General features: G+C 44.4%; 2 protein-coding genes and 1 pseudogene across 7 annotated transcripts; all 3 read left to right on the top strand.

The window, feature by feature from the left end:
* Positions 1 to 24,746: 24,746 nt before the first annotated feature.
* LOC119163913 (uncharacterized) lies at positions 24,747 to 68,450 on the top strand. Of its 6 annotated transcripts, XR_012885776.1 has the most exons (4): positions 24,757 to 24,981; positions 62,719 to 62,802; positions 66,136 to 66,232; positions 67,045 to 68,450. XR_012885776.1 is itself a non-coding variant. In XM_075872477.1 (3 exons), the coding sequence occupies exons 1-3, from the start codon at positions 24,933 to 24,935 to the stop codon at positions 67,353 to 67,355; spliced, it is 444 nt and encodes a 147-aa protein (XP_075728592.1). In that variant the 5' UTR covers positions 24,772 to 24,932; the 3' UTR covers positions 67,356 to 68,450. The 6 variants fall into 6 exon arrangements, 1 of the variants encoding a protein (XP_075728592.1); XR_012885772.1 differs by having other exon boundaries at positions 24,747 to 24,981; positions 62,719 to 66,232; XR_012885774.1 differs by lacking the exon at positions 66,136 to 66,232 and having other exon boundaries at positions 24,759 to 24,981; positions 62,719 to 62,933.
* LOC142769326 (uncharacterized) lies at positions 47,581 to 48,159 on the top strand. The gene has a single exon (XM_075872476.1). It carries the CDS (start codon positions 47,581 to 47,583, stop codon positions 48,157 to 48,159), a length of 579 nt encoding a protein of 192 aa, XP_075728591.1.
* LOC119165124 (uncharacterized) lies at positions 48,163 to 48,762 on the top strand (annotated as a pseudogene).
* Positions 68,451 to 72,089: the final 3,639 nt, after the last annotated feature.

Below are 72,089 nucleotides of genomic sequence, written 5' to 3'. Positions count from 1 at the left end.
AATGAATATGCTCTACGATGCAGTTCGTATGACTCGAAACAACCAGCAACCACCAGGGTAACGTGCCCAGACCTTGTCTTTGCTAACTTCAGGCTATATCCGGTACCACAAAGCAGTAATATTAAAGGCTAAACTAAATTGACAACTCAAAAAACATACCATTTTTAAAAAAATATACACTGCATATAGCTGTACACCGCTGGACAGTCAAAGCATACAGACTTGCACTGAAGGGACTTGGAGAGTAATGGAACATGGTACAGTTGTTGAATTCATTACAGTTGGTGAATGCATTGAAAAGAAGTTAAGCTTGGTTTCACTGCACTCAAGGGCCGATCTGCCATAAAACAACTCGTCAATAGAAATCCGTAACGCTGCAAAGCCGCTCTTTTGCACTTCGGTCTTTTTTTTTTTTAGTGTCTTATAGTGGATGAATACTTTAAGACATTTTAAAACGGCCTATTTTTCGACATTTAACTTGCACCCAAGTACTATACAGGTCTTGTTACTGTATGAGTTCACTTCAAGATCATTTCATACTAATTTTCATTCACCTTTTGAACAAAGACAGAATTCATGAGGATTTTAGTTTGTGGCCCTAGAAGGGGAGTGCTTGATTTCTTTGTAAGTGTGTGTGCATGCATGTGTGTGCACAGTTGCAGTAAGACCGTTTTGTGAGGCAATGCAGTTTAAGCAAATAAGTGAAGGGATACTTACACCTGCAGAAAAAAATTCGGTGCAATGTAGTGAAAGCTACAGTGAACAAAATATTACCCTAGAAGGGAAATGTGATAGCTTTTTTATTTGGTGACTGGTTGTGAAAAAGGGCCTGGTTCTGTTTAAGGTCAGTGAAAGATGTGCTTTCGTGCTGTAAAAGATGGTGTATGATCTGAAGAAGTGATTCTTAAGGTTGTTTAAAATTCCTTGGGAGGGCTTTTTCAGTTTTGGAAAAAAATTGAATTTCTGTTTTTTATAAACCCTGTAGTTTATATAACCTGTATAACCAGAATATATGTATCATCAGCCTACAAAATTACGGTTAAGCTTAGTGTGAAGCATGAAAATATGCATGAGTAATGCTATTGCCGCGTCTGACCGGAGATCCTTGTAATGTGTTAAAAGGACTGTCTATCGTCTTTCATTGCTCTCCAGTTTTGTGTCGCAGTAAAAAGGGTACCATGAGAAGTTTTTAACCTTGCTGCGGTTGCTGTAGAAAGTGCGTAGAAACTTTTAAAGCAGAACTTTTCTGTCCGTGTATGCGTCCTTTCATCGTGGGATGAAGGCCCACAGCACTGGTCGGTGCCAATTAAAGTCGAAAACAAAAACCGCGTGTGGTTTTTGCAGGCTTCATCAAGTTTAGTTATTAATAAAACAAATATCTCAGTTGTCGTTTTAGGCACTCACACACTTTTTTGTTGTTCTCTTGAGCCGCGGCGGACGTCGGGGTTGCGTTTCTCCGCCGTTTGCAGGCAGGCATGCAGGAAAACACCGCCGGCCGCGCCACTGGGCGCCTATATAAACGCGTGAAAAAAAGTAAATAAAAAATTTGGTCTCTGGGCGCCACAAGTGCTTAAAATGCAAATTCAAGTTAAAGGTGTTTGACCACATTTGCTGTTGGGTGACGCTAGGGGTAGCTTTTTATCGACTTTCAACATCAAGTTACAATTGTAATCCTTTTTTTTTTGGTACAAAAGCATGCTCATTGCCGCCGATGTGATGAACAATTTTTCATTTGCTCCACAATCAGAAAATTTTTTTGCATACGGTAGACGGTTCCTTTAAGAATTTGCTGTAGGATGTAAATTAGGATCACTTTTCAGAAATCTTTATGCAAGTCATGGAGAGTTAAAGTGGGCATTCTAGGTACAGTGATTTCATTGTGTTCAAATTTTGTGCGTATATGTTAGTCTGAAACATTTAACTACAATGAGAACCGGTTTATTTGCAAGAAAACATAGCTTGTTTAAAACTTCAAATTCACTTCCAAAGCTGCATTACATATAGCAATGCTTCTGGGGTTGATAGCTGCTTGTGTTATAGTTCATTGTTTGTAGTACGGTGTATTTCTCTCTCGAGGTGCATGTGAAGAAATGAGCAAGAAATCCGAGGACACTGTTTTATGGTCAGCATTAAACTTCAAGTCTAGCAATATTCCTAATTTTGAATTTGTGACGTCATTATCAGTTATTTGGCGCATTTTTATAAGTTTCTCGCATCTTTTCTGATTGTCTTTGTAGGAGTTGAGGCGCTAGTTGGTCCGTTACTTCACAAGAAAGATTGCACCAATAAATTAAAAGACAGCACAAAGAAGGAACACTTGCGCATGACTTGTTTAGGTCTTCCTTCTTTGTGCCGTCTTTTCTTTATTAGTGCAAGTTTTCCAGTGAAGTTTTGTCTTGAGGTTGCTTCGTCCTAGCCACAGTCCTGGCGATAGATATCCAGTACCATCGCCGGACCAATGGGTGCGCGCTCTTGTTACTGTACCTGGTCAAACGCGCCTTGCAACTGAGCTGAAGCGGCACCTAACCCCACGTTGAGACAAAAAAAAAAAGTGGGAAGTTGGGAGAGGCGCAGCGGCTAGAAAAGTTCTTGGCTTTGGTTCTAACCCGTGCAGAGAAGGCTGCTGAAGCCATCTTCGCCACAGTACATAACTGACTTGCGAAAAAGCGTATATAGATTTGGAAGGGGCTGTTAGCACTACTAGTCACGGGACAATGGGCGTTTTTTTTTTAGTTACTGATGTGTTTGTAGGCCACATAATTCCGAGTAACAGTATAATAACCGATGTCTAAATCAGATACTGACAATTATTTGGAGCAGTGTATGACATTACTGCTTCATAAAGAAAACTAAATTGTGCTCCAGATTTTTTTTTTCCGTCACCCCTCCTTGGCTTTATGAATCCTCTCAATTTCAAGGCCACAATCTTGGCAATTCTATACTTAATTTAGCAGAATCTGTCAAATGATTTGACAGGCGCAGCAATTGCTAATATGGACGTTATCTTTGTTTGCTCAGTGGGGTGGGTGGATATACTACTTTTATTGAAATAGCAGCCCTTTTGTTCACACTACACGATTTAAGTGATGTTGAGTGGTTTATACACAATTTTTTTTTCTAAATGTAAGCCTTTTTTTATACTGCTTCAAATTTTGCATTTCATGGTAAAAATGCATGTTTTTCCCCATAATCTGCTCCAAACTTGGATTTTAGCGCGCCCAAAGTAGCACTATGCTGTTCAAAAATTTCTCTAAATGATCGTGTTTTGACTGTTGAACCCCTGAAAATTGCTTGCATGTTTTCTGATTGTCTTGTAGGAGTTTGTGTGCTTTGTTTGGAGTTTGATGTTTGATATTATTTAGTAGTCATGTATTTCTTAAATTGTTTTATGTCTCAGTAGATTTGCTCATTTCTTTGAGCTGTATTTTAACTATTTATTTGCCTTAAGCTCTTTGAAAACTTGACCGAAGTACTCATGTACTTCGTTTTATTACGAAACGATAAGTATCTTTATCATCACTGCTTCAAAGAAATCCTATATGTAAATTAGACTTTGATTTCGCTCGACATTTCACTTGCTTGAAGCTCCTTAGCAAACTAGCCTTAGGCAGGCTTGGTATAGGGAAAAGAATGGCGTTACCGGGAGTAATAAAGCTGTTTCAGAATAGCCAAGTAACAACCAGGCGTCACTCAATGCAAATTGCATAACAATTGGGTCGTTGAACGCACCAAACCATTATAAAAGCTTTGGGCAGAATTATTTATCGTCATCAGCCTCAGCATAAACATTTCGCAAATATTCCTTGCAAAAGTGTAGTGGGTACCACATTTCTAGGAAGAATGACGAGGGATGGCACAGTGATTGTCTCCCTACTACACAAAAATTATGATGAATGATGTCCTTGTGGGTACTCTCAAGTGTGTTTGTAGCAGTTACCCAATGAGTGTCTGAAAAGGGCTCTCAAAGGCCGCTCTTTCATCTTTTGTTGTGACTGGGCTGCGCGTCTTTAATTCCTTTCATTTTAATTTATGTCATCACATCACTTAAAAAATCATCACCCCTATGCTTTTTTTTTTGTCTAATTGTCTGTCGGATTGATTTTGTAGTATCCGACGAAGAAACAGGCACTAAAGCCCCTTCTTTTATGTTAGTTTGTAATGGCACATTCAACTTTTTCTTCAGGCATGCTCTGGCTAAAGTAGTGTTCGCTAGGAAGCTTTAGAGGAATAGTGGCATTGCCACTACAGTATTTTTGAGCAGGAAGTAAAATGAAGTGACTGCGTATCACATTTCCTTACAATGTTCCTATCTAAACAGTTGAATACGCCATATGTAACATGCTGAAGGAAATTGGTTTGTGCTGATGCATGAGCACAACTCCATATTGCTACATCTGAATTGGGAATCTGTATTTGTGTATATAAGAAAAGTTTATTATGTGCAGTTGTGCAATGGTGGCTTGTGGTCTGTTATAGGAAAGTTATTTGGGGCTGAAATGTTTTGTTACCTTACTGTTTGGAAGGTGAACAGTGTGTCCAGCTTCTCAAAAACGCATGCCTACAGGGTTACACAATATTGGCATCTTTTCTTTGTGCTTTGGCTATTGATTTTACAACTATCTTGTAGTAGTTTAAATAATTCCAGTTTTCTTCTATTATTGACTTTCTTACGAATGTCATCTTCTCTGAGAGCTCATTTGAAATTTGCACAATATTTGTTCATTCAGAATTTTTTTACAGCTTTTTTAGAACACGTTTTGTGCACAGTCAGGAAATACTGCCAATTTGAAGTCAACGCTCCTGCAAACATGTTATGCAAATGATGTAGTGAGCAAGGTATCTTCATTTAAAACTTAATGTCGCCTAGGAATTCCTCGCACCTATCTTAACAACGGATGCCACGTATCTGAAACCACTACTTCATATACCCAAAAGACGGGACCGTCGGCTGTTTTGAACGTTGTGATCTGTGTAATCATGGTGGCCTTTGCAGTGTGCTGTGATACGCCTGCGCCTCGAAATGCTACAGAGCATGTAAGTGAGCAACGCGCTGTCTTTGTTGAAGGAAATACAAGACAAAAAAGTGCTCGATGCCATGTCAGGCGGCAATTATGCGAAGATAGCCTCTTGCTCTATTGTCATCCGCTCCTTGCCCCTTCTCTCACCTACTTAGTTTCTTCAGAACACACTCGCCCAGACAGAAAGCTAGAGGAAGTGCTCAGAGTGTGTGTCTAACCCCTGTTACTCTGTACTTTGCAGATTCCAACAATCTTTTGCTGCAGTTCACTTGGGAAGCAATAAACTCCAATAGCGAGCCCATTTGATGATTACTTGCAAATGTCTTGCATGGCCTCTTAAAGTCTTTTTGCAGGAGCAAGTAATAATGATTTACTAAAAATTACATGCTACCTGATGACTAGAGGCTAAATTTATGAGCACAGGAAAATCCAGTTTTAGGCGCCGAAAGTAGGCAATCAAAACACAGTTTTAGGCCTTCAAAATTGTAATTATAGGCCCACACACACACACACACACACACACACACACACGCACATATATAAATATATATATATATATATATATATATATATATATATATATATATATATATATATATATATATATATATATATATATATATATATATATATATACGAGCTTGACCTGTGTCTACAATAGGAATTCAAAAAGAAATGTTTCACTTTATGATATCACAAAGGCGCCCATGGTTTAGCATAGCCACGCAGTTTTCTTCCCGCGTGAATTGGAGAACACTCCCCTTTTATTGCCGAACTTGGTGAGGTAAAGGGACACCGAAGCGAAACAATGAGTTGTTTTTGATTGATAAACTACACTTTGAGAATTCTAATGTCATAAGTTTTACTGTCATAATTTTATTATTAACGGAGAACATCAAGGTAGAAGTTTCATTTTTAAATTTAGCCCCGTAATCTGCGCACGGGACGCAAGAAGTCCCACATTGTAATTTTCGTATTTTCACTACATTGGTTAGATGAAATTTTCTGAGACTTCGTATTCAAATCTATGGCACCCAGAGATTACAATGTAGTTCAATTTTAGCGATTAGAAGCTACATAGGGCCCGGTCGATGCCTTCGGGAATTGATGGCATCAAAGTGTTTGGTGCGGGAGTCTCAAGGTGGCAACTCCACCCGTAGTTTCTTTTTGCACGCGTGGTGTTTTCGCATTGTGAAATGGTAATTTAATAATGCACGAAAAACAATATTCTGTTAGTGCCTCTTTAAGTGACCACCATTCAATGAAGATGCTCCTTGTTCTCTTTCGTCTCGGCAATGGTCAGAAGGAATCAAAGGAGAAGCTAATAGCCAGACTGCTAATGGGGCAAAAGTGTCTTTCATCCTTGTATTACCTGGGTTTCATGGCACAGTTAATTTCTTCTTTCTTTGCCAACACTTAAAAGGGCCTCTCGCCTAGTTTGAGCATTTCGAGCTGGCAGGAGAAATGCATGAACTGGGCAATCGCGAATCTCGTCTGCCAAGATTTTCAACACTACGTGTCTCGGAAAAGCTTGCAATGTCACACTGCAGAAGGACTGAAAGCTGGGCCAGTTGGTTATAGTACTTGAAGATATTTTAACACGCGCACGACTACGCGGGCACAGAAGAGGTGCATCTCTTCTTCTTTTGTGTCCGCATGGTCTTGCACTGTGTTACAATATGTTCAAATGTCAGACTGAACGGCCAGACTGACATTTCACTGTCACTGTTTCACTGTCAGTCGTCTGAAGTGTCACTGATAACTGCTGTTGTCTTAGTCCATTGTTTGTAATAAATAGTTATGTTTATTTTTCTAGGTTCCTGTGACAGGATGGGGAAGGAACTGAGGGCACTGTTAGGTGAACGACGTTATATTACGAACATTGTATTAACAGCTGTATTTTACGAGCTTTAGAAATACTCCCATTGCATTTTTATTGTGATTGTGTCATTTTCTGGTGATTTTTGTTTCACTTGTCTATGCATTTTATATGAAATGCCATGCGATTGATCTTTTTTTATGAGGCTCACTTGTTTGTACTTTTCATAAGATCTACTATATTCACTTAGGAGTGTTTGAGCCAGCTTGAACTTTTTTTTGTAGGCACGCTTGGTATTGTCAAAATATTGGCACTTGCGTAGGCTTTGATTATAGTAGTTAAGTATTATTTTATCGGGTGATTAGAAAAAGACAAATTTATGATATACTTTGTTTAGGTAGCCCTATATTTTATTTTTAGGTTTTGCGTTTTATTTGCTTCATTTTGTGTTTTTTGGCATCTTTGTTAGACCAACCCACTGTTTTATATTTTTCAGCCTCAATACTTAGACTGCACCTATAGATTGAATTGAGCTTTATAACTAGTATATTTTGTGATAGGAACATGGATTCGGGTATTTTGTGACTTTCAGTTCATTGTGATTGAAAAACTAAGCAGAGATGTGAAATAAAGAATATGCATTTTAATTATATGGAGTAGAAGGGGAATGTATGTTAGTGATGGAAGTGCTGCTTTAATTTCTCCAAACTGCTCCAAATGAAGAATGCTGCTACAAAGTTCAATATTTGCTCATAACTGCTCCAAACCTGCTCCAAAATAGTGCTGGCAAACTAAAAAATTTAGGTTGAATCATGGGACTACCCAGTGAGCCTAAGTGCAACCAAAAGCAAGATGCGTACATTATCATCCTAGTATGCTACTCAGTGGCGTAAATAAAAAAAAATCACAAGGAGTGACACATATCAGGCCATGGTGGCCAATTTTTAAATTTATTATAAATCGAATTTTGTTTATATAATTGAATCATGCTTTCGAATAGAATTTTAAAAAACAAGCACAAGGTCCGAGCTCGAGTGCCATTGCATTGTTTTATACAGTTGCTTTTTTTTACCTTTTTGCGATTTCCATAGTTCAAACAGCTGAGGGGCATTCAACACAGGTGCGCAGTAGCAGATAAAGAGCCTTTTGAATTGTTGATAGCGCTATATTTAATTGTTAGCTCAAATATATCATGTGCTCAAGTTAAATTCCAGGAGGGACACTTGCGAGAGCTGTCCTCCCCAACCCGAACAAAAGAAAGTTTTGGAATCCTTTGACTCTCCCTTGCCCCCATGGTTTACACCAATGATGCTACTATACGTCTTTTATACAAGCTACGTACTAAGATATGGCATTTCTAATGATAAATATAAATATTTCTTAGATGCTTAAGTGATGTTTTAGACTGCAATAGTCGTTAAGAACATCCGTCTCCTCCAAAAACACCAATAGCAACCTTAAGTACAGCATTTTTTTGCTGCTCTGAAGACATTTAAGCCTTTTCCAAAGCACCATTTTTCCTGCTCCGGAAATTTTCTCCAAAACTTAAAATGTCGCTTCCATCTCTGGTGTGCCTTAGATGAAATTGGCTCGATTTTGTTTGGTTCCTGAGGTCAGAGTCGAACTTTGCCGTAATGTTATTACTGAAAAAGTCCCCGCGACACTTCTTTAGCATTGTCAGAAACAGCTGGAAATTGATAGGCAAAGCTCCTGAGAACATGAGATTCAGAAATTATAGCGCAGCATACGGCATGGAAGCCACGCTTCTCAAAGTCATCCAGAAATCGCTCCATTGTCTCTTGGCAAATGATGCCGTAAACTGGAGTAAACAAAAATTCAAGTGTAGGGAACTATGCGAACGACGGCGAAGCAGCAAGAAACGGCAAGCCACAGCGTTAGTGCACACGCGCGACCCGAGCTTGCGCTTGCTTTGTATTTTCGGCCTGTTGACGTTCCTTGCTCTTCTGGCGTTCCTTGGCCTTCCAGTAGGTCTATACGTAAACAAACTACGTGACATCTGGTGGAGGTGTGTGGACTCCCGTACAAACCTGGGACTTCTCTCCCGTAAGCTTCCCCCTATACGTGACACGAACATGGCCACCGAGACGCCTCTCCAGGTGGGACCTTCGACCGTCCACGTCACTTGCGGCGTCGTGTATCCTCAACGAGACCCTCCTATCTTCACGGGCTCCACTGAGTCGGACGTCGAAGATTGGTTGGCGAGGTACGACAAAGTCGGCGCAAGTAACAAATGGGACGACCCAAGTAAGCTGGGCTACGTCACGTTCTACCTTGCGGACACCACGCAACTGTGGTTTAACAACCACGCAGCTGACATTCCTACGTGGTCTGCATTCAAGACTGCTATTACGGACGTCTTAGGATGACCTGTGGCACGCAAGCTTCAAGCCGAGCACCGTTTACGTCACCGTGCGCAGCAACCAGGCGAGACCTACACGGGCTACATTGAAGATATGTTACATCTATGCAACCGCGTCAACTGTACCATGCCTGAGGAAGAAAAAATCAGGCACATTTTGAAAGGCATTGACGACGGCGCCTTTCAAATGTTGCTCGCGAGAAATTCCGCCCCCCCCCAATTGATGTGCTTGTTTCTCTCTGTCAGAGCTTCGATGAGTTGCACAGGTAGCGCGCAATTGCTCGTCAAGCCCTCACGACGCCAGACACGCTCGCAAGCTTGCACCTAGCTGCCCATCCTACCGATCAGCAGCCTCTGCTTTCGACAATCAAGGACTTCGTCCGCGAAGAGGTAGCGTGCCAGCTGTCACTGCTGCCACTGACGCATGAGCCCGCGCAAGCTTTGGCACCGGACCTCCAACACGCCATTCGAACCCAAGTCGCTGAGGCCCTTCCACCGTTGCATCAGCAACCACTTGTCACTTCGCCACTCACGTACGCCGCCGTCGCTGCTCGGCCTACGCAACAGCGTATGCCGTATGCTCAACCTGCCACGCCTCCCTACGTCGTGCCTACAACCCCAATTGCTGCGCCGTATCCCTACGCGAGATCTTCAGCTCCATTTTACCGTCGCGCAGACGCTTGGAGGACGCTGGATAATAGGCCCATCTGTTTCGCCTGTGGTATCGCTAGACACGTCGCCCGCCACTGTCGCCGAGATCCCCCTCCAGTTGACACCGTGGGCAGGCCAATTGCGTCGTCGTCTAGGACGCCATCAAGGTACACCACTGACGGTCATCGACCCTACGCAAACCATCGGTCACCATCGCCCCGACGACGCTCCCTATCACCTATGCGTCACCGACCTGCTACGGAAGAGGGAAACTGATCGCTGCAGCTCCGGAGGCAACAGCTGCATACCATTCGAACTGCTTAAGGCCTCCATCTTTCTCGCCGCAAAATGTTATCGACGTTGATGTTGAGGGGACCGCCGCACAAGCGCTTATCCACACAGGAGCCACCGTTTCCATAATCTGTGAGACCTTATGCCGCAAGTTGAAAAAGGTGACGACGCCTCTTTCGGGTCTGATGCTCCGCATGGCCAACTCGCAGTGCACGGAACCTACAGCTGTGTGCACTGCACGTGTCATTATCCAAGATGAACTTTATGCCATTGAATTTTTTGTGCTGGCATCATGCTCCCACGAAGTCATTCTTGGATGGGACTTTCTTTCGCGTCATCGGGCCACCATAGATTGCTCACGTGCAGAAGTTGCCCTTACACCGCTGCCAACCTCTTGTTTGGTAGATTCTCTTTCTGAAGCTTACAAACTTGTCGTTGTTGCAGACACGGAAATAGCACCGAGAACATCCACCCTTGTAGCCCTGACCTGTACGGCCGCTCCTGCGGAACTGTTTTGTTCACTCCGTCTGACGTATCAACCCGCCGCCGTAGCCTACACCTGCCCTTTGCCATACTCACCGTGGAATCCGGTGCTACCGCCATGCTCGTTGCGAACTCGCTATCGTCGCCAGTTACCCTACTTCGCGGAGAATGGGTAGCATACAAGACGTTGACCTCTTGCGCCCTCTGGAGTCTGCCGAACACCCACCTCACCTCCAGCTCAATGCTATGACGCCACCTGTGGCCACACTGCCCGCGCCAGACTCATTCCAGCTCTCTGTTGCCGCTGAGCTATCACCGACACAAAGACGCGAACTCTTGTCCCTTCTTCGAGAGTTCCGTTCTGCGTTCGATTGCGCTCAACCATCTTTGGGTCGCACAGCGAACATCACGCACCACATTGACACCGGCACTCATGCTCCCTTACGCCAACGACCATATCGAGTTTCAGCGGAAAAGCGCCGTATTATCAACGAACAAGTTGACGATATGCTCAAGCGTGGTGTCATCCAGCCATCGCAGAGCCCTTGGTTGTCCCCTGTTGTACTTGTGCGCAAAAAAGATGGGTCTATCCGATTCTGTGTCGACTACCGCCGGCTCAATAAGATAACTCGGAAGGATGTGTACCCGTTGCCACGCATCGACGATGCTCTCGATTGCTTGCAAGGGGCAGAATACTTCTCCTCTTTAGATTTACGTTCAGGATATTGGTAAGTTCCAATGGCTGATCCTGACCGATCGAAGACTGCTTTTGTAACACCTGATGGGCTTTATGAGTTTAACGTCATGCCGTTTGGACTCTGCAACGCCCCAGATACCTTCGAACGGATGATGGACACCATCATTCACGGCTACAAGTGGAACACGTGCCTCTGCTACTTAGACGACATCGTTGTTTTTTCTCGCGACCTTTCGACTCACCTTGTTCGTCTTCGTGCTATCCTCAGTGTTTCACCTCTGCTGGCCTTCAACTTAACATCAAGAAGTGCCATTTTGCCGCCCGTCAGCTCACTGTACTGGGTCACGTCGTCTGCAAAGAGGGTGTTCTCCCGGATCCGGCGAAACTCCGCGCCGTGGCTGACTATCCGAAGCCCAATTCCATCAAGACGCTTCGAAGTTTTATCGGCCTGTGCTCATACTTTCGTTGATTTGTGCGGAACTTCTCTTCCTTCATCGCGCCTCTTACCATCCTGTATACAACTTCCAAAGGCATTTCTGCTTGGTCAAAAGAGTGCGACGAATCCTTCACCGCGCTTCGGCGGTTATTATTATCACCTCCGATACTACGTCATTTTGACCCCGATGCGCCTACGGAGGTCCACACCGACGCCAGTGGTGTCGGTCTTGGTGCTGTATTGGCTCAACGAAAACCAGGATACCAAGAATAGGTGGTCGCTTACGCGAGTCGAACCCTCAAGAAAGCCGAGTGTAATTATTCCGTCACGGAGAAAGAGTACCTCGCAATTGTCTGGGCTTTGACGAAGTTCCACCCATACCTTTATGGCCGCCCTTTCGAAGTCGTTACGGACCACCACGCTCTATGCTGGCTATCATCGCTCAAAGACCCGTCGGGGCGCCTTGGTCGTGTGGCGCTTCGCCTACAGGAATACGACATTCGTGTTGTATACCGATCCGGCCGCAAGCACTCCAACGCTGATGCGCTATCCCGCTCGCTGCTACCGGCTGACCCAACCTCCTCGTCACCTTCTTCATCTGTCATAACACCAATCGACTTCACAAACATGGCATCGGAACAACGCAAAGATATGTGGATTTCCCAACTCCTCGCCTTTCTGACTGATCCGTCAGCTAATTTGGTCTCAAGAACTATCCGCCGTCACGCCACACATTTCGCTATTCGAGAGGACCTCCTCTATCGGCGGAATTACACGTCTGAAGGTCGGAGGTGGCTGTTAGTGATACCCAACCACATGCGCTCGGAAATCTGTACAGCTTTCCACAACGACCCGCAAAGCGCTCACTCGGCGCTCTCAAAACGTACAACCGTCTACGTCAGCGGTACTACTGGCGCGGCATGTACACATTTGTTCGCAAGTACGTACGTGCTTGTAATGCATGCCGGCGACGTAAAGTACCACCTCAACGCCCTGCCAGTACACTTCAGCCTCTGCCTTGTCCAGCACGTCCATTTGACCGCGTCGGTATCGACTTATACGGACCACTTCCCACGTCGTCTTCTGTAAGTAGGTGGATAATTGTCGGCATGGACCACCTCACGCGTTACGCGGAGACGGCAGCACTACCCGCAGCAACTGCGAGAAAGTTGCGTTTTTCATCTTGCGCAACTTCTTTCTTCGCCATGGCGCTCCCCGCGAACTTTTGAGCGACCGGGGGCGTGTTTTCTTGTCTGACGCCATTCAAGCCTTGCTCGCTCAGTGCAACATGGTTCATCGCATGACGACAGCATATCACCCGCAGACGAATGGCCTCACAGAACGATTTAATCGCACTCTCGGTGATATGTTGACGATGTACACAGCTTCAGACCAGACCAATTGGGACACTGTCCTTCCATTCGTCACGTATGCGTATAACACCGCTACGCACGCGACAACGGGGTTTTTACCTTTCTTTTTGTTGTACGGACGCGAACCATCGTGCACGATGGACACTATCCTCCCATACACGCCCGACTCCTCTGAGTACACTGCGATTTCTAATGTTGCCAGGTACCCAAAAGATTGCAGACGATTGGCCCGTTCACTGACAACCCAGGACCAAGGCCACCAGAAGCTACGGCATGACACCGAGCGACATCTCTCTACTTTCACGACTGGTGCTCTCGTTTGGCTCTGGATTCCACCGAGTACTCCTGGCCTTTCCTCGAAATTACTGGCACGATACCACGGGCCCTACCACATTCTCGCCCGTACGTCACCAGTCAATTATGAGATGGAGCCTTTGACACAGTCTCATGACTTACGCCGTCGTGGCCGAGAAATTGTGCGTGTGAGTCGCCTGAAGCCGTATTACGACCCCGCTATAGTGACTACGCCTTATGTCGCCAGGTTGGCTACGCTATTCACCGGGGGCCAATGTAGGGAACTATGCGAACGACGACGAAGCAGCAAGAAACGGCAAGCCACAGCGTTGGTGCACACGCGCGACCCGAGCTTGCGCTTGTTTTTGTATTTTCGGCCTGTTGACGTTCCTCGCTCTTCTGGTGTTCCTTGGCCTCTCAGTAGGTCTGTACGTAAATAAACTACGTGACACAAGAAAAATTTATGGCTTTGACTGATTTAAGCACAGTGAGCTGCTGCATATTTATGGAGGTCACCACAGGATGGCACAATGTGCTCGCATTTGCCTGGAATTGCACTGAAACTAAATCCTGACTTTGAGGAAAAAAATTGGCCCGAATCTACATGTTACACTGTAAATGTCGTCGAAAGACGATAGTCTTGCGTCTGGAGAGAGTGAAAAAAATTGGCAGCATATCCACGGAGTGAATGATGGAGAGTGGGGCGAAGCATTCGTCCGTCCATTCGTTCTTGCTTCCGTCCGTCCATGCTTCCGTCTGTGTGACCGTCCATGCGTCCATCCGCCCGTCCGCGCGTGCGTCTTTTCGTGCGTCCGCTCTGGGTTCTTCGATGCATCCACCCCTGCTTCCGTTCATGCGTCCATCCATGCATCTGTCTGTTTGCCCGTTCGTCCATCTATTGAACGCTCCAAGTACCACCATGTCAGATCTTTTCATCATATATTCCCCATATAGAAGCACCACAATCCAGCGGAGATTTTAAGGACTAAACGAGAGGTGGCACACGCACACTTTCTTACGGCTTGCGCTTCGGGTCTATTTCCCACCTCTAACCACGCCGAGTTCATGGTATATGTGTTTAGAAAAAGTTTATTCTACTTTCGGCATCCTTATCCATACGAGCACACACCGAAGGCAACGAGCATCGTCAACTGCAAACCTGTATCGCGATATAGTTTTGATTATAAAACCATTGCTTTAGAAAACACCTGGCGTCTTTCGTTAAGCAGCTGGCGTCCTTTCGTTTTGCTTTAGAAACATCTGGCGTCTTTTCGTTTTGCTTTTAGAAAACATCTGGCGTCTTTCGTTGTTTTTTTTTCATCAATCAACGGCGTTTTGAACATTAATCACGGAGGTAAACAATGGCTGCTACTGGGAATGGGAGACAGCAGAAGTCGGCTTTTAGCTAACACTTACACTTCTACTTCTACTAACGTTTGCTACTGGAACATACCAATGGCGGCTAATGGGGAATGAGAGACAGAAGAATTTGGCTTTTAGTTAACGCAAACGCTGCGATCTTTTTATTGTTCAACAACGCACAGGAGAAATCTCCCACCGGCACCCCCTCGGAGGTCAAAGAGTGAAACATGTTACGTACTACGAAGGACGGACGGGTGCCGCTTTAAGAAGTTTCGCCTCTAAAAACGCTTATTTGGTGTTCTGCGCAAGAAAATCGGTGAACGGTATTGTGAAGGCACTGCGTTAGAGTGCCTCGAGCGTGTAACGGAGGCGAACAAGCGCATCTAGGCACGTTAGGCACGAGCACCATCTGGCAGTTATCTTCGAAAACGAAGGCGTGCGCGACCGCGGAGAAAGATGTGCGCCAGTCACGGAGGTGACAAGGTGTAGAATGGAAAGCGACGGGCAGGTGCCACCACTTTGCCGTCGTACCAAAGCGTTGGAAACACCTTCTTGAGCATGGCGTTGCACTGTCAGCGCATCGCGTTAAACGCTGCAGTCTTTGGAGTGTTTTGTGTGTGTCCTCTTCTAGTATAAAGGAAGACATACAAAACATAGACATGTTGTTATGGCACCTCAGGTATGCGCAATATTTGTTTTTTTTTAATTGACAATCGCACAACTATGAACGCTGAACCTTGAGCAATATTGGTGGGCGCTGCGGATGGGGTTGGCCGTTTCATGCCATTTGAGGTATTGTTAGGGCAGACAAACAAATGTACAGACACACAGACAGACAAAATTTTTCCCCAAGAAAGACTATTGTCTTTTAAAAAAAGATAGTGCACAAGATCATGATGGGCACTCATGGGGGCACTTGCCCTCTTTTCATACCCTTCTGCATAACTTTCAAGCTCACTCACTCGTGCTAAATGCAAGGCAAAGTGCGTAAAGCATACGGAAAATATCTGTAACAATTCTTGTGCTCAACGTATTCTCAAAATTTTATGACAGTCAATTCGTGAAGCAATAAAATGCTTGAAATAAGGTATTTGTTTATTAATTGCACAAGTGTTGCAGCACCGTTTTGATGTATGGGCTGACAATCTAGAATTCAGGAGTTATTGATTGTGAAGTCATCCTTGATTGCTTCATATCTAGTATTGTACAAAACCTGGTAATCTTTATTTATGTTGCTTTTGCTACATTTAATTTTTTGCAATGACATACTTGTGCATTCGACTAATTTTATTGGTTGTTGAGCTCTGCTCTCTGTCTGAAAAGTGCCCTCAAGACTTACTGAGTGAAGAAGCAGTTTATTATTAAGATTGTAGTATCTATTCAATAATTTCGTGAGCATTTTAACATTACGGACATTGCAGCTATATTGTGATAAGGGTGAATGCAAAAATGCTTGTGTACTTAGGTTTTTATGTGTGGTTTGAAAAGATTTCAAGTTGTAAAAAGGTGGTGCGTCCTAACCAAGACGTTCTTGTTGTTTGTAATAATGGGTGAAGTAATTTTATCTTCGTTAGGTTTCATTAGTAGACTAAAGAAACTAAAACAATTTCCACGCCTGTGCAATTTGAGTAAACAGTGGAGATGGCAAAAGGTAAACACAGATTGAGGTCTTTCCTCTTCTCCTTTCTTGTTTCTTTCTTCCTTTCTTGTTTCTTTCTATTTTTTTCTTCAGCTCCATTTTTCTTCTTTGCCTCTTTCCGTATCTCCTTCTATGTCACCCTCTTTTTACTCCTCTTAACCCTCACATCACTTTGCGTGCTGCTCAGATCCCTTTCCCATTTCTCGCTATGCTGCGCCGTACACGGTTATGCCACTATCATTCCCTCTCCCTTCCTGTTGTTAAACCTCAATATGTGTGGTTGTGCTATGCTCGAAGATGCTTGGCACATACATGATTTCTGTGAAGCTGGTCACATAAACTGGCACAGCGAAACACCTAAAGAACTCTGCTGTTGAAAGCGATTCGAAATTTACCTGCCTTAATTTTTTTTTGCAGCACCGGGGTGCGACATTACATTCCAGCACCGTTAGATGGATGGATAGGATGGATGGATATGGCTGTACCCTTTAGATCGGGCGGTGGCTTGCGCCACCAAGCCTTAATACTTAATGAGCCAAAAACTAGATTTATTTTTTATTTTCTTTAAACAGTGAGTTTGAGGATTCGTACTTTGCAGTGAAGAGTTTAATTTTCACTCGTGCCTTGACTTTAGCCACCAATCAGATAACCTCCTTCTAGTTAAGTCTACCCGCTTAAAGTCTATTTTGCCCTCCCGGTCCCTAAACCCCAGTGCTTTGAAAAACTCTGCGCCATCATACTGAAATATAGGGTGAAGCCCTTTACAGAACATTATCAAGTGTTCGGCAGTTTCTTCTCCCTCTCCACACGCACTGCATACTGTGTCTACCCCTTCGTATTTGGCCCGATATGTCTTGGTTCGCAGTACTCCCGTCCTGGCCTCAAAAAGTAGAGAACTACCCCAAATATTATCATAGATCCTTTCCTTGGCAATTTCCTGCTTAAATGTTCGATAGATCTCTAGTGAGGACTTCTTAATCATGCCCATTCTCCACATGTCATTCTCCGTTTCCTTCACTTTCTTCTTAACCAATAGTTCTTTTTGATTTGGCCACCTGCTGTTTTCTAAGTATTTACCAGTCATTTTCCTGGTTTGCTTCCTCCACTTTGTATCGACATTTTTCATGTACAAGTAGCTGAAAACCTTCTTAGCCCAACGCTCCTCCCCCATTTCTCTCAATCGCTTCTTAAATTTTATGTTGCTGCTAGGTTGCCTGCCCTCAAATGATGTCCATCCCATATCACCTTGTACTCCCTGATTTGGTGTATTCCCTTGAGCTCCTAAAGCAAGCCTACCTATTCCAGGTTGCTTAATTTCTAATCTTGCTTGAACTTCTGATCTCATGCACAAGACCGCATTGCCGAACGTCAGCCCAGGAACCATGACCCCTTTCCATATTCCTCTCACAACATCATACCTATTGTAATTCCACAGTGCCCTCTTTTTCATCACTGCTGCATTCCTGTAACCTTTAGTCGTCACGTATATTTCGTGTTCCCTCAGGTATTCGGTCCCATTGCTTATCCATACGCCCAGATATTTGTATTTGTTATCTCTAGCATGACTTCCTATATTCTAAGCTAACTACCTTCGTTGTCATTGAAAATCATGACTGCTGATTTTTCCTTACTGAATCTAAAATCTAACCTATCTCCCTCATTACCGCAGATGTCCATCAATCTCTGCAAATCTTCCTTGTTGTTGGCCATTAGCTCTATATCACTTGCGTACATTAATGCTGGTAATGACTCATCAATAAGTTTTCCTTGTTTGACTAAAGAAAGGTTGAAGCCCAGTCCACTTCCCTCTAATTTGGCGTATAATCCTTGTAGGTACATCATGAATAATAAGGGTGACAGGGGACACCGCAGCCTAAGCCCCCGTTTTACCTCTGCAGGCTTGGATGCCTGTTTTTTCCACTTTATAACTACCTTGTTACCTTTATAGATATCCTTTAAAAGATTAGTGACTACATGTTCCACACCTAGTGTGTCCAGTATTCCCCACAATTCCTCTTGAACCACGCTATCTACGCTTCCTTTATATCCAAAAATGCTAGCCGCAGGGGCCTGTGTTCCTTTTCTGCTATTTCGATGCACTGCGTCAGTGAGAACAGATTGTCTTCCAACCTCCTGTGTTTCCGAAACCCATTCTGCAGTTCCCCCAGCACCCCCTCATCCTCTATCCATGCCTGCAGTCTTTCCTTTATAATCTGCATCGCCAGCCTGTAGACCACGGATGTCACTGTTATAAGACGGTAGTTGTTTATGTCAGCTTTGTCCCCCTTTCCTTTATGGATCATGCTCATATTGCCAAGTTTCCATCCATAGGGAACTTCACCATCGATTATTAGTTTGCTCAGTTCCTCTATCAAAGCCCGCGTAAACTTCGGACCTTATGTCTTTATCAGCATAATTGGAATTCCATCTGGGCCTGTTGTTGTACTACTAAGAACCCTTTTCTCAGCCCTTTCCCACTCTCGTTGTGAAGACAGAGCCTTTGCGCCACTTGATTCATCCTTGTCTATTGTGGTGCATAACGCACTTCTGTGTTGAAATTTTTCTGTCACCCTTCTTCTTATATATTCAATAGCTTCAGGCCTGTAACTAGGGGTGGGGGTTGAGGGGGTTCTGACCTCCCCCCCCCCCGAAATTTTTTTGATGCTTTAACTTTTCGGGTGATACTAAAATATTTACACGCCTTCACAGCGATCACCAGCTGTCAAAGTTACACTGCAACTTTCCTTGCATTGCTTCCCTCTTCTTCCTTTCTTCAAACCTACCCTTTTACCAGAACACCTCAGCGCTCCCTCCCCCGCACGCGCACCTGCCCTATTTGTACAGCTTTGCACTTCGCCCTCGCGTTCCTTCGAGTCTTTTTTCTTTCGTCTTTCACACCGTAGCAGCTCCTTTATTGATTCCAGATGCTTTCCTTGTGCATTGCCGCTGGAGAAGTTATCCGTCTGTGCGGACCGCACGTGTCGGCTTTGGGTTCCTACGAAAAGCGCATCTACTTCTGTGAAGGTAAACAGTTCGACAGCAACGGCAACACCAACACGACGTGCGCAAATTTACCAGGGAACGAAACCCCTGAGCGGAAAAACTCAGCGGCGCATTCCGAGGACGCAGGCTGCAGGGCAAACTTTTCTCAAACTGTAGTCCTCGCCACCGAAACGAATCATCGAAGATGACATCTACTGAAAGACTGGCATATCCGAGCAACTTCGAACAACCTTAACCACACGCAAGGAAATCTACCTCTTCTGTACACAGAAGGTATATGCGCCTCCCTACAAAGCGCACACAATTCCGGCACCAGTGGTCAACTTTCACAGGAGAAAAAAAAAAAAACGCGGCCAAGCTGGGCGGCGCACGGGAATACAGAGGCTGACGTCACAGCCTACAAAGTGCATTTTTGGGGGGTCACGGCTATTTAATTAGCGCAGCCCAGAGAGAATTATGCAGGCGCCCAGGGAGCCGTCTGTGAAAAGGTGACTTTTTCACAGGAACGGAGCAACACCTCCTTTCTGGACCGTACCACGGGAGTGCAAATGTCTGGGCAGTGCATTCTTGGGGGTTCACGTATATTAAGGGGAGTATGCAGTGCCCATGGAGTCTTCTGTGAAAAGGTCTTTAAGTAGCGTTAATCCAGTTGGCTGCAGCTGGAGTACAATAATGGGCCTGCATGCACACCAGCTGAAGCGGCGTTCAGAAAACACATGCGCCACGCGGGAGCCGGCGCGTTCATCACACTTCTACATTCTAGTCACTGTAAAGTGGATAAGAGAGGAAGAAAACATCGCCCACCGTTCACGCCAGGCAGTCGAAGCAGTCGCAAACGTCTTTTTGGAGCCACTGGCCACTTCTGTGTGCGTGCACAGGATTGCGGCAGAAAAATGAAAAGACACTCTGCAACAACGAAGCAAAGAAGTCTTGCGTCTCACTTCAAGAAAGTTCGAACCGATCAAGTGGACGGAGAAGAACCGCCTCCTTCGAAGGATAAAACTTCGCCCTCCTCAGCACTGGTGGAAAGCCAAGCGCGTCCGAACTTCTGTAGCGACTCAGGAGAATGCACCGGTTTATATGAATCACCTGAGAACGAACACAAGCAGGACACCCATGCGCCGCCGGGAAATGATGGTGGCCGCAGTGCAACTCCAAGTTATCTTTGTTCTACAGTCAACGCTGGGCAAAGTGACGCCTTTACCACTGGGCAATGCCCAAGGAAGGTGAGTGGCATGGCACCTACAAATTCTGGTTCGCCTCCCCTCTGTGCGACGAGTGCGAATATTTTCGACTTGGGACTGTTTGTGTCGAAAAGCAATAATGTAAATGATCCAGAGACGATGGAGAAGCTGCTGCTCAATCCGTGGACCCCTCCGGCTAACTATGATTATCTAGCCACAGGGAAAAGGAATCTGAAGTTCCAACCTCACTGGGTAGATCGTTACCCATGGCTTGTTTATTCAGAGAAGCTTCAAGGAGCATTATGCAAATATTGCGTAGTCTTCGCAAGCGAGTGTGCAGGAAAAGGGGAGCACCAGCGCTTGGGCTGTTTTGTAACTAAGGAGTTCACCGATTACAAGAAGGCCATGGACGCCTTTAAGAGCCACGCATCCAGCAGTTATCACGCCATGTCAACAATGCTATCGGAGAACTTTTTAGCAGTCCAGTCCCGCTCACAGCATGACATCTTAAGACAACTTGACCACGGCCTTAAAAAGCAGGCGGAAGAAAACCGCAAGAACTTGCTGCCAATAATAGAAACAATCCTTTTCTGTGGCAGGCAAGAAGTACCGTTTCGCGGCACAGATGAATCTGGTCCGATAAATATGTCTGAAGTGCTGCCATTCAAAAATGATGGAAATTTCCGCGCACTGCTTAGGATGAGAGCAAAATGTGGAGATGCCACCTTGAGAGCTCACATGGAAACATCTCCGGCGAATGCGCTGTACACGAGCCCAAAAATTCAATATGAGTTGATCACCCTCTGTGGTAAAATCATACAAAGAAAGATAGTGGAAAACGTCCACTCAGGTTCGTGTTTTTCAGTTCTAGCTGACGAGGCCACTGATATTTCTCGCACCGCCCACATTTCCGTATGTGTAAGGTACGTTGGACACGACACGTCGGGAGTGCCCATTCTTAAAGAAGATTTTGTAGATTTCGTTCCCGTGTACGATCTCACTGGCAAGGCGCTGGCGAGCACAATCCTGAACAGCCTCAGAGGTCATGGCTTTGACCTGAACCTACTTTGCGGGCAAGGATACGACGGCGCGGCATCAATGAGCGGCCACCTTAATGGTGTTCAAGCCTTCATTCGTCAAACAGCGCCCAAAGCGTTGTACGTGCATTGTAGCGCCCACTCGTTGAACCTTGCTCTGCTTCACGCATGCAAACTCCCCAGCATCCGCAACTGTTTGGGAACTGAATCTTCAACCTGTACGTTTGTGAGAACTTCGCCACAGAGGACGAACCAACTGCGAGACAAAGTAGAAGATTTAACACAAGAAAAAAGAAAATCAGTTCTCTCCTTTTGCAAACGAGGTGGGTAGAGAGTCACGATGCACTTCAGCGTTTCCTTGAACTGTACGTGCCTATTGTACAATTCCTCGAATATTTGGAAGAAGAGGCCGCGTCATCTGATACTTCATCAAAAGCTTCTAAACTGCTCAATGCCATTACGAAGCCCGAGTTTGTCGTTTCGCTTCAGATCTATAGCGACCTCTTCTCTTTGACACTGCCACTTTGTAAGTTTTTTCAAAAAATTGACTGTGACTTGGCTCAAGCGTGCGATCACGTAAAGAATGTTATAGACGTTCTTTCCACAAAAAGGGCTAGTGCGGAAACGGAATTTAATAAGATTTTTCTGAAGTCGCTCTCTTTGCTGAAGATCACAAATGTTGAGATGGCCCTACCACGCATCACTGGAAGGCAGATGCAAAGAAGCAACGTACCTTCTGCTACTCCCGAAGAGTACTACCGGATGAATGTGTATTTGCCTTTGCTGGCTGACTTAAAAAATCAATTAAGAGACCGGTTCGATGCCCATAAGAAGGTCGTGGTTGACCTTAACATGCTGCTGCTGAAATTCTGCGCATCGGCTAGCCTTTCTGATATTGCTGATGCAGTGCAGTTTTACCTAGGCGACATTCCTTCGGCTAATGTCATCGAAGAAGAGTTCACACTGTGTGTGAACAAATGCTGCCAGATCGAAGAAAAGAATCGCCCAGCTTGTGCTTTACAGGTCTTAGAGATTTGCAACCGCGTCTTTTTTCCGAACAACCACAGCCTACTTTCTATCCTGGCGACTTTACCCGTGTTGACGTCGACCCCGGAACAGACTTTTTCCACACTGAGAAGGCTGAAGAGCTACCTTCAAAATCATATGAACAACGACAGATTGACCGGACTATCACTGCTCAGCATCCATCGAGAACTTCAAGTGACCCCAGAACAAGTCCTCACAGAATTTTGCAAGTTGCCGAGAAGGAAAAACTTCCTCGTTTAAACTTCCCTCTATGTTTCAAAAGTCGATTAAAAGCTAAACCCAGCTAGCCCAAGCTTCAACCCTTCTATCCTTTCGCAATTACGAGGAAACTATCCAGCAAGCAGAATGTGCGAACGGTAACAAGAAGATCGGAATGTCGGGTGACTTGTTTGTTTGCTTGCATACATGCTGTCACGGACTGCAATTTTTGCAACCCGGCGTAACGGCAAATTAACGGGCGCCGCACTCCCCCGCTGACCGACGGAACCGTTCGCTCATGAAAAGACTGGCCTTTAGTGCAGGGAAGTACTGAATGGGGTGTTCTTCTTCAAACGTTAGTCGCCAATGTTTGATCCTTTGTACCTACGGCGGCGTCGGCAGGGTCGTCAAAGGCCGCGATGCACCCCGAACTAGCTGTAGACTGCAAGACGCACCGGCTGAAACCAAGTAAACTGACCATTCCCACGGGCAAAACTGCTTGTGGACAAGCCGTATCAGAGAACCCCAACAGGTTGTCACTCTCGCTCAGTTGAGGACCCTCTCCTAACTAAAAAGGGACGTAGTCAATATATTTTTAGGGGGGAGTTTCTAACAAAGAAACGTGCATGATTGGACCCATGTAGAGGTCTCTTTTCCCCCAGGACGAGAATCAGGGGACACGGAGGTTGATTTAAGAGCAGGATTTCGCATTGCTAAGCAGTCTAGTTGCTGACCAACATGGTGTAGAAAAAGATCAAGAAGTATCCCTTAAGTGGTTGTGGCTCCGTGTCGGCTGGCCACCTGAACTTAGCCATTCGTCTAGTTGTGACGCGAAATTAACGTCTGTAACGTAGGCATCGGTACTTGAATCTCGAGTAAGCTCAACGTGCCCGAGATCAGCTTCAAGCACTAGCCTCCCGGAAACACCAGCGCTGCAACACCGCAGACATCGCAGTCGTGCCAGAACTCTCTCTGACTTCTCGCATCCGATCGTCGTGGACTCAACGCTGCCGGTCATCACAGGTATCCCTTCACCTGTTTATACCTTCGGACTTTCTCATCTGTAGTTTTATTGTTGGTTAGTTTTGTGTAGTTTCTAATACTTCTCTCTTGTAAGCTGATTTATTGATTTTATATGTATTTTGTTAGTTGGTATTAAGTGTTGTACTAGATTCCTCTGTAGTGCTGCAATATCACTAGAGTTTTGTTTTTCCCCACATACGTCTCTGATCTCTTCACTGTCTCTGCTTACGTACGGAACGACCTAACATGCTGTTACTCCCGTCGCCGACTTCGCGCTGGCGACTCTAGAGTGACAGCTTGTAACACATACATACCGTTTTTGTACCGCGGTTACATTGCGTTACTTCATCAGTAGCCGTTGGTCGCGGTGTCCCCGGCTTTGGTGGTGCTATTGTCCATTTCTTGCTTTAACCAGAATTTGAGGTTGACATACCAATTTCTTTATTTGGGTAGAAATAATTGAAAAGTACCATCGAATTATTACAAGTAAGCGATGTACTTGTTTTATTCACGAAAATAAGCCAGTATAAATATTAAAAAATGGCAGCCGTTCTACATGCAACCCCCCCCCCCCCCCCCAAAAAAAAAAAAAAAATCCTGGGTACGGCCTTGAATAGCTTCGTCCCCTTCTAGCCTAGCACCTTGGGCTGTAGTTATAAACCTCTGCTCTAGGCTCGTCTCATTTATTGGGGAGTTTAGATGGTTCCAAAATTTCTCAGCTGCCTTTCTAGCTCGAGTTACCAGCTGGGGTAACTCGAGCGTCCCTAGGCGGTGAAGTTCGGAATCCGAGCCGGCGCAGGCAGCTCCGTAAACCGCCGCCAGCTGGGCAGATCAGGAGTACAGTAGGTCGTGGTTGGCACTACGTCTGTTTCCTGTGAGAAAAAGTGTCATGGCAGCTTCTGGTTTTGTCGTTGAACCAGCGCGAAGTTCAAGCTACGTGTTTATTTGCGGCAAGCACTCTTCCTCGCGGTAAATTTACTCTTCAGTGACGACAGTGATGAACACAAATGTTCACAGGTTCATAGTGCACCTCATGTCAAGGACGGGTAAGCTGTCAACCTCTAACTAATCTCCGGGTGAACGCGCTTTTGCACCATTAATTTCGTGGCAGTGGTAGCAATACCGCTCTGTGTTAATGTACCACAATTCGAAAACGTTCTCGCTGCGCAAGTCGCTCGGTTTGTACAACAGCCTGGTGAGATTATTGTAAAGGCTAATACAGATCTTAACGATAAAAGTAAGACTTTCATTGTTTACCGTACTTCCGCCATACGTGTTGCGTATTTCTCTTGTTGCGATACGTGTAATCATGATGTACGTTTATTGTGTGTGTAACTTAAACACGTCGCTGGTTTTAAGATCACGTGTCGCTCTTCTGCTGTGCCCGATCTACAGCGGGAGCGTTTCAACCAGGTAAAATCGGCTGCGCTGACACTGAGTGACGGACGAGTCAGCTGCTCAGTGCTGCATAACAAATTAGGGTGACACGTCACATTTGGCCCACTTTTCGAATCGTTATGCTATTTGGATTGATGAATTACTGAAAAAAAATTGCAGATTAGCGTCGGTGGGAAGGCGGGTGTTATTTACCTTCGCCCAGGAATGAACTCTTCATTGGTTAGCCAGCACTCATGCGTCCAGCACTTGACATGCTGGTAATAAAATAAAAAGACGCAATTACTAAATATACTAATTTTGGTGCTACAGTGTAAGAACATCATTCTTTTTGTTTCTTTCTTATTTTGAGTCTTAGTATAGTACATACCTATCTGTAGACGCAAGATTGCAGAAAATAAACAAAGAAGAGCAATTGTTGTGTCACTAACTCAGTCAAATGATTGCTCTTGAGAAACCAAGACACTGGGCGCATTGAAAATCTACCAAAATACAGACAAAAATGAGCTATTATTAACACAAATTATACAAGGCAGTATTAATTTTATTATTTTTTAATAATCGCAAGTGTCATGTTATGAAACCAAAAACACAGAAGTTGTGAGGAAGACGGGCTTAAAGAGATGAAACATTTGTGAACACGGGTTGTCGCTAGTGCCATCGTCTCAACATGCAGACTTTTTCAAGGCTGCAACTGTTGACCTATCTGAATTGTGTAGGGCAGATTTATTAAGATGAAGGGAATGTGGGATACATTAGTGCTAACAATCAGCAAATGACGACAAAACATTTCACATATGTTGTACCAACAAGGCCAAAATTTATCCCTTGCCTACCTTAGTGCATTTTGTATATTCTTCGTACCCTCTCCTCCAACTTAAACAAAGCAGGGAAGGCCACATGCGAAAACGGGGAGATGAAAACAAGAAGTCGGCATGCTGAACTGTGTGAGTTAAAAGCCAATCCCCCGTAATGGGTTGCGCCAGGGTAAAAGGGGCAATCAATCAAAAGCCCATGAAACAGAAAGAAATGAGGGGCAGGAAGGAGCAAGTGTTTTGCATGGATGAGTAGAAAAGGAGAAGACATTTTGCTGAATTATCTTTGCCTCGAGGAAGCACCGCCTGACAATTGGGATAATTAGCCTTGAATATTCTTTGAAGGATGGCTTATTTTTTATAGGTTCTCGTTGTGTATGTGCCATGTCAAATTGGTTCAAGTGCCCCCTTTGAATCATATATACTTGTTGGCTTGAATGTATTAAACTTGTGAATAAGGTTGGCTTGAATGTATTAAACTTGTGAATAAGGTGCGGCAATTTTTCTTTTTCAAAAAGCTGGTTACAGTATTCAAGGTTTAAAATTGTTGAAGATATGTCCTGCCACTATAAGTTCTGCACCATTGCTTCCAGTCATTTGCCATGCTTGCTCGATGACTATTTAATGAAACATTAACAGGTTGTCCTGTTTGTTCAGTAGAATTGAGAGCTGGACTGGTTGGTGAAATATCATTTTAACATGTGGCGTAGTAGCGCAACTTTGACGGGGACACAGAGGACAAGAAAAGCGAGTGTCGTGTTTTCTTGAACTCTGTGTCCCTGTCAAAGTTGTGCTACTGCATCATGTTAAAATGTTGTCCTGTTTGTGACAATATGTATATTTAATCATGCGAATAATGTTTAAACTAGTGCAGGTAAAACTAGATTTTATACTATGCATAAACCACTTTAGTGCTTTTAATTCTAACATAATCTTGAAGGTGTTTGCAGGTCTTAAATCTTAGATGACAACTAGGTAATACGTGTACAAAAAAATGCGGATTTACTTTTGCATGCACAACCATCTCGGGGAACGTTTTCGGAAGCGGCTCGTTGCTTGTTAATGTTGGGTATTACTTGCGAAGGATATTATTTAAGTTTGGAAGTGTGTTTCAGTATTTGATTGCAAAGGCTAGCGGCTGGTTAGGCTGGGCTATGGGACATGTTCAGCTAGTGATGATTTCCTCATTTTCAAGCTTCATTTTGGATTTCGTTCAGAGTGTTGTGCAGGTAATTTCGCCAAATGTCTCCTTTGGCGTGCTTAATTGGTGAGCATAGTGATCGTTGTCGCTACAGACGCTTCTTAAACGTTTTGCCTGTCTGATGAATATTTCTTCTTTGCCGTGTCATAGATGATGGCTTGTGTAGTCTATGTATTATAGTTGGCTATTCGTTGGCATTATGTAGAGCGTAACCTTTGATTTCTCTGTAAAAGAAAGAACTCCAAGATAGCCCCATTAAGATGCACATCACAAGCATTCACCACTGAAAATTAAATTAGGCCAAATATGTTAGCAGCAAGAACAACATTGTAAACCAAACCAAGATCCTTTTTTTTTTTCTTCTTTTTGTTCGTTTTGACTGGGGGTGAAGTCTGCTTCTCCTGCACATCCTTCCTCCTCAAAATTTCTCTTGGCTCTGCCCTGTTCATTTTTCTTTTCAGATTGGCATTGCCTGCTATATGTTTATGGTGTGGGGAAAGGATTTGTATTTTTTTCATACCTCACATTAAAGAATGTTTCAATATATACCGTCATATCTAGGAAGTTAATTTGGCTGAAAGGGTGGTGCATGGTAAATTTGCTACTAGGGTGAAACTTCTTACAATTGCCAATTAATGCAATTGTCATGAATGCATGTCAGAAAGGAGGCAAGCAGCAGAGATGTTGAATCTATTCTTCAAAATGATTCTATCTTCAATAATATCAGTGTTACCTCAAGACAACTTATCCACTGAAAGATTAAAGAACAACATTTAAACCAAGAAAAACGCATGTGTTAGTCTCTGTTTATGATAGAGTTGTAAAGAACAAGTGGACTAAATGTCATGTTTTGCCACTATTGAACCGATGTGGTAGAATCTGTGGAAGGAAACTCTGGAGGAATTTATAGGCCTCTGCTGCTGTAGTCTCAAGCAGTTTGGTTCCCTTCACTGCAGCAATGTGACATGGGTGAAATCACATTGTACAAACTCTGTACTCCCAACACCAGTTTGCTGTGCATCTTTACACTTGATTCACAAGTTTCTTGTGTGTAGACAGGCTTAAAGAGATGAAACTTTTGTGAACACGGGTTGTTGCTAGGGCCATCGTCTCAACATGCAGACTTTTTCAAGGCTGCAACTGCCGACCTATCTGAATTGTGTAGGGCAGATTTATCAAGCTTCTTGTGTGTGTTTTACAAGCTTCTTGTGTGTATTTACAAAAGAATTACAAGGATACTGAAGAGAAACAGTCACCTTGTTTAGATAGACAAACTGCACTCTGAGTACTCTAATGTCAATGCCACTTGTTTCACTATCCCAAGTTCAATGCTAGTGGAGAAAATAAAGGTTGAAGTTTCACTATTGGAAGTTGTGCCGAAATGTCCATGCGTGACGTCAAAAGTTTTTAAATGTATCATTCACAATTTTGTGATTGGCTCGGTGATATTTTCTGAAACTTCATATGCTAGGTCTGTGACACCCACAGATGACAATGTCCTTCATTTTTATTGATTATAAGCTATGTCGAACCCAGTAAATGCCATCAAAATTAATGATGTCATGGTGTTTGGTGAGACATTTTCTTTGCACAATTTCACACTTGCCAAGCGTCATGTCGTGGTAAGAGTGGTGATGTGAAATCATACTTCTATAGTATGCGAAAACTTATTTCGCTCTTTAGTGTCCTTTCAACACTCAAAGAAAAAAACTAATAAGAATGATATAGAGTATCTGACCAGCTCATTCACCTGGACCAAAGAGAAATGAAAGTCAGTGTAGTTGTATTGTTAAGTGTATCACATCTCAATGCGTATAATCCTAGGAGGATGGAAGATAGGAAGCGTGACAAAGAGGACAATTTATTGCAACAGACACACATTACATGTACATTTAAACAAGCCCGTGCACTGCTTTTCTCAAAAAAAAAAAAATGCTGTCTCACAAGTCTGCAGCACTGTGGTATCTTGTGAGGCAACATTCACACACCCGAGCAGAGCATTATGAAAATATCTTTAAACAATTTAACTGTTGTGTGCTCCGTTAAAAAAGGTTTGCAGTCAAGATAACTGGGTCATTAGCCACTCATTGCAACAAAAGAAATGACATGTCCAGTTTTTGTGGTGGTACTCTCTTACCATTATTTACTAACTGAATTGGAACAACCGAAACAACTGCTAAACAAAGCACATCGTCTTTTGAAGGCATCTATTGGCAAACAAAAGAACGAATTATGGCCGTTGGATAGGCGCTGATAAAAACAGAAGCGGGCACGCTTTTTTCAGCTGTAGGTTGATGGTACTGTAGCCAGTCGTCGCTGAACGCAGGCCACGTGCTCATGTTTTCCCTTTCATAAAAGACACTGTATAACCATGCTGACTGTGACTGGTGACGTGGGAAGTGTGCCCTCACAAGCTCAAAGACTACACATGGCTGAAGATTGCCCTCATTTACACAACTTGTTTGATAGACATGCGAGTTTCACCTTGGTGAACTAAAACTTGAAACAGTGCAAACGTATGCGGTATGCTGTGTTTCATCTCTTTGCGTAGGGGTACAAGCTGTCTAGGTTCTTAGTACTTGAAAATGAGAGATGCACACTGGCCCAAGCACTACCTCCAACTTCATACTACTGTAAAATCCTGAGAAATCACCCCCTCGACGCTGAAAGTTTATCTGGAAGGGGGTCCTTGCTTGGTCTCGGACACTAATTCTATATAGGAGGGCCTTTAAGAAAAATGCACACCTGTGTTTCTAATGAAATGCTGTATTCAATATACACGCATTTACTGTTTTACAGACCCGAGGAGAATCCTTGTGTGAAATTTCAGGTGTTATGACAAGGCGGGAAAGATGGATGTTCTACAAATGTTCAGACAATTTGTGACAACTCAGAATGCAAGTCCGGGGCATCACATTGTAAAAGTGTTAAAAAAATCTTGCGCATATATAAGGACTCTCAGAACTTTGGTTCCGAAGAACTGCTGCTGTAGAATTCCGTAGTGGAAAACAAGGTTGAAAAATAATTGCAGGAGGGGAGGGGGCGCTTGCTCTCTATTTTACAGTGCGCACTCGCAATTGAAGTTGGAATGAAGGCACAAGCTTATGCTTTTTTCATAGCATTGCCAGGGCTGCACAAGAGGCCCATTGAATGTGACTACCCTTTGTTAAGGTTGAAGGAGGAAGTTGCTGATGTAACCGGGTGTAGGAAACGAACGCTGACAAGAAGAGGATACGAAAAACAAACAAGTTTATGACATTATTTACACCCATTTACAGGAAAGAAGGGTTAGTGGTTTCACAAACCACGGGCGTGGTGGTTGAACCGTTACATGGTTCAGAGCGACGTCCAGCACTCTGCGGCGTCGTTTTAAGCCCTGTCGGGCTCCTCCTCTTTGAGTGGAACACCAATCACAAGCACACATCAGGTGAGGGGGACGAGCATGCACAGTCCACGTGAACGTGAACGTCTAATATTGAGTCGTGAACACTGCACTGCAAGGTGGCTCCAGCGGGGCTCTTCCTTGTCGTGTGTGTGCCGCTAGTCGAGAGGTACCAAGCTCCTGACGGCATACATCAAAGGGTCCGCTGATTTGTTCGCTTAATTAGCGGGGCGATTTGTGGCGGCCGCCACGGTCTCTTCTAGGGAAGATGCTGTCTTTGTTCTCTCTCGCACGGTTAACGGCGTCGTGGCGACACGTCTCACCCTCGGGCTAACAGGAACAATGCCTGGCGGGCATAGGCAGCCCGCCGGTCGGCTACTTGACTGAGGATTAAAAGAGCGCCGCTCCTCTGTCAGCTCTGGCGCCGGTCACAATAGCTTCCCCATCGCCAGATAAGTCGCCGAGGCCATCAGTCACCGCTGCTGCTCGAAGGGGCGACGAAAGGGTCCGTAGTTGAAAGTCAGGAACTCGCCTTTGCTTGCCACATGGTCTCGGTGATTGCAGAAACCTTCGACAGCGTCTGGCAGACTGGGCGCCGAAGAGATTGAGAGCCTCCCCAATAGACCGTCTTACGCACAATGGCGTCTGCCGAGACGAATTGCTGGGCTAAACTTAACAGCTCCTCCGCCGCCCGGAAAATCTCGGCTGGCCACCGCTCCCAACCGCTGGGCACGAAGAGAATGGCTGGTGACGAGGACAATGGCCTGGCTTTGACCCTCCAGCTGCGAACTCCTAACCAACTCCCAAACCAGCTCACAATGATAGATAACAGCAAGGCTAACCACACAACACAATACCATGCTGCAGTCAAGCACATTAGACCCGCTTAAAACCCTCCAGGCTACTCAAGAAATAAACAAAAGAAAACCCTTTACACTAAAATTTTGAGACAATTTGGTGCCGCCAAAGTTACAACAATCATGGACATGGAGATGCTTACCAAAGATGGAACGAATTGGCGTGTGAGAAAAGCACACAAAGGCAAACACAATTTGGCCCCATATAACCGTAATCACACTCCTTCAAAACTAGCTTTTTCTACAATCCACACTACTAAGTTGTAACTAACATCTGCTAATTTATCATTAACTTAATGAAACACCACTATCTACAATGGTTCACAGGAATGATGCCTGTACCTACACAAAGTAACTGTGCGCATTCTCTATCCTCTCATTACAAGCTTAAAACGTAGTCGTGGGTGCCTACTTGGAGGACACCCCGACGCCAATAAAAACTCTCACAACAGAATGAAATGCGTTCTATAAGTAAGAGAAAAGTATCTCTAGCCTCAAAGTTCGGTGAACGCAACGCTCTCAGCTCAAGTGATCATATGGTCCTTATAAGCAATCACTAAAACAACAAAATGAAGGGATCAAAACCTCTCATACTACACGCTCACTCGATGAATGTAGCTTCATGTCAGCCCATGTTTTTAAAGAACGCCCAGGATTTTACTGTGCGCCCTAGCACGACATCATACTCTCATCCAAAGAGCGCTAGCATACGGAAACGCACCTAACCATAGGTGATATCCCTTTAACTTAGGTATCCCTAAACACGCATCTGAACGTAAATATTCACAAAAAACAAAACGCTATGAAATATAACGCTAGACGCCGTAAACGTCATGCGCATCTAACAAAACATGCGTTAATTTTGTGCTAAAACTCCTGTACCGAATGTTTCTCCAACATGAGCACTTTGAAAATCGCTTTTGGTTTATTCGAAAACCTTTTTTTTTTTAGGAATGCTCATTTACTTTTTTAAGACAGTCGACAACTCCGCGCTACACAACAAAAAGTACGAAGCATACAAACTCTGGCTCCGCTCGAAAACGCTACCACGATTTCAAAATTTAGTGGGCGTACAAATCTTCATTCGTGACCTACATGCTTTTATCTCAAACAAAACTAATTTCACGCAGTCGGCAGACTGATGCGGGCCACTGCTTCCGCATAACAACTCAACTGAAAACACTTACAATGCTTTTAAAAAAAAGATCTAGAAGGGAAGAACTGCTGCCACACGAACTAGCCGGGGAGATGACAAAAGAATATTACTTCAAAAACAAAAAATAAGCAAAGATGCTTCCCCGTAGATTCCTGTGTCACTTTCTCCAGCTTACAGCTGCCGCTCACTTCAATCGCACTTGCGGCGGTTGCGGTCTTGCCGGATTTCGAGAACTCCCGAGGCAACGTCGCGTCTGGGCTACAAGCTGAACGGCGCAGTCACGCATCATTCGCGATTTCAGCCTGCCTCTGTCAGGTTCGCGGAGTGGGTTTGAGCGATGCGTGGAAAAGAGTGGCCATGCCCTTTTTGGGCTCGCTCCTGTGCTGCGTTTAGCAATTGTGGCCTTTCTTTTAAGACCACGTCGACATTCCTGTCTACGAAAAGCTCTAGGTCTCCACCCCGCATCCCGTCGCGAGGGCTTGCGCCATGGCCTACCGTTTCACCGCCTGTGCCTTACTGTACGCCACAAAGGCCTGTTCGTTGAACTGGCCGATGATCTACTCTTTTGTCGTTCGCCCGGCTGATTGCTACCTCTTCCATGCCTTCGCTTTATCGCTCGCGTACGCTTCCCTCTTTTATGGCGACGTTTGCGACTGACTTGTCCTGCACTGCTTTGAGTTTTGTCGCAGGTTGAGTCATCAATGATTTTGCAGCTCAAGGGCGCACCATGAATCTTGCTGTGGACGGAATCGGAAAACTGGTGCTTTACACGAGATTCTATTTGCGAACCGGCGTTCTTTCTACTTTTCGTCTGGTTGCTCGGACGCATGCAAACTGACTTAGGCGTCGATGCAAAGTGCCTAGTACTACTTGCTACACTCAAAGGTTTTGCACCTTCTTTTACACGCGTAGTACTGTTTGTCTCCCTCACGGCTTGGCGACGTCTCTTTCCTCTGCGCCGCTTCTTGTGGCTCGTTTCTGAGCTTCCCGATCGCAACTCCAGCTCGTTAACACTCTCACTGCTTCTGTCTGCTGTCTCATCCACGCAGTTTAAATGATTTTTGACCGAGTCATCTTTCTTTTCACACACTGCACTGGCGGACAGGTTAACACAATAAGGAACAATGCAGCTCTTCGAACAATCTCGCTGGCATTCCTGGGAGCTATCTGCAACCGCGTTGTTGCCCTCACTCTCTACTTTGGCTGCTTCTCCTGAGCTTTTTCCGGTGTTCTTGACTACTTCCACAATGTCTGCAAGATCCACCGTCGCGACAGAGTTGAGGTCTGTACCAGCTTTTCTACAGCTATCCTAGCTGTTTCGCTAGCATTTAACTGGCACAGCACTTTGTCGCACTCGCTCTGGCCTTTGTCGGCCTCTCTACTCAATGCAGCATCATTCGCAGTACTCAAACTCGATTCGTCTTTGAATCTGCTGCTATTTTCACATGTGCTAGCCTTCTCTGCGGCTCTAAACTGCACCTCACTCATTTCAATATCGCACTTCTCGTGTGCTACAGTTGCGGATGGCTGAATCTTCTGCCGCATTGCCTCAACTTTTTGTTCCGACAGTTCAATCTCTAGGCTGAGGGCTCGCTCACGCTCTTCACCTCGCTCGCGTTTTTCTATCTCCCATTTTCGCTCTCTATCCACCTTGGTGCTATAAGAGACACGCGGACATCTCTCAGGGTTAATTTTACTACCAGCACACCGTCGCGCGTTCTTCACGGGAGCGTTCAAGAGCTTGTACTCAATTCGCTTTCCGTCAGCTCTGATGCCGACACACCGCAGTAAAACTGCCTTAGCTACATTGTAATTATTGAACTCCTCCTCGGAAAGGTACCTTATTCTATCCATTAAACTGCATGGGAGAACACTCAATAAGGCGATAGACCAATAGTCTTCGTCGAGCTCTAGTTCTGTGCAAACCTTCTTGTAGGAGGTTAGATAACTCTCTATATCCTCACCCTCTTCGAATGCATGTATCCTCGAATTTACTTGAGACCATCTAAGGCACTGTATTGATATTTTTCTCTCTTCCTGTTTTAATTTCAGGCTTTCCTTCCACTGCTCTCTCTCTTGCTCTCGTTCCATTCTTTTAGTTTCTTCTCTTCCCTTCTTGACCCTTCTTTCCTTTTCTTCTCTTTCCCATTCTCTTTCTCGCTCCTCCATTTCCTGTTTTTCTACAATCTCTACCGCGTTTTTAATCTCCTTCTCACTGGCTTTTTGCGACATCAGCCTCACAATCACTGTCCTGCCCATTCCTTCCTCTACTTCAATGCCTAGATTCTTACTCACAGCCAAAAGTTCATCTCATAGCATTGCTTTCCACGCCATGAATGCTGTTGTACTTTGGTCCTGCATTTCACACATAATTAGGTGATCCCTACAACTCACAAAAGGTAATCTCCCTAATTCAAACACAATCCAACTTCTAATAAACTCACACAATTGAAGCCTGGAAAGTCAAAGCAAAGACCAAGCACTCACTACAGCACAGCACCATGTCGTGAGGTTCATCCCATCGTGGCCAACCAGTTGTTGCGGTTCGAGGAGGAAGTTGCTGATAGCATCCCACCACTGCCACCAGTTGTTGGGGATGGGGGACTTCCCGATCTCTTGTGGTAGCGTGGTGTAACCGGGTGGAGGAAACAAACGCTGACAAGAAGAGGATACAAAAACAAACAGGTTTATGGCATTATTTACACCTATTTACAGCAAAGAAGGGTTAGTGGTTTCACAAACCACGAGCGAGGTGGTTGAACTGTTACATGGTTCAGAGCGACGACCAGCACTCTGCGGCGTCGTTTTAAGCCCTGTCGGGCTCCTCCCCTTTGAGTGGAACACCAATCACACACACACATCAGGTGAGGGGGACGAGCGTGCACAGTCCACGTGAACGTCTAATATTGAGTCGTGATCACTGCACTGCAAGGTGGCTCCAGCGGGGCTCTTCCTTGTCGTGTGTGTGCCGCTAGTCGAGAGGTACCAAGCTCCTGATGGCATGCATCAAAGGGCCTGCCGATTTGTTCGCTTAATTAGCGGGGCGATTTGCGGCGGCCGCCACGGTCTCTTCCAGGGAAGATGCTGTCTTTGTTGTCCTCTCTCGAACGGTTAACGGTGTCGTGGCGACACGTCTCACCCTCGGGCTAACAGGGACAATGCCTGGCGGGCATAGGTAGCCCGCCGGTCGGCTACGGGATTGAGGATTAAAAGAGCGCCGCTCCCCTGTCAGCTCTGGCACCGGTCACAACAGCTTCTCCATCGCCAGATTAGTCGCCGAGGCCATCAGTCACCGCTGCTGCTCGAAGGGACGACGAAAGGGTCCGTAGTTGAAAGTCAGGAACTCGCCATTGCTTGCCACATGGTCTGGGTAATTGCCGAAATCTTCGACAGCGTCTAGCAGACTGGGCGCCGAAAGGATTGAGAGCCTCCACAATAGACCGGCTTACGCACAATGGCGTCTGCCCAGACGAATTGCCGGGCCAAACTTAACACCGTACAACCAAGGAATGCTCGCCACCAATTCAGCTGCTCTATCTGCGAGTGTTCTCTTCACACTATTTTAACTGTGCGATACTTTGCAGTAAAAATTCACACCTATTTTCATATTGTGTTTCAATCAATTTTGCTTAAATACCTGCAGTTCGAACAAAGTGGGCACTTATTACAGTTTCTTATGAAAGTTTATGCTTTGAATTACAGCCCGAGTCATGCAGTGAAGTTCATGCATGCACAGCTTGCTCACCGACACCTTTATTTAAGAGTGGAAAGATAGGCTGCTGCTTGCATTGTACAGGAAAATACAGGAGAAGGTGGGGTAATTTGCCGTGTCTGTTACAGGTAGGTGTACTTGCTGCCAAGAACCACAAAGGAGGATAAGTGACAGTGGTGGAAATGAATCTGCACTCCAGTCAAGTGCACAATGAGCTAAGTCAGGAACATTATTGAAACGAACCATAAATAAGCATTTTAAAAACTGCTAATAAAGCATTGTCTTGGCTTCATCAACCAACATGTGGTCGTTTTCATAATTTCTTTATTTTTCCTGCATCAAAAACCTCAAGCTGAGCATTCTGTTGTTATTACTAGCACATATGTTTGCAGGTGCTTATTTTGCTGCAATCTTGGATAGGATATTTAGTAAAAGTGCTCAGTGGCATTAATTTTTATCTGCTCTCTCTTTTGGATTTACGATGTACTTTTTTCTAGATTTGCCCTTGTCTCTAATTGCAGAGAATTCATATTGATCATTGAGGTGTGTAGTAAATAACAAGCAACTTTTTCAGGCAAGGTTACCCTATCATTTTCGGTGATATATGGGGTTTAACATCCCAAAACCACCATATGATTATGACAGACGCCTAACTTTACATTTTCTTGTCAATAACTTCTATTAAACATTTCTATTTCTCCTGAAACATCATTTCTTTGACAGTATAGCTGCATCACTGCTGCACAATTATATAGAATTAGTTTGCCTATTGAAGATGAAGAAATTTTGTTGATTTGCAAAAGGTGAGTGTATGGGCCAACTTGAACACATAATCAACTGTTTAAAACATCCTCCCATGCAGTAAATGTTCCCTGGTGAACTTGTGTTGTGGTTTGAACAAATGTGGAAAAAAAAAGGTCATGGAAATAGGGAAGGCCTTGAAAAATCACTTTGCTAAATAATGCCATAAATTCTGTGATGAACCACACATTCACATAAAAAAAAAAACTGGGAGCAGAATTTCGCAAGCACTGTACATCTATGCTGGTTTAGAGAAGAATTATTAAAATTAAGTTCGATAGTTTCATGTCACAAAACTGAAATCTGGTTATGAGATGCACTGTTTCAAGTTAAAGCCTAATTATTTTGACCTCATAATCTCCCTGAGTGCATGGAACTGGGGCACTAGTACATATTACAACTATTATAATGCGACTCCTGAGGTTCGGAATCAATCCTGTGATCTTGTGCAGAACTGCATGCAGTGGCGGATCCAGAAGGGGGATGCTAGAGGCGATCGCCCCCCCACCCCAAAGCCAGTCAGTATCCCCTCCCCCTCTCTTCAGTGCTTGCCGTCCACCTGTTATCACCAATGAGGACAAATGACTGGGATTCCTTTAAGCACACAATTATAGTATTTATGCTATGATAGAGTTTTTAAGCTAGTAAAAAAACAAAAAGTAATGAGCATGCCCCTCTCTCCGGTATACATTAAGAAACCCCCTCCCCCTAAAATGATTGGCTGGATCCACCCCTGACTGTATGGTACCATTTCCTTTTACCTTAGGGTCAGATTAGAGATACAGACTTTCTTTCTTCTAATGCACTATTTCACATTTAAATAAAGACAGCCGCATTTACACTGATGATTTTTAAAGCTACATGTGTAGACCAAAAAAGCATGTATATGCGACCAATGGTATAGAGGCCTGTACAAACAGTATTGCTCATATGCTCTACAGCAGAATACTGAGTAGCGTCACTGCCTTGAACAATAGGCTAAAAAGAAACCTCTTTGTGGTGAATGGCAGAGGTGACACAAATCTCTTTTTTGGCATCTAGCATGAAATACTATGCTAAGTCATAGTGAAATATGACAAGACAGACAATAATAATACGACACTTCCGGTTTGTTCAAATGTCTATAATGAAATGCAGAGGCATAAAGAAAAGGATAAATATGGTGCTAGTACATGTACATGCAACAAAGTGGAACCTCAGTACTAATTACTTAAATTCAATTAGTCCTATGGCTATGGAAATTACCAGCAATGCTTTTACTGAATGATGTTACCCTCTTCATGAGATACAATAAAACACCACTTTTGAATTATACAAGTTTTCTGTTTACTAAATTGAGGCATTTGTTATTAGATCACTTGTGATGTGTTTGACAATCTGTGCAAATGCATAGCAATTGAAACAGCATCTGTTAAATCAGAGCAAAAATACTCTATTCATTACAGTGAAGTTCAATATGTTATGACTCCAACCTGACACGCTTAAGAAAATCTGAATAATTTGTGACAATCTTGACTTCAGAAGTATTTGAATTTCTAGACATTCAATGTTTAGGTATTAGCAGTTTGTTATAAAAGGATAGGATAGAAGCTATATAACGAGTAAAAGTAGAGCTTTGTATAACATTGTTTGGAGGCCAGCAAAACAGCTTAAGACTTAGAAAAACAATCGACTTTCCTTGGTGTTAGCGAAGGGCGTTAAAACTCTATTGCCAAAGACTAGCAAAGGCTTTTTTTAATCACAATCAAGAGGAGCCTTGCTTTGGTTTTTCTGCTAAGAAAGCATTTTTTTTTTTAACCACCAAAGCCTCCTCAGGGGGTGTTATAGCATCTAAAGATCATAAGTACTTTTACCTTCTCAACTAACTCTAACCAGACAAACTTCCTAGTTGAAATGTATGGCTGCAAGAGGTAAATCGAATTTTTTTATTGTGCTTTTAATGGAGAGCAATGTAGGTTCCTTCTGCTCTGCTGTGCATGAGCCTGCAAGCACAGAAACTTATGCAAGTACAAAAGATCTGTACATGGTGACAGATTCCCAATAGGGCTGTGATCAAGTGCTCCCAGCTTTTATTTAACTGCAAATAACTTGCTCAAAGTGCCGCAGTTGTTTCGTACCTATTGACCACATATTTTAGACAAATACTATTACACTGTGCTATAGTTAGTAAGCATGGAGTACCATTTGAGTGCTTTTTAAAAACTAATAGACCAGCTGTTGTCGATCGTTTGAGCATGTTTTCATAACCAAAAGTTTACACAGACAAATGTTACAACAATAGAATTTATTTTGCATTAAATATGCCAAGCAGTGGTCTTTGAGTTGCAGTTGAAAATTGTAATATGGTAGTGCATGATAAAAGTGTCAAGGCCCTCCACTGCCCTGGTGCTTTTATTAATGTATGAGATATGGTCTTTTATTAAATAATTTGCATTATGAAGTGGGAAAAAGCAACAAGACCATAACTGATATTTTTTGCTCAAAATAAATTACTGCTAGATCATGAAAAGAAGATGCACCGACCGAAATACGCTGCACTTAACTGCACTGTGAAATTAATGTACCATGATATTAACGTTATCGTGTGCCATAAACATATCAAACAACACCTTTACAAACAATCAACACCTATACATAGCCTTCATAGAGTACGAGAAGGTGTTTGACTCAGTCAAGACATCAGCAGTAATGCAGGCGCTACTGAATCAGGGCGTCGAAGAATGCTACATATATATACTGGAAGAAATTTACAGTGCATGCACAGCCACCATAAAGAAAGCGACAGAATTCCTATAAAGAAGGGTCTAAGGCAGAGAGATACAATCTCTCCAGTGCTATTCATCTCGTGTTTCCAGGAAGTTTTCAGGACCCTAGCTTGGGAAGAGATAGGAATGAGAGTTAATGAAAAGTATCTTAGTAACCTGCGATTCGCTGATGACATTGCCTCGATGAGTAACTTAGGAGATGAATTACAGCTCACGTATAAAGAACTGAACATGGAAAGTAGAAAAGTAGGTATGAAAATGAATGTCCACAAAACTAAAGTAATGTGCTACAGTCTCGGGAGAAAACAGCACTTTGCGATAGGTGAAGAGACGCTGAAAGTTGTAAAGGAATATGTCTACTTAGTATAGGCAGGAGCCGTGAAGTCAAACCATGAGAGTGAAGTAACTAGAAGAGTAAAGATGGGGTTGATCACATTCAGCAAGCATTCTCTAATCATGAATGGTTATCTGTCACTAACCCTCAAGAGGAAGGTATGTAACAACTGCATCTTGCCAGTATTTATCTACGGAGCAGAAACCTGGAGGCTTACAAAGACGGTTGAGCTTAAATTGAGGATGGCCCCGCCGCGGTGGTCTAGTGGCTAAGGTACTCGGCTGCTGACCCGCAGGGCGCGGGTTCGAATCCCGGCTGCGGTGGCTGCATTTCCGATGGAGGCGGAAATGTTGAGGCCCGTGTGCTCAGATTTGGGTGCACGTTAAAGAACCCCAGGTGGTCTAAATTTCCGGAGCCCTCCACTACGGCGTCTCTCATAATCATATAGTGGTTTTGGGACGTTAAACCCCACATATCAATCAATCAATCAAATTGAGGATGACCCAGTGAGCGAAGGAAAGGAAAATGATAGGTGTAACTTTAAAAGACAAGAAGAGAGCAGAGTGGGTCAGCGAACAAACCAGGGTTCAGGATATCATAGTTGTAATCAACAATAAGAAATGGACATGGGCCGGGCACATTGCACGTAGGCAGGATAACCGCTGGTCATCAAGGGTAACTGACTGGATTCCCTGAAAAGGCAAATGCACGAAGGGGAGACAGAAAGTTAGGTGGGTCCATGAGATTAAAAAGTTTGCAGGTATAACATGACAACGAAAAGCACAAGACCTGGTTGATTGGCAGATCAAGGGGAATGCCTTTGCCCTGCAGTGGGTGTAGTCAGGCTGGTGATGATGACACCTTCAATGTACGACGAGGTTTATATTAAGGTGTCAAGCAAAAACTGAGCATGCCAAAGTTGCGCTGAAGGCAAAGCACTCGCTTTTTATGCAGATCGCAATTTATAGGTGACAACTTGACACACGAATCATACAATATATATATAATGCGGTGGTCCACTGCGGCTCATGTCAGCAGAATCCTAACAACAAAATTTGCCAAAAGTGGGAGCAATAAGCTTGTTTGCAAGACCGAACATGTACATGGGCTTCTTTGCAGACATATTATATTTTCTAGATACTTTCCTAAGTATGATGCACCGTTTCTACGGAATTTTGATCTAATTAGTAGACTGCTTTTTTCCTGCATTGTCATGTAAGCAGCAGCCAAAGAACTAGAGGCCACAAAAGTGTACAGAACTGAACGGTTTAATTTGGAATAAGCATTCACGTGTGATCACCGACAGAGGATATTGCAGTCACAGCTTTTTTTTTCTCTGTGCTACTTGGACTACCTGTGCGAGTAGTGGAAATAATGCGATATTCATACTGCCGGTGTCACACAGACACTTGTGATCGGGGTCAGAGCATTTGTGCCAAACTCGATGCTGTACAGCGCAGCAGCAACAAAGTTGTTGCGTGCGATCAAAATTTATCGAGGAAAACCGGTATTAGTCACCGCTACATGGTCTGGATCAAATACAGTGCAGCGCGACCACATGCAGCAAATACCCGTGTGACAGCGTTCACGAAAGCGCGTCAGAGGGCACCGCGCATCCAGAGCTAACGTTCACACAGAACAGTCAGCACTCAAGCATCACCATATTCGCAAGGAATAATATCGCAATAATACAAACCGCCGCACAACACCGAAATAGAGGAAGCCTGGCACACACATAAGACAGCCAGCGGCGCCTTTACATACCTGCACCGCTCCAGCCAGCGCGGGTGCACCGATAGAGACTAAAGTGCCTAGGGATGTTCGCGCAATTTGGCACCTAGGCCGCGTGCGGTCGTGAGAAAAGCACCTAGCAGGAGGCTACTCTTATTAGTTCACGCCATGGCTCGCCGTGGCGCTGCAGTGGCTCGCCGTGAGTTCGTTTCGGACTGTCACGGTGGATGGACGTGTTTTTTTAGCGCTCTCAATTGACTGCGCAGATAGGTTATTTTGTATGTTTTGAGCTTGTCTTAATAATTATAAGGCAGCAGTTAAAATCCCTGTAGCACTTATTTTATTGTACGGCTTTTTCGGGGGTCAGTCACCAAATATTCGTGCGTGTGTGTGTGTGTGTTTGATTTTTTTTGTTTTTTGTTGTTTTTTGCCACCCCGTGGATGAGGTGCACATACATCGAACACGCAAATTTTTGTAGTAGAGCTAAGACTTTCGCTTTTTCGTAGGGCAGTGCTCGAGTTTTGTAATTATCGAGTGAAACAAATCATAGGGACAATTGGTGTCGGAAAGGCATGGTTAAAAAGACTGTAAAGTGTTCAGGATGTGGGGTTGGTTTGAAAGTGGACCCAAGTGTAGAAGCGGAAGGAGAAGGGGCTGACGCCAAGTGTAGGCAATGTGATGTTGAGGAAAAAAATGGAGAAAATGATGGTTACCCAGAGTGACCTGCTGATGAGAATCACGGAGTTCGAGACTGTGTTGGCGACAGAGTAAGAAAAAACAAGGGCTATGGAAGAAAGGCTGAAGTCCGCCGAGGAAGCACTAGCCAAGGTGAACAGAGGAGCGGCCTACGGAGAGAACAGTAGGGAACCGGCAACCAGAACGGCAAAAAAGAAAGAGCAAGCAAGTTTGGAAAAAAACAGGTTCAGCCAGTTCAATTGTCGCAGCATGTGATAATCGCTGGGGACTCGAATTTGAATCGATACGCAGAAGCAATCAAAGAGAGGGTAAGAGGTGACAAGAGGGTTGCAGTAGGGACGTTCCCAGGAGGCAAGCTGAAAGCAGTCATGAGGCAAGCGAGCGAAAAACTCGAAACTACAGCTGATAGACGAAACCTCGTGATAATTTCAGGCGTTTTAAACGATGTCCTAAATGAAGATACGGCAGGACTAGCACCCACACTGGCGAAAGGGGTCGATGACATGCGCGCCACTTCTCCTTAGGTATGAAAGTGATATGCACGATACCGGAGGTACCGGTCTGTGATAGCAACCTGCAAAGAGCGGTTGTCAACGCAAACCAAGAGATATGGCGGATGAGTCGAGAGAAAGGTTTTGAGGTGGTTTTTGACGTGGAAATTGAGAGGTGCATAGGTGGGGTGCTTTGCAACGAAACAGAATTCACTTCGATGGGCGGCTAGGTCATGAAGTGGGTTGGCGGCTTGCAGGATGCGCAGTAGCTTTTTTGGGGGCAAGCGGGCCCTTCGGGGTGCAGGATAGCTAGTAACGAGGAAAACAACCAGGGAGACTCTTTGACGGGAGGTATGGACAGATACGATTGCAAAGTGGCACCAGTATCTGAGATAGGTAAAGTACGGGGCAGAAATAGACGTAGCCACGAGCGCCGAGCCAATTCAGACATAGGGCTTATTACCATGCAGGGTGGTAGGAACAGGCTGAAGTGGGAAAAGATAGAAGAACAGCTAAGGGAGGAGAGGCCGATGGTATACGGTCTCGTAGAAACACATCTCAGGGACATGGAACAACCTCCTGACAATGCGGACTACGCGTGGGAATATTGTAATAGAACAGAAGGCAGCAGAAAGGGGGCTAGTACTGGGGCATTCATTCATAAATGTACAGACTGGCAAAGGGTCAAGCAGGAGTGCAAGGAACATTTATAACTAAAAGGGAAAGTGGGAGGGCAAATGACACTCTTTGGTTTCGTTTACTTGTGGACGAAAGCAAAGGCCATGGAGGAAAACCAGGCAATAGTAGAGTGTATATCAAATGACATTGAGGAGTTAGGAGGAGAGTGCGAGATAATTATACTAGGAGATATGAATGCGCACATAGAAGGTATAAATGGGTATACCGACCCTACAGGCAAAATGATCGTGGATATGTGTGAAAGGCTTGATTTGATCATTTGCAACAGTATCGAGAAGCGTGAAGGGCAAATAACATGGGAAGTAGGAAGGCTGCAGTCAACGATAGATTACGCGCTGATGTCACATAGGTTGTATGATAAGCTCAGGGGAATGCACATAGACGAAGGTGGCTCCAGAAGTTTGGGTAGTGATCACAAACGTATCAAGCTAAGTTTTGGAAAAGCAGTGAAAGTGGGAAGGAGACAAGATGAGCAACTACAGGAAAATTTTTATCCAGAAAGGCAAATAGAAATAGCCACTAAACAAATTGAGAAAGTAATTACGGAGGATAATAAGACAGTGTGAACATACATGAATCTAATTAGACTCTTTGAGCTAGAGCTTGCTAAGACGCGTGACAAGTCACCCCGGAAAAGAAGACACAAACCCAAAAGTTGGTGGGATGAGGAAGTTAAGAGAGCCATAGCAAAACGTCAGGAAGCCTCTAGGGAACACAGACATGCTAAGCAGCGGGGTGAACCGACAGATGATGTTGAAAGAAAATGGGCAACCTTTCTAAGCTGTATAAGGGATGCATCCCTTCTGATCAATGAAAATATTAGAAGGAAGGGAGCTCAGTGGCTGGCAGAAGTACATAAAAAAGATAGAAAGGCAGCTGCGAAATTTTGGAACCATCTAAACTCCCTAAGAAATGAGACAATCCTAGAGCAGAGTTTTATAACTACAGCCCAAGGTGCTAAGCTAGAAGGTGACGAAGCTATTGAATATATAAGAACAAGGGTGACAGAAAAATTTCAACAAAGAAGTACTTTATGCACCACAATAGACAAGGACAAATCAAGTGGTGCAATGGCTCCATTTTCACAACAAGAGTGGGAAAGGGCTGAGAAAAGGGTTCCTAGTAGTACATCAACAGGCCCAGATGGCATTCCAATTAGGCTGATAAAGACATTAGGTCCGAAGTCTAAGCAGGCTTTGAGAGAGGCAGTGAGTACAATAATAATCGATGGTGAAGTTCCCGATGGAAGGAAACTTAGCAGGATGAGCATGATTTATAAAGGAAAGGGGGACAAAGCTGACATAAACAACTACCGTCCTATAACAGTGACATCAGTGGTCTACAGGCTGGCGATGCAGATTATAAAGGAAAGACTGCAGGCGTGGATAGAGGATGAGGGGGTGCTGGGCGAACTGCAGAATGGGTTTTGGAAACACAGGAGGTTGGAAGACAATCTGTTCTCACTGACGCAGTGCATCGAGATAGCAGAAAAGGAACACAGGCCCCTGTGGCTAGCATTTCTGGATATCAAGGGAGCGTACGATAGCGTGGTTCAAGAGGAATTGTGGGGAATACTGGACACACTAGGCGTGGAACATGTAGTCACTAATCTTTTAAAGGGTATCTATAAAGGTAACAAGGTAGTTATAAAGTGGGAAAAACAGGTATCCAAGCCTGCAGAGGTAAAACGGGGGCTTAGGCTGGGGTGCCCCCTGTCACCCTTATTATTCATGATGTACCTACAAGGATTAGAGGCAAAGTTAGAGGGAAGTGGACTGGGCTTCAACCTCTCTTTAGTCAAACAAGGAAAACTTATTGATCAGGCACTACCAGCATTAATGTACGCAGATGATATAATGCTAATGGCCAACAACAAGGAAGATTTGCAGAGATTGATGGACATCTGCGGTAATGAGGGAGATAGGTTAGATTTTAGATTCAGTAAGGAAAAATCTGCAGTCATGATTTTCAATGACAACGAAGGTAGTGAGCTTAGAATACAGGAGGTCACGCTAGAGATAACAGATAAATACAAATATCTGGGCGTATGGATAAGCAATGGGACCGAGTATCTGAGGGAACACGAAATATACGTGACGACTAAAGGTAACAGGAATGCAGCAGTCATGAAAAATAGGGCACTGTGGAATTACAATAGGTATGATGTTGTGAGAGGAATATGGAAAGGGGTCATGGTTCCCGGGCTGACGTTCGGCAATGCGGTCTTGTGCATGAGATCAGAAGTTCAAGCAAGATTAGAAATTAAGCAACGTGGAATAGGTAGGCTTGCCTTAGGAGCTCACGGAAATACACCAAATCAGGGAGTACAAGGTGATATGGGATGGACATCATTTGAGGGCAGGGAAGCTAGCAGCAAGATAAAATTTGAGAAACGATTGAGAGAAATGGGGGAAGAGCGTTGGGCTAGGAAGGTTTTCAGCTACTTGTACATGAAGAATGTGGATACAAAATGGAGGAAGCGAACCAGGAAGTTGACTGGTAAATACTTAGAAAACAGCAGGTGGCCAAATTAAAAAGAACTATCGGTTAAGAAGAAAGTGAAGGAAACGAAGGCCGACATGTGGAGAATGGGCATGATTAAGAAGTCCGCACTAGAGATCTATCGAACTTTTAAGCAGGAAATTGCCAAGGAAAGGATCTATGATAATACTCGGTGTAGTTCTCTACTGTTTGAGGCCAGGACGGGAGTATTGCGAACCAAGACATATCGGGCCAAATACGAAGGGGTAGACACGATATGCAGTGCATGTGGAGAGGAAGAAGAGACTGCCGAACACTTGGTAATGTTCTGTAAAGGGCTTCACCCTATAGTTCAGGATGATGGCGTGGAGTTTTTCAAAGCACTGGGGTTTAGGGACAGGGAGGGCAAATTAGACTTCAAGCGGGAAGAATTAACTAGAAGGAGGTTATCTGATTGGTGGCTAAAGTCAAGGCACGAGTGAAAATTAAACCCTTTGATCGTCAACCTCACTATTTAATGGAAAAAAATAAACCTAGTTTTTGATTTAGTATGTATAACAGCTTGGTGGCGGTAGCCACCGCCCGATCTAAAGGGTACAGTCATATCCATCCATCCATTTATACGTCTGGCACACGTTGCGCTGCCACTCGTTTCACGTGGTTTCTCGCCTACTTCGGAGCTGTGCGGTCGTGTTTTCGCGCGCTCCGCCTGTTCGGCAGATTCAAGGTTGTGCAAGGTTGTGCAAGGTCGGTTGGTGCAGGGGCAGCGCACAACGAGAGACAAGTTTCTCTTCATTTCTTTGTGTTTGTGAACACCAATATTATTTTTTCTCTTCTAATCAATAATTAGCTTTGCGAGTATTGTAGGTGTGGGACACGGGCAACGTTGTAGTGACGTTGACAAGATGAATGGGGTAGGCGGCTGTTTTGAAGAAGTTCGGGGCGTCCAGTTAGTTGTTAAACAGCTAGAGTTGAACACGAAGGGGGCCTAGTGAGAGGCTTCTAGCGAAACTGAACACGTATGTTTGCAGTGTAGGCGACAGCTTCAAACAGTTGTGTAGGTAGGAGAGTTAACAGAGGCGGCTGGATAGCGGGATTAGGGTTAAACGTAGGGCTGTCGGGCGCTCGATGGCTAAGGAGGCTAGGAAAACCACGAGCGAGAGTGAGTTGGTGCAGTGCAAAGAATGCAAGCGCTGGTGCTACTTCGATGAAACAGAATTCTCGAGTTTGGCCAACGCGCAGAAGGCGAGCTTCGTGTGCAGGCTGTGCGCGGCACTGAATGCGGCTGCGCAGCGCATGGAGGGTAGCATCGAGGGGCTTCAGGGGGAGCTTAGGGCAGAACGGGAGCAGAGGATAGAACTCCAAAATCAGCTCAGAGCGTCGCGTAAGCGGGAGGAGGCTACCGCCAGCCTATTAGAGCAAATGAAGGGCGACCTTCAAAAAGAACGGAAAGGGCGGACCGAGCTCGAACAGCGGGTAAAGGAGCTGCTGGCGCTTAGCCCCGGCCTCAGGCGGTGTGACACGGATGGCACGGGTAGCGGAGAAGGTGACAGGCGGGAAAGGACAGGTGAGAAGGGAGGTCAGGGGGCCGCAGTGTCTGTGTCTGGCCACAGCATGGAGGCCTCGAAAACATACAGCTCGGTGCAGTGGCAGTCTTCGAGCAAGGCAGAAACACAGAACAAACGGCAGAGAGAGAAACAGGTGTAGCGAACAGGGGCGCCATCACAAACAGGAAGCCAGCGATTGGAGCGTGGAAGGGTCGTGGTGGTGGGGGGCTCTAACGTGGCCAGGGTTAGGGATGGCGTCTTCAAGACAGTGAAGGAAGATTGGAGAGTGAGGGTGGAAGCCCAGTCAGGGAAGGGCATGGTGGATGCACTGGCCAAAGCTCAGGAGGTTGTAGAGGACAGCATGGAGGGCGAAAATCTCGTCATTATTCATGCTGGGCTCAATGATGTGTTGAAAGGCAAGGGTCAAAACCTTCAAAGACAGTTAAAGGATGGGATGCGTAAGCCCCGATAAGCCTCTTGGAGTGCGCATGTGACCACATGCACAGTCCCAAAGGTCTGGGGGCAGTCTTGTGGGATTGACTGGAGGGTAGTGGAGGCCAACTGTGTGAGCAAGGGTATTAGCCGGCAACTCGGATACAGCTTAATTAAGGTGAACCAAGACGTGTACGAGCCGGGTGCTCGCCTTTTTGCACAGAATGGCATTCACTACAGTAGTGCAACGGGCAGGAGGGTTGGTAATAGGATAGGTCGTCAAGCCACAGCTTTTTTAGGGGGACCCAGAGCTCTGAGGCCAACAGTGTAGCCGAAGACGTTTCTAAAGGGGCACAAATATTTGAGCCACACGGAGTCCGTGGGAGAAGAAATCGACGTAAGCACAAGGGCCGAGCTAAGTCAAACATAGGCTATATTAACATGCAGCGTGGCAGTAATAGGTTAAAGTGGGAAGAGATAGAAGAGCAGTTGAGGCAGGAGGAACTGATGGTATATGGGGTTGTGAAGACACATCTTCGGGACATGGAGCAACCACCTTGCAATCCGGACTACGTATGGGAAAATTGTAATAGAACAGAAGGCAGCAGAAAGGGGGGTGGTATTGAGGCATTCATTCATAAAGGTACAGACTGGCAAAGGGTCAAGCAGGAGTGCAAGGAACATTTATGGCTAAATGGGAAAGTGGCAGGGCAAATGACACTCCTTGGTTTGGTGTACTTGTTGACGGGAGCGAAGGCCAAAGAGGAAAACCAGGCAATGGTCCAGTGTATATCAAATGACGTTGAGGAATTAGGAGGAGAGTGCAAGATAATTAGATAATTATACTAGGAAACATGAATGTGCATATATAAGATATAGATGGGTATACTGACTCAACAGGCAAAATGATCTCAGATATGTGTGAAAGGCATGATTTGATCATTTGCAACAGTACTGAGAAGTGTGAAGGGCAAATAACATGGGAGGTAGGAAGGCCGCAGTCGACGATAGATTATGCACTGATGTCACATAGGATGTACGATAAGCTCAGGGGAATGCACATAGATAAAGGTGGCTCCAGAAGTCTGGGTAGTGATCACAAACGTATCAAGCAAGGTTTTGGAAGAGCAGTGAAAGTGGGAATGAGACAAGATGAGAAACTACAGGAAAATTTTTATTCAGAAAGGCAAATACAAATAGCTACTAAACAAATTGAGAAAGTAATCACTGAGGATAATAAAGCAGAGTGGACATACGCGAATCTAATTAGACTGTTTGAGCTAGAGCTTGCTAAGGCACGTGACAAGTCACCCCAGAAAAAAAGACACAAACGCAAAAGTTGGTGGGATGAGGAAGTAAAGAGAGCCATAGCAAACTGTCAGGAAGCCTCTAGGGAACACAGACATGCTAAGCAGTGGGGTGAACTGACAGAGGATGTTGACAGAAAATGGGACATCTTTCTAAGCTGTAGAAAGGAAGCATCCCTTCTGATCAATGAAAGGATTAGAAGAAAGGGAGCTCGGAGGCTTGTAGAAGTACGTAAAAAGGATAGAAAGGCAGCTGTGAAATTTCGGAACCATCTAAACTCCTTAAGAAATGAGACAAGCCTAGAACAGAGGTTTTTAACTACGGCTCAAGGTCTAGGCTAGAAGGGGGGAAGCTATTGAATATATAAGAACAAGGGGGACAGAAAAATTTCAACAAAGAAGTGCCTTATGCACCACAATATACAAGGATGGATCAAGTGGCACAATGCCTCCATTTTCAGAACCAGAGTGGGAAAGGGCTGAGAAGAGGGTTCCTAGTAGTACATCAAAGGCCCAGATGGCATTCACATTATGCTGATAAAGACACTGGGTCCAAAGTCTAAACGGACTTTGAGAGGCAGTGAGCAAAATAATAATCGATGGTGAAGTCCCCGATGGATGGAAGCTTAGCAGGATGAGCATGATCCATAGAGGAAAGGGGGACAAAGCTGACATAACATCATCATCATTATCAGTCTGACTACGTACACTGCAGGACAAAGGCCTCACCCATGTTCCGCCAGTTAACCCGGTCCTGTGCTTGCTGCTGCCAATTTATACCCGGAAACTTCTTAATCTCATCTGCCCACCTAACCTTCTGTCACCTCCTAACCCGCTTGCCTTCTCTGGGAATCCAGGCAGTTACTCTTAATGACCAGCGGTTATCCTGTCTACATGCTACATGCCCGGCTCATGTCCATTTCTTCTTCTTGATTTCAGCTATGATATCCTTAACCCCCGTTTGTTCCCTAATCCACTCTGCTCTCTTCTTGTCTCTTAAGACTATGTCTACTTAGGGCAGGTAATAACCGCAGAGCCAAACCACGAGATTGAAGTAACTAGAAGAATAAGAATGGGGTGGAGCACATTTGGCAAGCACTCTCAAATTATGACAGGTAGATTCCCACTATCCCTCAAGAGGAAGGTATATAACAGCTGTATCTTGCCGGTACTTTGCTACGGAGCAGAAACCTGGAGACTTACAAAGAGTGTTCAGCTTAAATTGAGGTTGACACAGCGAGCAATGGAAAGAAAAATGGTAGGTGTAACCTTAAGAGACAAGGAGAGAGCAGAGTGGATTAGGGAACAAACGGAGGCTGACATAACAACTACTGTCCTATAACAGTGACATCAGTGGTCTACAGGCTGGCAATGCAGATTAAAAAGGAAAGACTGCAGGCATGGATAAAGGATGAGGGGGTGCTGGGGGAACTGCAGAATAGGTTTCGAAAAAACAGGAGGTTGGAAAACAATCTGTTCTCACTGATGCAGTGCATTGAAATAGCAGAAAAAGAACACAGGCCCATGTGGCTAGCGTTTTTGGATATCAAGGGAGCGTACAATAGCGTGGTTCAAGAGGACTTGGGGGGGAATACTGGACACACTAGGTGTGGAAGATGGAGTCGCTAATCTTTTAAAGGAAATCTATAAAGGTAACAAGGTAGTTATAAAGTGGGAAAAACAGGTATCCAAGCCTGCAGAGGTAAAACGGGGGCTTAGGCAAGGGTGCCCCCTGCCACCCTTATTATTCATGATGTACCTACAAGGATTAGAGGCAAAATTAGAGGGAAGTGGACTGGGCTTCAACCTCTCTTTAGTCAAACAAAGAAAACTTATTGATCAGGCACTACCAGCATTAATGTACGCAGATGATATAGGGCTAATGGCCAACGACAAGGAAGATTTGCAAAGATTGATGGACATCTGCAGTAATGAGGGAGATAGGTTAGATTTTAGATTCAGCAAGGAAAAATCAGCAGTCATGATTTTCAATGACAACGAAGGTAGTGAGCTCAGAATACAGGAGGTCACGCTAGAGATAACAGATAAATACAAATATCTCGGAGTATGGATAAGCAATGGGACCGAGTACCTGAGGGAACACGAAATATACGTTACGACTAAAAGTAACAGGAATGCAGCAGTGATGCAAAATAGGGCACTGTGGAATTACAATAGGTATGATGTTGTGAGAGGAATATGGAAAGGGGTCATGGTTCCTGGGCTGACGTTCCGTAATGCGGTCTTGTGCATGAGATCAGAAGTTCAAGCAAGATTAGAAATTAAGCAACGTGGAATAGGTAGGCTTGCTTTAGGAGCTCACGGGAATACACCAAATCAGGGAGTACAAGGTGATATGGGATGGACATCATTTGAGGGCAGGGAAGCTAGCAGCAAGATAAAATTTGAGAAGCGATTGAAAGAAATGGGGGAGGAGCGTTGGGCTAGGAAGGTTTTCAGCTACTTGTACATGAAGAATGTCGATACAAAATGGAGGAAGCGGACCAGGAAATTGTAATACTTAGAAAACAGCAGGTGGCCAAACCAAAAAGAACTATCGGTTCAGAAGAAAGTGAAGGAAATGGAGACTCACATGTGGAGAATTGCATGATTAAGAAATCGCACTCGAGATCTATCGAACCTTTAAGCAGGCAATTGCCAAGGAAAGAATCAGTATAATACTCGGGGTAGTTCTCTACTGTTTGAGGCCAGAACGGGTGTATTGCAAACCAAGACATATCGGGCCAAATACGAAGGAGTAGACACGATATGCAGTGCATGTAGAGAGGAGGAGGAAACTTCCGAACACTTGATAATGTTCTGTAAAGGGCTTCATCCTATAGTTCAGAATGGTGGCGCAGAGCTTTTCAAAGCACTGGGGTTCAGGGACAGAGAGGGCAAAATAGAGTTTAAGCGGGTTCAATTAACCAGAAGAAGGTTATCTGATGGGTGGCTAATATCAAGGCATGAGTGAAAATTAAACCCTTCACTGCAAAGTACCAATCCTCAACTTCATCATTTAATGGGGAAAAAAATATAAATAAATCTAGTGGTTAGTTCACTAACCGGTGGTGGCGTTGGTCGCTGCCCGATCTAAAGGGTACAGCCACATCTATCCATCCATCCATCCCTCCATCAATGGAACGGTGCTGTAATGTAATGTCGCCACCGGGGTGGTTTACACATTCAGGAAGTACAGACGGTGAGAAGTAGCAGCATGGACGCCACCATTGCTGTAACTCTTGTAACTTTGAGACGAGTATAATGTCTCATATGAAATCCCACCTCAGGGTTCACACAGGCAAGTGGCCATTCAAGTGTCTCTTGTGCCCTCAGAGCTTCACACAGAAACCCAGTTTGGTAAATAATGTGCGTGCCCACAAAGGCGAGAGGTCACATAAGTGCCATCTCTGTCCTCGGAGATTTTCATAGGAGTTTTATTTGATGGACCACCTGTGCACCCTCAAAGGCGAGCGGCCACATAAATGCCACCTGTGTTCTGGAGCTTCTCTCGAAAGTTCACATTGAGAAAGCATCTGCTTTTCGCACACAGGTGACCGACAATTCAAGTGCCTGTTATGTCTTCAGACATTTGTGTCAAAAAGCAACATCAGCAAGCTCTTGCGCAGGCACAAAAACGCAAGTGAACAGTTCAGAAAGAGTTCTTTTTTCGAAGGTGTGATCGTCTGAGTCTGACTTGGTTTTTACAAAATTCTGACAGTGCTAAATATTTTATGGAAACTCTGGGTATGACATTTCAGGGATGACAATCAGGGGGATGCCGTCTCGTGTGGATGTGAAAACATCGGCTCCGCGCTCAAAAATGTTTTTGGACAGTTTTTGTGCATTTGTGAGCTTCTTTGGGTGCCAGTCGACGCATAAAACCGCACGTACTACATCGATACCAAATATTTCACTGTGGGTGAGCTTTTTGACCCTTTTTTTTTTAGACTCATCTGGTTGCCCATCTGCTCAGCTGAGCGCGCTAAGCTAAGGCTACGGCGGAACGGCCGCCGGCCCTTCTCGGAAGGGTGTTTCAGTGCTCTACGCACGGAATGTCTATGCAAGTCTCTGTTGATGGGGAAAATATCACTCCCGATGATCTTCAAAATTCTGGATGGTCTGTGGCTACCACTAAATGTAAACTTCGTGGGACGCATACCCCCAATATCGAGACGCAAGCAAGCGTCTCCATGCACGGCGACGCATGGTTGCCTCAGCGCTCCCGAGCTGCAGTGAACAAGCGTCTTATCACTGCCTCTAGACTTCCTCGCCTTCCAAGAGATCAACATCGAGTGATCGTTAGACCTAGAAATGGCCTGGACATGAGAACTGTGAGTCAAATGAAGTTTGCGAAGTCACTCGCAGTGGCTGCAGCGCTCAGTGAGGAAGAAATCGCGCAAGACGTGGTATGCCCGAACATGATGCAGAACATCGCAGTTATAAGCACTCCAGCAGAGAGGAACGCCAGAGCGTATTCCAAGATCACCGCCATTACTCTCAGTACCGCTAGTTTTGATGTTAGTGCCTACCGAGCTGCCCCCAATGACACCTGCAAAGGTATTATCAGGGGTGTTGACGTGGACATCAGTCAAGAAGAACTTTATTCACTTATTGTACACCCAAGAAATCTGACTGCACTCCAAGTGAAAAGAATCAAGAATTCCACCACAGTGGTCGTCCTCTTTGACAGACTAAAAGTCCCAAATTACGTCATATATGGAAATAGTTTGGTTCACTGCACTTTGTATCGTCAATAGACGAATGTCTGTTATGCCTATGGAAAGCTAGGTCATTGAGCTTATGCTTGTCTTCATCCAGAAGAGGTGGTCTGTAGAGGGTGTGGTATGTCATCTTCCTCGAGGATCACGTCTGCACCCCAGAATGCAAGTTGTGTGGGGGTCCACATCCCACGATAGAAAAGACGTGTAAGCATCGTTTTCAAGTGCCCACGATAGAAAAGACGTGTAAGCATCGTTTTCAAGTGCCCTACATAGTCTATCGATGAAGACGAGAGTGACGGATGCAATGCGGAACAAGACGCCGACGACATGAACTTCACAAATGGTGGAGGAGACTTCCCATCGCTACCAGCCGCTGCAGGCGGCCGCGCTACGACTGAGCGCCCACCTGACGTCAGCCAACAGCTACAACCACCGTGACGGCGATCCTGTTCCATAGGCAGAGCAAAGGGCCGTTCGAGATCCAAAGGACATTCTAGATCCAAGGGCCGTTCTAGTTCATGGGCGCCTACCATCCGCAGTGGTGTGCAGCAAGGAAATCAGCACCAGACCTGGGCATCCAAGACTGAGGGCTCCCAACCACAGGTAAAGGAGGGTATCAATCCAGAGCAACACTCAAATATATATGCGCAGATTCAAAGGGAAAATGCTAATCTCAGGGCCATTGTCGAGCAACTCGGGGCTGTAATAGCCGACTTAAAGAAATCACAGCAGGTTTCGTCTCCGTTTCCTTCAAACACAGTTCCCTGTACAGAGGCCACATCGGATGTGAGTCACGATGAGGTACCCATAGACGTCCAGCCAGGGGCAAGACGAACAAAAGCCCCGCCGCGGTGGTCTAGTGGCTAAGGTACTCGGCTGCTGACCCGCAGGTCGTGGATTCGAATGCCAGTTGGCGGCTGCATTTCCGATAGAGGCAGAAATGTTGTAGGCCCGTGTGCTCAGATTTGGGTGCACGTTAAAGAACCCCAGGTGGTCGAAATTTCCGGAGCCCTCCACTACGGCATCTCTCATAATCATATGGTGGTTTTGGAATGTTAAACCCCACATATTAATTATTCAATACCAACGAAAAGGAGAGCGCTAGAATAACCGGCCAATAACAAGGACGCAGATTTCAAAACACAGGTGAAGGATACCTTGAACGAGATCAAAAATGCTCTCAAGGCGGTGGTCGAGTCGATTGCGGTATTGGACAGCAGAGTCACAAAGATCGAGGCTGACTAAGTTAAAGGTTTACAATCTGCCGAGGCTACTCCGGCCCAACTAATACCTAAGGTCAGGATTGTGCACAAGGTGGCGTCTCTCAGGAGAGAGCTTTTGAGGGTCCCAGCAATGGCGGGACACCTTAACAATTTCGTAATTTGGCTGTGGAACTGCTGGGGCTTCCAATCAAAGAAAGCAGCTCTCCAGCAGTATAATAAATCCCAGTCAATGCGACCACATGGTATTATGCTACAGGAGACGCTTACGGAAACAGTGAATCTGCCAGGCTACATCCATCACATCAGGAAACCTCCGGATGGCCGCGGTATCTGCACGTTTGTGTCCAAGAAGTACCCTTACATTGAGCACAAGTTGCGCATGGCAAATAGCAAGATTGAACACTCTCTTTTAGAAGTTATACCAGGCTTCACCTCGTTGTTATCAAAAGCAATTACGATCGCTAGGAAAGTGGAGTCACCCATAGTTATAGCGGGTGATTTCAACGCACCCCTACATGCTTCTGGCTACCCTCGCACCACTGCCAAGGGAGCCGAGCTCTGGCAAGCGGTATCGGATCTGAATCTTACTTTGGTCACTGACCCCACGTTTCCTACCCGCACTGGAAATTCTTGCTCTAGGGATACTACCCCAGACCTCACCTTTGTCACAACCATGGGGGAGGTATCATGGTTAAACTTAGGAGAAAACTTGGAGAGTGACCATTGTATTTTGAGTGCGACATTACAAATTCAGGCAAAGCCTTCTAAAGCTTTCAAATTCACAGATTGGGACCTCTTCTGTAACATCAGAGCGGAGAGCGCAGAGAAGAATAATGACTCATCGAATTTCGACAAGTGGCTGTCTCAGCTGGTCAAAGACGTCAAGTCGGCCACCAAAACAGTACTGATCTTCCAGTCGATAAAATGGATAGCAAGCTTGCTCATCTTGTTGACGCTAAAAGCGCCCTCCTTGCCAGGTGGAAAGCACACCGTCTGAATCGAAGACTGCGAAAACGCATTGCAAGTTTTAACCAGGAAATAACCACTCACTGTCAGACTCTGGAAAATAGCATTGGAACGAGATTTGCAACACGGTGGATGGTCAGGTGAGAGTTGGGAGAAAATGGAACCTCCTCAAACACTTGCTGCAGGAGACCAAATCTAAATCCAACAAGACGCGCTTGGTAGACCGAATACTGCACTCAGAAAGGAAGGTTAAATCGGACACGGAAATAACGGAGTGTCTGGCACAGAGATACCTCCCTTTGGACACCACCCGGCCTCCTTCTGTGCTACGCGCAATACACGGGATCACCAGCCTTTGAATTGGACAAGCGTTTCCAGGAATCAGAGGTCCGGACCATCTTAAACAGTCTTAATGTGAACTCCAGCCCGGGCTTGGATGGCATCACAAACAAGACACTACACAATTTAGACGATGACTCTGTCACCTATCTCACCCAAGAAATCATTCGTATTTGGGAGACGGGGACTTTCCCTGAACACTGGATAAGGGCGTCACCTGGCCGTAGTCCCAGTCTTAGCAACTTACGACCCATTTCACTGACGTCCTGTATAGGCAAGGTCGCCGAGCATGTCATCAACGATCGAATATCAAAGCACTTAGAGAAGACTAACGTGTTCCCGTACAACATGTTAGGTTTTAGACCACACCTATCTACTCAGGACGTCATGAAAAGGCTGAAGCATCGCATCATAGATCAGGAGAAGAAAGACGTTAGAGCTATTCTCGGTGTCGATCTTGAAAAGGCCTTTGACAGTCTCGCACTCCCACATACTTGCCTTCATCTCTTCGCTCAACTTAGGAGCCAACTTTCATAACTTCACCATCTCATTCCTCAGCAATAGAAAAGCCACTACACAGCTTGAGGATCTCAAGTCTGAGCCCTACGATCTCGGTTCCTTCGGCACCCCGCAGGGCTCAGTCATCTCCCCACTGCTGTTAAACATTGCAAGTCGGGGTGGTCTTCGAGAGCACAACCTCCTCAGACTGTTCCATGCATTTTTGATGAGCCACATAAGCTATGTCGCATCTATGCACAGGTGGCAACTCCATGAAAGAAATAAATTGAACATCCTCATAAGAAAAAGCATCAAAAAAGTTCTTGGCCTTCCTATGCGCACAAGCACTGAGAACCTTATGAAACTTTTAGTCCACAACACGCTTGAAGAAGGTATCGAGGCTCAACAAATGGCACAGGTTGCCAGGCTTTCGAGCACACCAGCGGGGAGAAGGATTCTGGTTGACTCTGGAGTCAAGCCCCTGATGCTCGAAGTGCAAAATACGCCACTTGATGATTACATATGCCCTCGCATCAAAATGTGCCCCCTTCCACGAAATATGCATCCACAGTACAACGTGGGCAGGCGTGTCGCTCGAGCCTCCCCTCTTTTAGCTCAGGCTCACACCCGCTCGTCTCTTTCATACTTTGTTGATGCCGCCCAGTACGGCGTTTTCGCTCGCTTTGCAGTAGTATCCGTAAATACTAAGGGTCGGATTTTATCCTCGGCGTCGGTTCGAACCACTTCTTCTTACAAAGCAGAACAAATGGCCATTGCACTAGCACTTTTTGATCCACAAAGGACTGATATTTATACGGACTCTAAATCCGCTGCTAGAGCCTTGGCTTCTGGTTCCGCGTGCAAGGAACTTTTGAGAACTCTTGCTCACAAGGAACTCACCCATCATACTATTACTTTTTTCCCTGCTCACCTTGCCTTCAGGGTCGGAGGCATTCCCAATATCAATGAGCTAGCCCACTCCAAGGCGCGAGGCTTCACTTACTGCGCCGGAACTTGTGCTTCTCAGACAGAGGAGTCAGCCCCCAGCCTTCATTTTAGGGACATTTTGACGAGATCACAAAGCACTATCAATTAGATCGTAGGGCTTTTCCATTGCCACACGAAAAGTTGTCTAGGCCACAGGCAATTTCTCTTCGCATGCTTTACACGGGGACACACCCTAGCCTCGTAACCTATAGCCATTATTCCGATATTTCAGAAATTGGTCCGGATCGCCACAATCGCAGTGATTTTAACCACATGCTCTGGAGGTGCCCCTCTTTACAAAGAAAATATGAAGAGTTTTCTGAAAACTCAACAACTCAAGGCTGTCCAGAAGGCCCACGATGCGGCGGTGAGGCTGGGCCTCCCCGTCCCTACGTGGGAGCGACCCCCAATCCCACCCCTATAAAAGGGGGGTGGAATACTTCAGGACCCCAATAAAAGTTTTTCATCCATCCATCCATCTGGGCATAACTCTATAAGTGACATCACAGGACTGAACTCTGACTGAGGCAGCCGTATTTTGAAGGTATTGTCAGTCCTTAGACTGATAATACCTTCAAAACCTGCAAGGTGATGGAAAGTTTAATAAAGGGAAAGAAGACAACCACCTGTTTCTAGCAGAAAGCCACAAGAAAATTCGTACTGATTTTATTGTGGATTCGTGCTACAAGCGGGTCGTTGTCTTCTTTCCCTTTCTTAACCCTTCTGTCACCTTGCGGGTTTCGGCGAAAATGATATGCGATACTCGCGTTGTCAGTTAGCTCAACAGCTACAGTGACAGCTCCGAAAACTCGTTGGTCCTGGGTGTTAACCTGAACCAGGACAAATGTTTAGGCAACAAAGAGGCTTTCTTTCTGAGAAATTTGTACGGATTTCCTTTTGGTTTGGCACTGCAAATGGGTCGTTGTCTTTTTTCTCTTTTCTAACCTTTATATGTGGTAATATTTGGGCGCACATTTCGTGAGCATCGCCTCGACCTTGTGCTTGATTGTCTAAACAAAGCACGATTTTAAAAAAAATGCCATTTTGGAAAGTGTCGAACACTCGTTCTTGGCCACTTGGTAGACAAAGAGAAGATATGATTTGATCCAGTGGAGACGGCTGCAGTGGAAGTCTTAAACCAGCTCGATCAGTAGAAGAACTACGAAGCTTTCTGTGATTATGCTCTTACTTTCGTCGCTCCATTCTTGCATTCGCTAATATCGAGCACCCACTGACGTGCCTGCTTGAAAAAGGCGTACGGTTCCATTGGACCCAAATATGTCCACCTGTTTTTCGAGAATTCCAGTTCCGATTGACGTCCCACCTAATTTTCCGACATTTTGACCCTATGACTCCCCCAGAAGTGTAATTGGATGCTAGCGGTGTTGGTGTTGGTGCTTTTTTGGTTCAGCGCGTCGATACCAAAGAACATGTTGTGGCATATGCCAGTTTTAGCAGGCCTGAGCGTATCTACACTCTTACCGAAAAAAATTGTCTTGCAGTGGTTTTCGCAGCACAATGCTTTAGGCCAAACCTCTAAGGATGCTCCTTCACTATCGTGAGAGACTCATTTCCTGTGCTAGGTCCTCAATCTACGCAATCCATCCGGTCGACTTGCATGTTGGGCACTTCTTCTTCAGGTGTATGACTTCCCGGTTGCATATGAAAGTGGTCCCTGGCATGCTGATGCAGATTGCCCTTGGTGGCTGCCGCTTCCCACGCCGGAGTGTGACGGGGAAAGCTTCGACGAGAACATCAAATCATTGGAGCCAGGATTTTTTAACAAGAATGCATTTAGCACTGAGTAGCAAAAGGACAATGCTTTGCAGGGACTCCTTGCTAGCGTACAAAATTCATAGGCCACTCATTTTTGCATTCGCGACGAGCTACTGTAAAAGAATAACTATTATACTACAAGTTCGAGATACCTTCTGGTAGTGCCGAAGAGTCCCCGCGTTTCCATTTTACAAGCTATGCATGACGATCCAACATCTGGCCATCTAGGAGCAACGAGGACTCTACCAGCTTTAGGAAAGGTTTTACTGGCCTAATGCGTCAGACTACACAACAGTACGTGTATGACTGCAATGAGTGTCAACGTTGCAAGTGTCCTACAACTACCCCTTCTGGTAGACTACATCCTGTGCCGCCTCCAAGGACTTCATTTAAACAAGTTGGAATTGACCTTCTTGGCTCCTTTCTGTGATCCTCAAACAAAAATCGTCTGATTTTCATGTGTGCCGATAATCCGACTTTATACTGAGAGATGGCTGCTATACCGTTGGCTTCTACTCGTGATGTGTGCTTCTTCATGCTACGCTCTCTGATTCTCCAACACCGACCTCCCAAAGTCATCATATGGGACTTTCGACGTCAGTTTATGGCAGACGTAGTCGAAGAGATGCTTTGTCTATTTGCTTCATCTTTTTGACACTCTATGCCCTATCAACCTCTATCGAACGGTCTTGCCGAACATACAAACACCGCTGTCATGCACGTGCTATCTATGTTTGAAGCATCAGACCACAAAAATTAGGACGATGTTCTGCCTTCCATTACTTTCATTACATCGCACTGTATGAAACTACTGGCTACAGTCCCCTCTTTCTTCTTTTTGCTAGACTGCCACGCTCTACTTTCGACATGTTTTTCCCACTTCTAGACCTCGATAATCTGTGTATTTCTGAAACTGTGTGCCGTGCAAACGAGGACCAACAAATTGCCCATTTGCGCACTCTTGCTTCGTAAGAACGTACAAAGGTACTGTTCGACCGCCGAGGGAGACATGTCACATATGAACAAGGCGACTTGTGGTGGCTTTGGACTCCAGTAAGAGAATGTGAATGATGTGTAGAATTGCTGGTACGCTCTGTTGGACCGTATGTCAATATTGACTGCATAGGTGAAGTGAGTAACCTCGTTGTTCGCCTGCTAGCGAATAGGGGACATTCTGCAAAAACAGACCTTACATATATTGCTCGTTTGAAGCCGTTCAGTTTTAGAGAGACTGTGTGACTTGCCTGGTGGGCTTGATCTGCGCGCAAAGAGATGTTACAATCGTAGTTTGAGTATGTGCACCTGTGTGTTGTGAGTCTGGCACTGAGGGAAGAAAAGAGGTAAAGGACGTGTCTTGAAATCGCGACAACCTCGGGCAAGCATCATTAAGTTAGGCATCATTACTTACACGGAAATTATGGATTAAGGCCAGTCCTTTTTCTTTTTACTTTTCTTAGCACTCAGTAATGCACAAATGACATGCATTTGTGTGTTCTCATACTTTGTTAAATGTGGTTATGCTAACAAATATTATATTCATTAGGATATTGTAGTTTAGAAACCAGGGAAAAGTCCAACAAAAACGGAGAAATTTACACTTCGCGCCTATGGATAAAGTTGTGCTTCACTGCAACACAGTGCTCACTTGTGGGCAGCATGTCACCTGCCCCTCGTAACATTAGCTCATCGAGATGTCCATTCTATTAGAAAAACTAAAGAAAAAATAAAAATATTGAGCGATGTGACAGAAATCAGGCTGTGTTCTGGTTGATGAACATGATCAATAATGATTTCGAAGTAGCCATGTTGGAGGCAAAACCACCCCAGCAGTTCGATTGCGCAAACTACTGGATTAACTGCCAATCAGAAGTTCACATGCATCTCGAGTTCCATCAGACGGTTCTTCATTATTTTTTTTATATTCCCACAAATAAAGGGTAAGTCAGGACGCATTGATGATGCTAGAAGCATGCGACATGTCTGCGCGACACTGCTCAAATATAGTGAAGCCCATCTTGTTTTAAGCTCATCAGGAGAGCATATTTTCTTTTCTTCTATATGTTTTTTTTGCCCTGCAAAAGCAAGACGGCGGGCATTACCCTGGTAACTAATTATTACTTTAGTTACACTGCATTGTATTCTGGCTATCAAGGGTCATTGCTTCGATGGATATGCAGCGAAATCAGAATTAGAAATAGGCACATGGCACACAAAGCTTTATATGTAGTCGAATTGGTGCTAACCACACCTCCCATTTATGATCTCAAATATATATTGCGAACAAAGCTACTAAAATCCTTCAAAATATGCACTATATTGAAATAAACAGTTTAAAAGAATGAGGTGTTATTGTAACTATATTTTGGTCTGATAAAAAATCAAGTTGTCAAAGGTGTAGTGCGATTTCAGGATGTTTCTCTTTCGTAAGAAACGATAGAAAATCACCTGTATTCTCTGTTTTGTACAGCTCTAGGGTCATCCAGCCACCAGGTTACTAAGGACGTTGAGAAAACACACCGTGAATCAGCCGCCGCTGCCACTGTGACTATGAGTATGACCACTCGATTCATCTGAAAGTGCAAATGAGGGTTCACACAGGCGAGCGGCCATTTCAGTTCCATCTGTGTCCCAGGAACTTCTCTCAGAGAGGCAATTTGGTAGTTCACATACGTGCACACAAGGGTGAGCGGCCCTCTAAATGCCCGTTATGTCCTCAGGCATTTTTGACGAAAAGCAACCTTGAGAGGCACTTATGCAAACACAAATGCAATCGACATCGTATACACTGGTCACTTCACATGCTTCAAAATTGTAACAATTCTTGTATTGTTTCGTCATAGTTTACATAGTGCATTTTTCAGTTGACACAGCTTGCTTCTGGGTGCATAAAGCTCCTTGAGATTTTACAATACCCATTAATTGAAACTTGCTGGCCTTTCTGATCTCACCGTTGATTCATGACTGCGCTTCTATTGCCTTTCATACACCGGTACTGCTAGCACTGTCAGTAGTGTTCCTTGGTGCACATTACTGGTACCCTTTAACACTTTTCGAGCCATTAGATTCTCATTAATGAAGTGTGGACTGAAGGGCAGACCACGTCTCTCGGAGTCTCCATAAAATGCTAGGCAAACAACAAATATCTCGGCCAAGGTTTCAACGCAGTGAAGTGATTACATACAACGATTAGCTCCTAGTCGCCGTGGTTGAAGTTAATGTGCTGTCTTTACCTATGGCGGATGTCTTGTAACATTAATGTGGTGCGAGCAGACAAAAGTCTGCTGACTATTGTTTTCATTATCGGCACTGCACTACTACAGTGGCTAATTATATTGCCATGCACCTCTGTTGTGTTTAAAAGCAATCACTTTCATGTTAAGCTTACAAATTTGCTTTCTCTGAGACTGCATGTGTGTGTCTTCTCACTTTTTCATTGTATAATATTTGTTCCGTGTGCTTTCCAGTCTTGTTGCATACATAGTACATGTGTGCTTCCTTACAACAGTTAAGCATTTAGCAATTTTGTTCCAAGTGTATCAACTCGTTCGCAATTTTTTTTTACAATCCGACAAAAGCTATGGGGGTTTTCGTGTGCCTATTTATGACTGACATTTTATGCAATCATCATGTGACAATATAGTCATTATTTTATTTATGCCAGATTTACTATGATCAGTGAGCTTTTCTTATTGCGCATTAAAACATTTAACGTCTTACCAGTACTGTTATTGTGGTGTTCATATGAAGCTTGGCAGACTTTTTCTTGCCTCTATCTGCCGAAGCTTATTAAGAGTTGGAAATATTTTTATAATGATAAGTCGAGAGAAAGTTTTTCCAGAACGCAGGCTTATAGTGATTTCATGTGCTAAGCAATCAGATGTGCCACATTGAAAATGAGCGGTTATATAACAAGTGGGAATATGGGATTTTTATTGTCTGACCGGCCATTATATTCTGAAAGATGTGTTTCGGTGACAAAGTCTGGAGTAAATTCAAATAGTCAGCATTGTTATAGTGCCAGGAAAGTTCTGCAAATATTTTGGTTTTACAAAGAGCTATAACTTGTAGCTTGAGAATATGTATCCTTGTTGCATAAGGAGTAAAGATACCTCACTGTAATTATGGAATCCAAGCCCAGCTATTGTTTATTCCTAGGTCATTACGGTCTTCTTTCAGAGCCCATGAAGTCGCTGTAAAATTGCATATGAAATTTGAGAAGGTACGCGAGTAGTGCCCCTGGAGCATCTCACAGACGATCCTAGCTATTTTTTCAAGGTTTGTGCAGTGATAGTTCCATGCAGATTCGAATATGTTTTCAGCAAACTGCTCTTACAAGTTATTCAATGTTTAACTAAATGTGTAAAACATAGTGATTTCCAAGTTTTCTTAGGCATTAGTTGGTTAGAAAACAGTTTGCAATGGATACAGAATTTATTAAAAAAAACATTGCGTGCTCAAACTTCACAGGTGGATTCCCGAAGTGCTTTTGAAGATACAATGTTTTGACAACTGAAAAATGTTGCCTTATTTCATTGTTTGTAACATCGCTTTTTTTATTTTTCAGTTCCTGTCACAGAATGTAAAAGCAATCTGAGGGCACTCTTGGATAAACATCGCCGCATTTTGAATTTTGTGTTAATTGCTGTATTATATGTTTTAGATAGTACCACCATTGCGTTTATTATTGGGATTGGGTCATTTTGTTCATTTTCTGGTGACTTGTCTTTTTTCAGTTGCATATGCATTTTATATGAAGTGTCATGTGATTGATCTTTTTTTTTATTAGGCTCACTTGGCTGTACTTTTCATAAGATCTACTACATTCACGTATGGATGTGTGTGCCAGTTTGATGTATTTTGTTTGTTGTAGGCATGTTTAGCGTGGTCTAAATGCTGACACTTGCAAGGGCTTCGACTACAGTTTTTAATTATGATTCTATCTGGTGAATAAAAAAAAAGACAAATTTACGATAAACTTGTAGAAATCCTTATATGTTTATTTTCTTAATTTTGCGTTTTATGTGCTTCATTTAGTGCTTTTGGCATGTAATAGATGGACCCACTGTTTTATTATTTTCAGCCTCATTGCTTAGACTGCAGTTATAGATTAAATTGTTTTATAAGAACATGCATTTAGGTATTTTGGTACTTTCAGTTCATGCAGTTGAGAAATCAAGCAGAGATGCGGCATGGTGTATATACACTTAAATTATATGTAATAGGAGAAGAATGTATGCCCTAAAAATGAAATTGGCTCGACATCGTTTGGTTACTGAAGTCAGAGTTTAAATGTGCCGTGATATTATTACTCAAAAAAGGCCCTGCAACACTTCTTTAGCATGGTGAGAAAAAGCTGGGGTTTGATAGGCAAAGCTGCTGAGAAGATGAGATTCAGGAATTATTGCGTAGCATGCGGTATAGAATTTACAACTCTCAAAGTCATCCAGAGATCGCTCTCTCGTCTCTTGACGAATGATGCTGTAAACTGAAAAGAACAAGCATTCATGAAAAATCCTTGACATTGGCTGATTTAAGCTCCGTGAGCTGCATATTTCCGGAGGTCACCACAGGATGGCACAATGTGCTCACATTTGCCTGGAATAGCACTGAAACTGAATCATGACTTTGAAGGAAAAAAAGGAAGTAAAAGCGCTCAGTCACGAAGGGCACTGATAGAAGCACTTGCTTTGTTCTCATACCCTCCTGCATTATTTTCAAGCCCACTCGCTGGTACTAAATGCAATAGAAAGTGCTTAAAGCATTTGGCAATCTCCTGTAACCATGTTTGTACTCAATGCATTCTTAAAATTTATGACAGTTCATTTGGGATGGAATAAACTGCTTAAATAAAGGCATTCGTTGATTACTTGCAAAACCGTTGCAGGGCCCCATTAGGTTATGGGCTGACAGTCTAGTGTTCAGACGTGATTCGTGGTGAAGCCACCCTTAATTGCTTCTCGCCTAATGTCTCATAAAATCTGGTAAGCTTTCATCTCTGTAGATTTTGCTACATTTCAATTCTTTGCAATGACATACTTGTGCACTGGACAAATTTTTTGGTCCTTGTGCTGTGCTCTCTATGTGAAAAGTGCCGTGAAGTCTTAATGAGTGAAGGAGTGGTTTATTATAATATTGTAATATCTGTTCAATAATTCCGTGAGCATTTTGACAATATAGACGTCACAGCTACATTGTTATAAGAATGAAAGCAAAAATACTTGAGCACTTGGATTTTATGTGTGCTTAGTAAAGGACTCGAATGGTAAAAAAATGCCTTCTAACCAAGACATTCTTGTTGTTTGTAAGAATAAGTGAAGTAATTTTATCTTCATGAAGTTCCTTTGCTAAAGAAATTAAAACTTTTTCCACACCTGTGCAATTTGAGTAAACAGTGGAGATGGCAATAGGTGAACACAAATAGACATCTTTCCTCTTCTCCTTTCTTTTTCTCCTTTATCTTTTTCTTCACCTCCATTTTTCTTCCTTTTCTTTTTTCCTGTCTCCTTCTATGTTGCCCTCTTTTTTCTCCTCCCAACCCTCGCATCACTTTGCGTCTTGCTCAGTTCCCTTTCCCATTTCTCGCTATGCTGTGTATGGTTATGCCATTATCATTTCCTTTTTCCAATGTTTTGTTATCACTATGTGTGGTTGTGCTATGCTCAGAGATGCTTAGCACATACTGGCTTTCTGTGGATGTAGTCGCATAAGCTGGCACAGCGAAATACTGAAAGAGCTGTGCTGTTTAAAGGGATTCAAAATTTACCTGTCCTATTACTATTTTTTTTTTTTGCAGCACTGGGGTGGTCCACACATTCAGCAAGTAAAGACGGTGAGAAGTCGCAACATGGGCGCCGCCACCACTGTAACTCGTGTAACTATGAGACTGATAAAGTGTCTCATATGAAAAGGCACGTCTGGGTTCACACAGGCGAGCGACCGTTTCAGTGTCACTTGTGTCCTCAGAGCTTCTCGGTCAAATCTAATTTGGTAGTTCACCTGCTTGGCCACAAAGGCGAGAGGCCACATATGTGCCACCTCTGCCCTCAGAGCTTCTCACAGAAATTTAATCTGGTTGTTCACCTGCGCACCCACACAGGCGAGTGACCACACAAGTGCCACCTGTGTTCCCAGAGCTTCTCTCGAAAGTTCGCATTGAGAAGTCATCTTCTCTTGCACACAGGTGACCGACCATTCAAGTGCCCGATATGTCCGCTGACGTTTGTGTGGAAAAACAACATCAGCGGGCACTTGCGCATGCACAAATGCAAGACAACAGTTCAGTAAGACTTCTTTTAGCTCCTCTTTTCAAAGATGTGACCCTGTGAGTATGACATGGTTTTTACAATACACTGGCAGTGCTAAATATTCTTCGGGGGAGAACTCGGGGGAGAACTCTATAAGTGACATCACAGCACTGAATCCTGACTGTGGCAGTCATATTTTAAGAGTAAATTAATTTAGCATTGTTTGTCTACTTAGACTCTGGTCGTATTCAAATATCCTAAGTGGTAAAATTTAAAGCTGAGTGCTTCGTTGATGTTGCCTTGTAGTCGCGTGATTGTTTCGACTTGTAAAATCCCAGCAGTTAATGAATGTAGTGACATAAACAATGTACACTCAGAACCACAAATGCAGACACCTGTATCATTATGCTGCTGGGATTGTTTTCTTGCTTCTAGACTCATCTTCGTAAAATAATTTTCTAGTGCAATACTTGTCTTGTGTGCTTTTATTTCTTTATTTCTTTTATATTACTTTCTTGTTTACATGTACTTTTGGCCAAAGAGTACATGAAAGTACTTGTTCACCAAACGTACTGCTGGGTTCCTAACTGTACAAAAGCAATGTTCTCTTCAGAATAGTGCTATGCTTTTCTACTGAAGAGTGAACCCAGTTCTTAGCCAAATCAGTTTAGAGTGATCATAATCAAAAGCACGCTGTGCCATGTTTGTGTAAGCACTTTTTCTTTGCTTTGCGTTTTCAGGAACAATTGCACCAGGTCATGTGTGGCCTAGTTAGTTATCATGCTCTTGTATTGTCTCGCATTGGACTTGATGTCATTTTTTATTTTGCCTTCAATACGAGGTGGAGCTTTATATTGTGATTCCTGTGATCGATATGAATGTTCTTTCTCATGTTCAATGCACAGCTGCTGGACAGTCTTTATTACCTGCAAATAAATCTCTGGATTGAAATCCATTGGAGGGCTGCTTTTTGAATTTGCTCTGTTCTTACGAGATCTGAATATCTTTGTGGTATTTGTGTTTTTATAGTTTGTATTTCTAAGTTGTTTAATTATGTTACATTACAGTATTTTTCAATATGAATTCTTCTTTGTTGTCATCAGTTGCTTAAACACAGTGTTGCAACATAATTATGACATCTATAATAACATGTCTGTCATAACACGCAATGTTGTGGGAATCTACACTCAAGATATAAAATAGGCTCAACTTTATTTGGTTACTGAGGTTATAATTGATATGTCCTTTGGTATTATTAAAGTATAGGCTTAAAAACTATTCTTAACAAGCTGCTCATGATCAAACTGCACTTGATGTCTTCCAGCCTAGAGCTTACTCTTAATCTCATATACTTTTCTTGGCATCTTTGTCTGTAGTGCAAATGCGCAAATTGCTGGAGAAACAGCCAATCAGAGGTTCACATGCTTTTTGAGTTTCGTCAGATTTTCTTTTAATAATTTCTTTATATTCCCAGAATGAAAGGGTAAGTCAGGACGCGCTGACGATCCAGAAGCATGCGACATGCTGTCTGCGTGACGCTACTCTAATGCAGTGAAGCCCATCTTGTTTTCAACTGATCATGAGAGCACGTTTTCTTTTCTATGATTATTTTTTTTTGTACTGGCAAAAGCAAGACAGCGGGCATTTCCCTGTTAACTCATTATTACTATCGCTACATTGAATTGCCTTCTGGCTCTCACGGCTCATCGCTTCTATGGATATGCAGCGAAATTAGGATTGGGAAAAGGGACATGGCACACAAAGCTTTATATGTAGTCAGATTGGTGCTAACCACCCCTTTCATTTATGCATATAAGTTTACATTGTGAATAGGGACAGTAAATTTCTTCACAATATGTGATATTTCTAAATAAAGAGTTCGAAATAATGAGGTGTTATTGTAGTTATGCATTGGTGGGATAAAAAGTTTCAAGTCGTTGAAGAAGTAATGCTATTTCATCACACTTCTCTTTTGTAAGAAACGGTACAAAATCACCTGTTATGTTTACTTTGTGCAGTTCTGAGGTCATCCAGGCGTCTGGCAACTAAGGACGGTGAGAAGACGCACCGCAGATTGCGCCATTGCTGTCACTTTTGTGATTATGAAACTGACCACTCATCCCATCTGAAAGTGCACATGAGGGTTCACACTGGCGAGCGGCCATTTCAGTGCCATCGGTGTCGTCAGTCCTTCTCACAAAGATCGAATTTGGTCGTTCATCTACGTGCCCACAATGGCGAGAGGCCACATAAGTGCCATCTCTGCCCTCAGAGCTTTTCACAGAAATCCCATTTGATAGACCATCTGTGCACACACAAAGGCGAGCGACCACATAAATGCCACCTCTGCCCTAACAGCTTTTCGATTAGATCCACTCTGGTAAGACACTTGCGCACTCACACGAATGAGCGACCTCACAAGTGCCATCTGTGTTCCCGGAGCTTCTCTCTACGTTTCTCATTGACTGAGCATCTGCGCGTTCACGCAGACGCTCGACCGCATAAATGCCCATTATGTCCCCATTCTTTTGCGTCGAAAAGCAACCTTAAGAAGCACTTGTCCAAACACAAATGCAATTGACTTAGTATACATTGATCACATCACATGCTTTAAAATTATAACAATTCTTGTATACATTGTGCATTTTTCAGTTGACACAGCTTGCTTCTTGGTGTATAAAATAAAGCTCCTCGAGATTCTAGAATGCCCAATTATTGAAACTCTGGCCTATCTGATCTCACCCTTAATTCTTCACTGTGCTTCTATTGTCTTTCATACACCGGTACTGCTGGCGCTATCACTAGGGTTGTTTGGTACATGTTACTGCAGCCGTAATCGATAGCAACAAACGCTGTACGACTTGCACGACGCTACGCACCACAAGTACCGAGATATCGGAAGAGGTAGCCATAGCGCTCGCTGTAGCTCAGACAAACACAACCGTGATAGTCAGTGACTCTCAAACGGCAGTGAGAATATTTGCCAACGGCCGCATCTCCCTGGAGGCGCTACATATTCTACAAGGAGGGTGTCGAACAAGCCCCAGAAATAAATACATTATATGGACACGTGCTCATGCCATCGCAGGGGACAGCAACAACGGGGCTGTACATGTTGCAGCCCGAGGGCTCACCGACCGATCTGCCCTCTCATATGCCGTTCCAGCCTCCTCCGGTGATTACGGCGCGGCAGACGAGTGGAAGTGGGAAGACAGAATGACCAGATACAATGGCATTACAAACATTATAGATTATAGAGGGACATATTCCCGCCCCCTCACCCAAAATTAACATAAGGACAGTCTGTCGAATGGCGGCAGTTACAAACTAGGACGTACCTGAATCCTGCACTATCGCACATTATATATCCTGATATATACAAAACAGACAGGTGCAAGCATTGTGACTCCAGAGCCACTCTGGAGCATATGTTATGGGAATGTAGAGGAATTAGTGCTCATAACAAGTATGCGGCCCCTGCTGACAGCCTTTGCGCGAGCGGGGAAGCCGCAACGCTCAGCTCGAAGACCAAATGTGGGCCGTCCAGTGGGCCGAGGAAGCCGCCAGGATTCAAGGACTCCTGGCCGTAACATAGGCGGCGCCCATCGCCCACCCCATCTACTCGCCGGACTCTCAAAGTTCTTTCCTCCTCCTACTCCTTGAGTGGAAGCTCCCGCAATGCCTTGCCAGCAGAAGATAAGCGACCTTTTGCCACTGCCAAGATGGCGGAAACATGCTCTTTTCTGATAGTGCCCACTTAAAGATCAAGTAGCTTTGATAATATGTAAATGCTACATTAGTTCTAAATTAAAAAATAGTTGTTCCTGACGAAATAACACACAGAAACAAGTATGGGTGACTGAATATTCAAAAGAACTTTGCCTCCAATTAGAAGCTCACTAAGGAAAATTGCTACAGCTGTAAGGCGCACTTGGAGCACTTTGTTACCCAAAGAAGTTCCCTCATTAAACTTGTTGGGCATGCGAGAGAAACGCATCGTTTTTAATTGCTGAACAGTGATGCTTTGTCATGCCCCTTGTAAGACGGCCGCCATCTTGCCAGAGGAACGGCTTCACTTCTGCACAATCATTTCCATTCCAGCATTTTTTTTTATCCTCCTTGAGGTAAAATTCCCACATCGTTTTATTCTTCACCAATCATGGCTCTCTCTATTTGAAAAGAGTGTGTTTCAGCGTCTCTTAAGCTTGAGCGCTCAACGTCTCCTAAGCTTGAGCGCACCTGGATCTATAGCGCTGCTTCCCTACGGGGTGCTATAGTTATGTTATTTAGGCGGGCGTTTCGAGCTCACGAGAAATCGTTTTGAATTAACGTCACCACCAATATTTATACGATGCCTTAGAGCATTTACGATAAAATTACGACATTACCAGATGCAAAACTACAAATTAGTGTAAAAAGCTTGCAAACAAAACTTTATGTCAGGGGTACTTCAAGGAAACCCTAAAACACTCTTTTGAGTTACCATAAAATTAATTCACTGGAAAGGCGTATCGTACGTCTCATAAATTCAACGTCGCAAAAACTTTAAGAATGCGTCCCGTACGAGCGAAGTTACAAAGATTTGTCACACGCT

Source organism: Rhipicephalus microplus, chromosome 8 (assembly GCF_043290135.1).
Source record: "Rhipicephalus microplus isolate Deutch F79 chromosome 8, USDA_Rmic, whole genome shotgun sequence".
Lineage (NCBI taxonomy): Eukaryota > Metazoa > Arthropoda > Arachnida > Ixodida > Ixodidae > Rhipicephalus > Rhipicephalus microplus.
This window is presented reverse-complemented; position numbering and strand designations above follow the sequence as displayed.

What these genes read in the sequence shown, in the direction of transcription:
- LOC142769326 (XM_075872476.1), top strand. Translation starts at nt 47,581, where the DNA reads ATGGCTAAGGAGGCTAGGAAAACCACGAGCGAGAGTGAGTTGGTGCAG.
- LOC119163913 (XM_075872477.1), top strand. Translation starts at nt 24,933, where the DNA reads ATGAACACAAATGTTCACAGGTTCATAGTGCACCTCATGTCAAGGACG. An exon ending in GCACCTCATGTCAAGGACGG is followed by an intron (nt 24,982 to 62,718) that starts GTAAGCTGTCAA and finishes TGTTTTGTACAG; the next exon opens with CTCTAGGGTCATCCAGCCAC. An exon ending in CGCTGCCACTGTGACTATGA is followed by an intron (nt 62,803 to 67,044) that starts GTATGACCACTC and finishes TTTTTTTTGCAG; the next exon opens with CACTGGGGTGGTCCACACAT.